Genomic DNA, 72089 nt, shown 5'->3' with positions numbered 1-72089 from the left:
CCAAATGATGTTGCTCCTATTACTCATTGTGATGATGATAATTGCTATACTATTGGTGCTATCCATACTATTAATGATGAGAGTGATTATGCTTATGATATGAAAAGGCCCAAGATTGGGGATGCTATGTTTGATGAGAATGACATGTTTGAGAATATATTTGCTGCAATTAATGTTTGTCCCAGGCTTGGGGATGCTATGTCTAATGAAGATGATATTTTTAGCCTCCTGAGTTTTGATGAGCAAATTTATTATGATGATAGCATGCCTCCTACTTATGATGATTATATGGATGGAAGTGGTTTGGAAGAGTGTCAACTTTAGGAAGTAATGATCCCACTATTTTGGAGGATGTTGAATCTTATTGTGATAATTATGAAAGTGGATTTGGAGAGGTCATGACTTTATTTAGTAATGATTCCACTATCTTGGAAGAGGTTTCAATTGATTATGGTGAGAACAAAGTTGCTACCTATGATGATTATTGTGATGATACTTATGCTTCAAAAAGTAGTGATGATTATATTTATAAAACTTTTCATGATTATGATTACCCTTTTTCTGAACATTACTCTTTTAATGTGGAAACAATTTATAGTATTCGAGTCTCGTATGATACTCCCACTATTCCGATTGAGAAGAATTTTGCTTATGTAGAGAGTAGTAACTTTTCTATGCTTGTAGATCATGAAAAGAATGCTTTAGGTTCTGGTTATATGGTTGAATTCATTCATGATGCTACTGAAAATTATTATAAGGGAGGAACATATGCTTGTAGGAGTTGCAATAATATCAAGTTTCCTCTCTATGTGCTTAAAGTTTTAAAGTTATGCTTGTTTTACCTTCCTATGCAAGTTGATTCTTGTTCCCATAAGTTGTTTGATCACAAAATCCCTATGCATAGGAAGTGGGTTAGACTTAAATGTGCTATTCATATTCTTCATGATGCTCACTTTATGTTTCAATTCTTATCTTTTATGTGAGCATCATTAAAATCATCATGCCTAGCTAGGGGCGTTAAACGTTAGCACTTGTTGGGAGACAACCCAATATTTACCCCTACTGTTTTTCTGTGTTCACATGATTAAGCTACTGTATTAATCATGTTTTATAGCTTTTGTTTCAATAAAGTGCCAAGTAGAACCTTTGGGAGGACTTGGGTGGAAGTTAATGTGATCTTGCTGTAAAAAACAGAAACTTTGCGCTCACGAGTTTAGCTGTCATTTTTTACAGAAGAGTGTTTTTAAGTTGATTCTTTTTGCAGAAGATTAATAGACAAATTCCTCAGGTCCAACAATTTATTTAAGAATTTTTGGAGTTCCAGAAGTATACGTTTGATACAGATTACTACAGACTGTTCTGTTTTTGACAGATTCTGTTTTCTATGTGTTGTTTGCTTATTTTGATGAATCTATGAGTAGTATCGGAGGGTATGAACCATAGATAAGTTGGAATACAGTAGATATTACACCAATATGAATTTAGAATGAGTGATTTATTTTCTTATACTAACGGAGCTTACGAGTTTTCTGTTAAGTTTTGTGTTGTGAAGTTTTCAAGTTTTGGGTAAAGATTCGATGGACTATAGAATAAGGAGTGGCAAGAGCCTAAGCTTGGGGATACCGAAGGCACCCCAAGGTAATATTCAAGTATAACCAAGAGCCTAAGCTTGGGGATGCCCCGGATGGCATCCCCTCTTTCATCTTCGTCCATCGGTAACTTTACTTGGAGCTATATTTTTATTCACCACATGATATGTGTTTTGCTTGGAGCGTCATGTTATTTTCTTTAGTTTTGCTTGCTGTTAGAATAAAATACCAAGATATTAAATTCTTAAATTTTAGAGAGTCTTCACATAGTTACATAATTATTCGACTACTCATTGATCTTCACTTATATCTTTCGGAGTAGTTTGTCGTTTGCTCTAGTGCTTCACTTATATTTTTTAGAGCACGGCGGTGGTTTTATTTTGAAGAAATTGTTGAACTCTCATGCTTCACTTATATTATTTTGAGAGTCTTAAACAGCATGGTAATTTTCTTTGGTTATAAAACTAGTCCTAATATGATAGGCATTCAAGATGGGTATAATAAAAACTTTCATATAAAGTGCATTGAATACTATGAGAAGTTTGATACTTGATAATTGTTTTGAGATATAAAGGTGGTAATATTAGAGTCGTGCTAGTTGAGTAATTGTGATTGAGAAATACTTGTGTTGAGGTTTGCAAGTCCCGTAGCATGCACGTATGGTAACCGTTGTGTGACAAATTTGAAGCATGAGGTATTCTTTAAGTGCCTTCCTTATGAGTGGCGGTCGGGGACGAGCGATGGTCTTTTCCCACCAATCTATCCCTCTAGGGGCATGCATAGTAGTACTTTGCTTCAAGGGCTAATAAACTTTTGCAATAAGTATATGAGTTCTTTATGACTAATGTGAGTCCATGGATTATACGCACTCTTACCTTTCCGCAATTTGCTAGCCTCTACGGTACCGTGCATTGCCCTTTGTCACCTCGAGAGTTGGTGCAAACTTCGCCGGTGCATCCAAACCCCGTGATACGATACGCTCTATCACACATAAGCCTCCTTATATCTTCCTCAAAGCAGCCACCATACCTACCTATTATGGCATTCCCATAGCCATTCCGAGATATATTGCCATGCAATTTTCCACCGTTCCGTTTATTATGACACGCTTCGTCATTGTCATATTGCTTTGCATGATCATGTAGTTGACATCGTATTTGTGGCAAATCCACCATCATAATTCTTTCATACATGTCGCTCTTGATTCATCGCATATCCCGGTACACCGCCGGAGGCATTCACATAGAGTCATATTTTTGTTCTAAGTATCGAGTTGTAATTCTTGAGTTGTAAGTAAATAAAAGTGTGATGATCTTCATTATTAGAGCATTGCCCCGGTGAGGAAAGGATGATGGAGACTATGATTCCCCCACAAGTCGGGATGAGACTCCGGACGAAAAATTTAAAAAAGAGAAAAAAAAAAGAGGCCAAAAAAGAAGAAGAGAAAAGGCCCAAATAAAAAATGAGAGAAAAATAGAGAGGGGCAATGCTACTATCCTTTTACCACACTTGTGTTTCAAAGTAGCACCATGATCTTCATGATAGAGAGTCTCTTATTTTGTCACTTCCATATACTAGTGGGAATTTTTCATTATAGAACTTGGCTTGTATATTCCAATGATAGGCTTCCTCAAAATACCATAGGTCTTTGTGAGCAAGCAAGTTGGATGCACACCCACTTAGTTTCTTTTTGATGAGCTTTCATAAATTTATAGCTCTAGTGCATCTGTTGCATGGCAATCCCTACTCCTCGCATTGACATCAATTGATGGGCATCTCCATAGCCCGTTGATTAGCCGCATCAATGTGAGACTTTCTCCCTTTTTGTCTTCTCACATAACCCCTATCATCATACTCTATTCCGCCCATAGTGCTATATCCATGGCTTGCGCTCATGTATTGCGTGAGGGTTGAAAAAGCTGAAGCGCGTTAAAAAGTATGAACCAATTGCTTGGCTTGTCATCGGGGTTGTGCATGATGGGAGCACTTTGTGTGACGAAAATGAAGCATGGCCAAACTATATGATTTTGTAGGGATAAGCTTTCTTTGGCTATGTTATTTTGATAAGATATAATTGCTTGATTAGCATGCTTAAAGTATTATTATTTTTATGTCAATATTAAACTTTTGTATGGATCTTTCGGATCTGAACATTAATGCCACAATAAAGAAGATTACAATGATAAATATGTTAGGTAGCATTCCACATCAAAAATTCTGTTTTTATCATTTACCTACTCGAGGACAAGCAGGAATTGAGCTTGGGGATGCTGATACGTCTCCAACGTATCTATAATTTTTGATTGTTCCATGCTATTATATTACCCGTTTTGGATGTTTATGGGCTTTATTATACACTTTTATATTATTTTTGGGACTAACCTATTAACCGGAGGCCCAGCCCAAAATGTTGTTTTCTTGCCTATTTCAGTGTTTCGAAGAAAAGGAATATCAAACGGAGTCCAAACGGAATGAAACCTTCGGGAGAGTTATTTTTGGAATGGAAGCAATCCAGGAGACTTGGAGTAGACGTCAGGGAAGCTTCGAGGAAGCCACGAGGCAGGGAGGCGCGCCCTACACCCCTGGGTGCGCCCCCACCCTCGTGGGCCCCTCGTGGCTCCCCTGACCGATTTCTTTGGCCTATATATATATCCATATACCCTAAAAACATCCGAAAACACAATAGATCGGGAGTTCCGCCGCCGCAAGCCTCTGTAGCCACCAAAAACCAATCGGGACCCTGTTCCGGCACCCTGCCGGAGGAGGGATCCCTCACCGGTGGCCATCTTCATCATCCCGGTGCTCTCCATGATGAGGAGGGAGTAGCTCACCCTCGGGGCTGAGGGTATGTACCAGTAGCTATGTGTTTGATCTCTCTCTCTCTCTCGTGTTCTTGATTTGGCACGATCTTGATGTATCGCGAGCTTTGCTATTATAGTTGGACCTTATGATGTTTCTCCCCCTCTACTCTCTTGTAATGGATTGAGTTTTCCTTTTGAAGTTATCTTATCGGATTGAGTCTTTAAGGATTTGAGAACACTTAATGTATGTCTTGCATGTACTTATCTGTGGTGACAATGGGATATTCACGTGATCCACTTGATGTATGTTTTGGTGATCAACTTGCGAGTTCCGTGACCTCGTGAACTTATGCATATGGGTTGGCACATGTTTTCGTCTTGACTCTCCGGTAGAAACTTTGGGCTCTTTAAAGTACTTTATGTTTGTTTGAATAGATGAATATGAGATTGTGTGATGCATATCGTATAATCATACCCACGGATACTTGAGGTGACATTGGAGTATCTAGGTGACATTAGGGTTTTGGTTGATATGTGTCTTAAGGTGTTATTCCAAACTCTTGAATAGATCGATCCGAAAGAATAACTTTGAGGTGGTTTCGTACCCTACAATAATCTCTTCGTTTGTTCTCCGCTATTAGTGACTTTGGAGTCACTCTTTGTTGCATGTTGAGGGATAGTTATATGATCCAATTATGTTATTATTGTTGAGAGAACTTGCAGTAGTGAAAGTATGAACCCTAGGCCTTATTTCAACGCATTGCAATGCCGTTTGTGCTCACTTTTATCATTAGTTACCTTGCTATTTTTATATTTTCGGATTACAAAAACCTATATCTACCATCCATATTGCACTTGTATCACCATCTCTTCGCCGAACTAGTGCACCTATACAATTTACCATTGTATTGGGTGTGTTGGGGACACAAAAGACTCTTTGTTATTTGGTTGCAGGGTTGTTTGAGAGAGACCATCTTCAACCTACGCTCCCACGGATTGATAAACCTTGGGTCATCCACTTGAGGGAAATTTGCTACTGTCCTACAAACCTCTGCACTTGGAGGCCCAACAACGTCTACAAGAAGAAGGTTGTGTAGTAGACATCAGCCGCAGCCGCCGCATCGACGATGGCTTGCACGACCACTCCTCATACTGGCCAAATGGCACCGGAGGGGGCACCAACGCCGCCGCGGCGCTCGCCCGAATCGCCCCCGCCGCCACCGTCGCCGAGTAGCCACTCCCGGGCGAGGACGGGCACCAAACACGGGACGCCACCGACCTGGGGCCACGACCCCCCGGGGCAAAATTTCGGCCATGGCCCCGGCCGCTCCCTAGCGGACGCGCCGCGAAAGCAACGAAGTCGCTCACCAACGGACCCAGCGGCGCCGTCTTCCTCGTCTCTGACTCGCCCTCCTCATCCTCATCGCCCGAATCAACCTCCGCCAGGGCCCAGAACTTGCCCTCGCACGGTTCTTGAGGCCGGGATGGCGACGGCAGCACCGGCGCTCCCACCGCCGACCGCCCCAAGCCGCTCCCGCCGCCCTTGACCCGGGTCCAATCGCCTGCCGCCGCCGGGGAGGAGGGCCTGTCCGCGTCGCTACGGCAGTCGCCCGAGCGTTCGCCTAATGGTCCGCTCACTTCGAATTCGCCAAGTTATAGCTCGTTCAAACAACTCCACTAGAATGGTCGACTACGTCCATATGATATAACTTGCCGTTCATTCGTTTACGATACTAGGACATTGCCTGTGCGTTGCAACGGGGCATAAATATTTTAATGATGAACAACAATCTTGTGAAACAAATATTACCTTCAAATTTCTCATACACATCAAGCAGCATCAAATTTCTCATGCACATCAAGCAGCATCGAAGCATACACCTCCGTGGAAGCTCCGATCGGACAAACCCAAGTTGATGACATATACATGCAATATCAAAGCTAGAACAAATAGTAATCAATTATGAGACCAAGCACATTGTAGCAAAATCTAATACTGTTTACTCACAGCCATATTGCTTAACTTATGCATCACCAGGAGGGCAATTGATTAGTTCCTGAAGGCACTTAACGTGGTTTCATTGGCACGCAAAATAGTGAGAACATTCTTTCCACCAGCTTCAAAAACCACGTTGCATAATGCCATTCATTCTTCCATCTAGCAAGTGTGTGGAAACACTAAGCTCAATATATACTACATTATATGGTATTTGATAAATCCAGTTACAAACATGGAACATAATTTTTGACTTTTTATAGTTGTCCCAAAAAATTCACACAATTTATATGTTGCAACACATAGAAAGAGAAAGCATACGTTCAGAACCAATATTTATCACACCAAAATGGATGTAAATAGAAACATCACTTTTTCTTGGAACGGATGTAAAATTCATATTACAACAGTCATCTAATTTCCTAAATGGACCTACACAGACCAGGAAACAATTTTTGCTTCCCTAGGGAATCTTCCTGAATTGTTTCTTATATTTCCATTCCTCCTAATCTCTGGTTCTGTACAAAGCTCTTCAACTGCACAAAACAGAAAAAACAAAGAACACAATTGCATGATCAACATAAGTCGTGTGTTCTAATGGAAAGCGCCGTAATGCAGCAATATAATTCTATGCTGACTACAGCAGAAGTTGCAATATAGGTCGACAAAAAAGCAAGTTTCAAGCACCTGGAAACAGATTATAGTACAAAATTTTAGCATCCTTGAACCACTACATACTAACACAAATTAATTTATCAGTGTTCATGCACATAGAACAAACTGTGTTGCCCACTATAGGGTAGGAAATTAAAGATGAATACTTATTAGAGTGTAACTGACATGTTGAAAGATCCTGCGAAGTTTGAAATTAATCGCATAGATACTGCTGATCCTAAAAATTGAATTGCAACGAAAAGGTGGAATACAAGTAGAGGAAAATAACAGAGATTTCAATGGGCGGGCATGGCCGAGGACATGACAGCTTCAACGCCACACCACCTTCAGTACAGAGATTTTGTTTGAACTGTGGCGGACTCTGTACATGGTCCAGATTATCTCATAATGAACACTATTAGGTTTACCTCTCCAATTTCTACTTGCTGCAGCTTTTGTGCTTATGAAGAGGAGCCTCAAGTGTTGCTCATGGCCCCAAGAGTTTTCATCGCAACCCATCTCGAAGAACAGGGCAAAGAGATCAAACAACTCATCCAGTCGACATAAACTATATCTCAAACCTTGAATGCAGCTCCACTTTCCGAAAATCACTGACCAGTTCACAAGGACATCTCCAGGCCTGAAAAGGCTGAAAAATACAAGCATATAATAAGTTTCTATGCTCAGCAGTAAAAATACAAGCATATAATAAGCAATCACCAGATAACTTACTTCTCGCCAAGCAGATTTGAAGCATGAAATTTCTGCCCTCATGGACGCACCATGGAGAAGGTAAATTCATGAAACACTCGTACCTAAATGAAAGCAGGAATTTGAGCAACAAAACGGGCATGTAGAAAAATATCTCAGCGACTGCGAACAATTGATCAAAAGGCATGACTTACAGTGGATAGACTGAGGTCTCGGCCGTGCATAGATTCTACCCAGTAAAATGGCAGCAACACGCCAAGAACAACGACAGTTAAGGATCACATCTGTCCATACTCCCTGAAATCCTGGAAGAACAAACCGTGAAAAGTTGAAATTAGGAGTAAATAACATATCAAAAGAGTTCACAAATAGAAAGGAGAAAATCCGATATCTGTACAAAGACAAAATTATGTTTCCGTATCATAAACTCTGTACATCCAAATCGCTAGGAAGATCCTCTGCTGGGCTACTACTGCAAGGACATCCAGCATTCTGCTCGTACTTTTAAACACATGAACGAATCAACATGTATGCACTGAATGAAAATATCCTCATGAAACAAACCAAAGGGGGATGAAAAGCAGATCTGAGACTTGAGGAGAGAATAAATATCATACTGATGTACAATCCAAATAACCTAAACCTGAAAATAGAGAATAGAACCATGTATGCATACTTGTACCCTTTCTGAATCATTAAATACACCATAACTATTTTAAATTTATTCGTTTAGCAATTAGGACACCGTACATAGAAGTAATTAATTACCTATAAACATCAAAAGCTAACTAAACAGTAGGCTATTTACATGGACCAAATCAAATTTGTGACTGGTTTTAAGGTTGGAATTGAACACTTGCAGACATAGACGACTCAAATCAACCTTGACTAATCAATAAACAATCGATTCCAACATACGGAGAAGAATCTAAGTTTCTTGTGAGGCTTCATCTAGGAACAATATCATTCCCAATCAATGAAGAAACACGTCACACCACTTACATGGGGCCGAAGAGGTTCTGGCGGAGGTGCCGAAGACATGCGAAGGCGGCCCCGGAGGTGCTCGGATCTGGCTGATGCAAGGGTCCATAGCGCGATAGGGAAGGCAGGGGCTCAGGGGCGTCGCCGTACAGCCGATGGTGGGGGCGGCGAGCAGCGATTGCTAGAGATGTGCTGGCCGACGAGGTGGAGATGGTGGCTGCTTGGGCCTCCAGCGGTGGCTGGTCTGACCGGCGCGGCTGCGCGGTTGTGCCCCTGGTCGGGGTAGGGAGGGCAGCGGAGGAGGTCGTCGGGCGGCGTACAGGGGCTGCAGCGGCCGGTGGAGGACCACGGGTGGACCAGCGCGGCGGCGAGGTGGTGCCGAGGACGGCGAGCGATGGCCGAGGAGCTGAGGGGCGGGGTGGGGAACTGGGGATGAAGCCGACGCTAACCCTACACCTAGCCATTGTGTGCGTGTGTGTCGATGAGAGAGATGTGGCCCATGTGGGCTTTGCGGGGCTTGGCCCATGCACGCCTGCGCGGGATGAGCGACGACGGACGAAGATTGCGAAAGCGACGTAAGAGGAGAGACGAACCTTACATTCCTTTTAGGTAGTAGAGATAGAGATAACTTGCCGTTCGTTCGTTTGTTACTCCACCTAGAAAGGGAAACCGTTAAGAAATAGTCTGCATTGGCGGTGGACTGACTCCGGGCAATACTCGCCGAGCTAGTGCTACCTTGCTCTCTTCAAGGGATCAATCCCAGACCCTTTGTGAAGCTAAGGACGTGGTGCTTCTGGTCTCGAGCACATAATATCCGGGCCACATACGCGAGCGTAAGTAATGAAGCAAATCAAGAAATACGTCTGGGCGTATGGGCCTGGAAGTAGACGGAGGAGACGGCAAACTAGTCGAGCCGTGGCCCAGGACGTCGGGCCTCTTCCTGATCCGTGGATCAGGATAATTGTTGTCGTCTCCTACCTCACGCTGCTGCGTTTTTTTAGTAGAGAGAGGGCCGAGCTTTGGGAGAGGCGATTCGACAACTTAGCGAAGATCTGCCGGTGGAAATGGAGTTCCTGATGCAGCCAATTAAAAGGTAAGCAAATAGTTAATCTCCTGTAGCATTTGGTGTTCGTTCTGGATTCCAAGGCGTGGATCTGAAACTTTGCCCGCTTGCCTCCCAGATTAACGGCGTTGGAGGAGGTTAATGGTAGTGACGTCCCGATGGACCACCTCCATTAGATTAGTGCGGGAATGGATCAGCCCCTCGCGGAGAGCTTCGATGGGCGGCTTCGTGTGGCGGATCGACCGGTGGCATCTGAGAAGGGGGGGATTCGCCAGAAACTTCCGCATAGTCCATAGGCAAGAAGGATCCTAGAGCTCCAGGATGGACCCGCTGGTATGATCGGAGAGAAAATAGCAAATCGATAATTTTATTGTGGAGTTATGCAGATACTATTTCCATAGACATGTGAATGCTTGTGATTAGAAGAGTAGATGGCAGGTGGGATATAAGTAGTGTCTGAACACCTTCGTATGTAATGTTCTGGTATTGGATTGTTGGTTCAGTAATTTACATAGTTACAGGCGCTGGATAAAGATAAATCTTGTTTCTGTGTAAATGTGTCATATGTAAAGAAAACATGAAATATTCGAATAAAAATTAGGAGACAGTCATTGGGTGAAGGGGACAAAGATATATCTTGTTTCTGTGTAAATGTGTCATGTTAATGACATTTAGGAGACAGTAAATGGAGAGGGGGAAGGATACATTTTGCTACTGCATAAATAGACCTCGGGGCATGATATAATTTTCAGGAATGTGTCATGTCACTGAAGAGCTGTTGTGTACCAACAATGCTGTTAGCACAGTGTGATCTCTAAGGGAGGAACATTAGCTAGCAGGACCAAAACTCTGGAAGCAAGAAAGATAATGAGGGAAATCAGACTCCTCTGGTGACTGGAACGAGAACGCTGGGTCAGCAAGTGGTAAGCATGAGAGTTTCAAGAGATAGAATTCATTTAGTTGTTTGGTAGCTTATATGAAATGGAAACCTGAAAACCTTGATCTACAATGTAGGTGGAATGCCGCAAGCTAAGCCGTGGATCAGAAGAGGAAAATCTATTTGGTCCGTGGCTCGTGAAATCTGCTTTTCCGTCGAATGGCTGGAGGCACGAATTGGATGCAGAGCTATGGCTCTTCTCCCCCAAGGCCCCAACGCGGGCGGCATTTGGAAGCGGAGGAGTGAGAAAGAGGGATAGGAAGCAGAGGCGCCGACAGCCATGAAGTTCCTAATGCAACTAATCAATCAGGAGGTATGTCGATTCGTAAGTATATTGTGATCTTTTTCTGTTTTGCACGCGCGGAAGGGGGAACTCGCCGCAGGTGTCATGGCTGTGTATAGGTAAGGTCAACCCTCAAGCTCCATGGTGGGCTAAGAGGTTAGTTCACAACATACTAACATAGAGATGTAAAAATTCGTAGGTGGTAATTGGGATAGAGTACATTTGTAGAAATTTGGTCCCTGTTCATATAATTTGGATAGAGTATGGTAGTCGCAAGGAAGTAATTTGGATAGAGTATGTTGTAAATTTTGATTAGCAGCTTAATAGGGCAGTTTTGGAACTTTGCATTTAAGAAATGTTGCATCCTTGGGAGAAGAATTGGTACTTCCTCTGTAAATTAATATAAGATCTAAAAGATTTTATATTTACAGTTGGAGTACAAATGTACCACAAATGCAGTTCTGCAGATTTGGCAGATGCTTTAAGTTTAAAAGAACAGAACTAGGTACTAGTCAAACATTTTTTTTTTGGTTTAGCAGCTAAATAGGCTGGTGAGTAGAAGTGTGGTCTCACAAGATACTGGTTCCTTGAGGGGAATATTTGCAGAGGCATTTTAAAAAATTGGATGCTTAGGACTACATTTTTTGTAAACATGATTTGCATAACCTGCAGTTTTTTTTTGTCTGTTTGAAGCGAACTCGTCGTTCAGTCTATCACCTTATCATTTTTTGTTATGAAATGAATCATTAGTAGCATGCCTTTTCTCTTCTTCCCATATTGTTTTCTGTCACATTAAGCATGATTTTTTATGTTTATTTGAAGCAGAGGGCCTGATGCAAAACTGTATCATATTTTTACTGATTTTTGCTGCGACGAGCCCCTTTATTTGCTTTGCTTACAAAGCTAATATTTAAATCTTTTGATATTTTTAGCATATGTTTTGGTTGAATTGAACGGCCCAGAAGTTACATCATCACATGTTGTTCTAGCCTATTTGAAGCTTTAGATTTATTTCATATATGGATCTTGGACTACAAACCGAATCTGGATTTGGTGACTTCATAACCATTGCAGCCCTGTTTCTGGTTTATCTCTTTACGTTGGGTATGGATGTGTTCATGCGTTTGTGGATGAAGCGAAGCTTCTGTAGGCTAGTAGGCGATGGTCTTTATAGGGCCACCCATTGTTTTTCTGCAATTTGTTGTGTTCTTGCTCTTCCACCTATTTACTGATTTGTTTACTGATGTTACAGAAATCTAAACCTGAAATTATATTCATTCATGGAGTCAGGAAACAAGAACTGGATCCATGTGTGAAATGACATGTTCAATAAACCTTCGGAGCTTGGCACTAATATGTTCGGCGGCCGCCATCAAACTCTTTTGCAATCTCAGAGCCCGCCTCTAACATGCAGATGGTCCATCAGCGTAATTTGATGAACTTGAATATGCTAGGCACTACTAGAAGTTTGGAAACCCTAAACTCAAATTCTAGAATTCTTGTACCTTTCCTGTGGTGCAGCCAAAGGCTGTTTATCTCAATTCCTGAGATTTTGTTTCCCAATACAACAGGAGATGTCTTGACATCACAATCCTGTGTTTTTACTTATTTTCATCTGTTTCAAAATGATGTGATCCAAAGAGGCCTATGCAACGTCTGCATATACCCACTTTGACAAAAAAAATATTGCACGAAAAGCAAATAACCTTTGGTCGATGAATATTACTCGTATAATTCTTTTGTCGCCTATGTATTGAACGTTTGCACGCTCATGCCATCAATGTTGCTTATCGCCTTAAAAGTGAAACGTTACTTGCTCAAAAACTAAAATATGTTAGGTGGTTTTCTAAGGCTGCATTTTCATATTTTACATAGCTTCTGTTTTTTTCTTATGTCGGATCACAGCCTTCGGTAACAGGCAAACATTTGCCAGACCTTGATAGTCTGTACAACAGCCATGGATTTTATTTATTTCCGTAGCATCCTTTTTCCTTTTTTAGAACATGGGTTTGCGTGATTTGATGTTTGTTTGAGATACTTTCATATTTACACTTTGGTGCGACAGTGCTGGAAGCAGCCTGTAATTAACTTTCGAAGGGGGTGCGCAGAGGATGAGCTGATTTTGTGCGAGGATTGATTTAGCTGGTAGGGGAGGAGACGAGGCGTGCAAGGGAAGATTTTTTTTAGACTAGGTCGTGCAGCGGTTAGTCCAGAATCTGCCCTTTCACGGCCCATATCGTCGATCCACATCCGAGACGCTGGTAACGTGGCTCACGGCGGCATGTTGCCTCATGGTCAGATGTGGGCCATGGGCCCTGTTGGAAAACATAAATACGTGGTCAATACCTGGGCCTATACGCTTGGGATTGGCGATCTCGGGGAGGACCGACGGGAAAGATATCGAGAGTGGCTGTGCTCGGGCACAGAATAGCACTTTCGCTATGACTAGTTCTTTCTGAAGCATGAACATTCACTATCAACTCGAAACTTTAGCTTGGCAACTTGTATAATAATTCAAGCATTGGATGTTCCTAATGATGATGATACTTTCAACGTATTGTAGAACTCAATGTTATTAAGATCAAGTTTCTACTCGGAAACTTCCAATTCTTGCATTCAGTAATTCGGATGTGCACACTTTCTATTGGTGAAACTATCAACTAAATATATTAAATGTTTCCAGCCGGAGCGTCGGCCGAACCGATACGCTGGACACACGTCAAGCCGCAAGATAGATCGTAATCATGCGGCCAGAAAACAGCGCACTCCCTCCCTTATCTGCAGCACATCTCTTTCTTCCTTCTCCAGCACTCAGCTCCCCCGCCCCCATCCCCGCAGCTCCGTTCCCCCGTCCCGCACTACCGGCGTCGCCGCAGCTCTGGTCCCCTGTCCCGCACCACTGCCTTCGTTGCTGCGACCCTCCTCTGCCCCCCAACCCCCAATCTCCCTCCTTTTTCCTTTCTCTATGATGGCCAACGCTCTGACCTGAATCCCGTGATCCCCGACGACCATCTCTCACCGGAGATGGACACGACGACAAGGGGGGCAGCGCTGCGTAGCTACGATGCCTGAACAAGCATCTATTTTTGCTGTAACCGACCAGCCAAAACGCTGGAACCGACCAGCTCAGAAGTTGCAAACTGGCGCGACTAGATGCTACGAGCAGCGAGGTGGAGCTCAGCGAGGAGCTTCAACCGGAGGCGACAGGTGTTTCAACCAGCATGGATTTTGAGCTGGAACCAACCGCCAAAAGCTGCATCCAGTGTGGATTTTTGCTGGAACCAACAGCGAGGCATGTTCCGACTGGCAACAGGCATAATGCCGAAAGCTTCAACCGGCATGGAGAATGGCTTCAACAGGCATGAAAAAAGCTTCAACCATGAAAAATCACAAACAGAAAAAAGCCTCAACCGTGCAAAAGAAATTCGACTTACGCGGCAAAAGCTTCAACCGTTGTGTAAAAAAGCTTCAACCGGCAAAGAACAAAGCTTCAACCATGGGAAAAAGGCTTCAATGGGGTGGAAAAAAAGTTTCAACCATGGAAAAAATCTTACGAGCGGCACAGAAAAAAGCTTCAACCGGTGTGTGGAAAAGCTTCAACCGTTGAACGAAGAAGCTTCAACCATGGAAAAGCCTCAATGGGCATGGAAGAAAAGCTTCAAACTAAAAAAGGTTTCAATCGGGAAGGAAAAAGCATCAACCGGCAAGGAAAAAAGCTTCCATCAGGCGTCGGCATGATGACGATGTGCGAGCGGGGGGCTGCGGCCGACGGCATGGCGGTGTAGCGACGGGCGTGCTACGACGGCGGCGGTTAATTACTGCAAGGACGAAGAGGTCTGCCGTCCTATGACGACGGCGTTGCTACAGACCATGGCGGGGTGGTGCGATGAGGTCTTTCGCTGGAACCAGCGAGCACGGGTGTTGTGAGGACGAAGATTGGCTGCGGGGATGGCGACCAGTGGCGAGGATTGCCGGCGACCAGCGTCGAGGACGCGAGAGCATGCGTGGTTGGGGTGTAGGTGAGGCGACCTGCGCGGGGGAAGGGAAGGACCTGCGCGAGGGAGTCAATCGAGGGGAGAAGAAACACGACATGGGGATAAGAATCCGACGGCTAGCACGCGATCGGCTGAAAGTTTCGGCCGGCGCCTATCAGCGCCCTTTAGTGTAACATCTAGCATTATACGTTTTCTACGAAAACGTATGTATTTATATTTTCTATTATATCAACAGTAAAACAAAGTCAGAGTTAGCAGGGTGCTAACTGCCTAAGAAAGAAAGCTAAGCTGTTAAATGATGTTGTCTATCCAAGAACTAAACTACAGTAGTATGCTGCCCTCTAGTGGCTAGAGGATGATTTTATTCACGAGTAACCGAAAACACATTGTCGTTGCCGATTAGCTGATCGAGCGAAGAACGCTGAGCTCAAGAACACACACAACACACGCGAGAGAGGAAAGCCTTTTTGCCGCAGCTAACAACGCTATGTTTTCTGTTTCATTCCTTTTCCCTTATTCCTGGTACAACCGAAAGCCTAGCTAACAAACCCCGGCCAGCCCGTCGTGATCCGGATTGATCGCGCCATCCCATGACCTCCTTCACACATACGTGCCATGCTGACCGGGTTTACAGAAAACCAACAAAGGGAAAAAACGGGATAGTGCGGAGGGCACGTCCCAGCTACGTGCATGCTGCATGTGACCATCACATCAGTGCATGCATACACAAGTTTAAAACAGAAAAATGACCCTAGTGGTCTGACGGAGAGCTTATTCTATCATTTCTCCCCCTAAGCTTGACGTCCACTGATGATCTCTACGACGCCCAACCTTCGACGCATCTCAGTGAACTGAACCCTTCCAAGGGATTTCGTCAGAACATCAGCCAGCTGCTCTTGTGTCCGCACATAATCAACCTCCACTTGCCCAGTTTCCATGCTATCACGGATGAAGTGGAACTTCACATCAATGCGTTTACTTCGATCATGATGAACTGGATTTTTGGCTAGTGCAATGGCTGACTTGCTGTCCACCAACAGTCTGAACTTGGTTGCTTCCTGGCCTTGCATCTCGCCTAGGAGACGGCTCAACCAGATCCCTTGTTGGGTTGCCGCCGCTGCTGCTACATACTCCGCTTCACAAGAGCTGATTGCCATAATTTTCTGCTTCTGCGAAGTCCAGCTAACTGGATTGTCTCCAAGGAAGAAGACCTGACCTGACGTGCTCTTGCGGTCTCTTATGTCGCCGGCGTGGTCACTGTCACTATACCCGAGCAGAGCTGCAGTCCCACCACTCGTGTAACGACAGCCATAATGCCTCGTCCCTTGAATGTAGCGAAGGATTTGCTTGACTGCCGCCCAATGGTTTGAGCTCGGATTCTCCATAAACCGACTCACAATCCCCACGGAATGAGCAATGTCAGGACGAGTGTGTACAAGGTACCGAAGACTTCCAATTATGCTGCGATACAGAGTAGCATCAGCGGCCTTTGCACCATCATTCTTCTTGAGTTTGAGTCTGCGTTCCATGGGAGTATGACAACTGTTGCAGTCGCTCATCCCTGCCTGCTCAAGGATCTTTCCGGCATACGCTTGCTGACAAAGTGTAATCTCCACCTTCCCTTGTACTACTTCAATGCCCAGATAATAGCTGAGGGGGCCAAGATCACTCATCTTGAAAAGATGCTGCATCTGCGCCTTAAATTCAGATATTGCAGCCATGTCCGTTCCCGTGATGATCAAATTGAAGGAAATATGCCCTAGAGGCAATAATAAAGTATTATTTATTTCCTTGTATCATGATAAATGTTTATTATTCGTGCTAAAATTGTATTAACCGGAAACATAATACATGTGTGAATACATAGACAAACAGAGTGTCACTAGTATGCCTCTACTTGACTAGCTCGTTAATCAAAGATGGTTATGTTTCCTAGCCATAGACATAAGTTGTCATTTGATTAACGAGATCACCTCATTAGGAGAATGACGTGATTGACTTGACCCATTCCGTTAGCTTAGCACCCGATCGTTTAGTATGTTGCTATTGCTTTCTTCATGACTTATACATGTTCCTATGACTATGAGATTATGCAACTCCCGTTTACCGGAGGAACACTTTGTGTGCTACCAAACGTCACAACGTAAATGGGTGATTATAAAGGTGCTCTACAGGTGTCTCCAAAGGTACTTGTTGGGTTGGCGTATTTCGATATTAGGATTTGTCACTCCAATTGTCGGAGAGGTATCTCTAGGCCCACTCGGTAATGCACATCACTATAAGCCTTGCAAGCATTGTGACTAATGAGTTAGTTGCGGGATGATGTGTTACGGAACGAGTAAAGAGACTTGCCAGTAACGAGATTGAACTAGGTATCGAGATACCGACGATCAAATCTCGGGCAAGTAACATACCGGTGACAAAGGGAATAACGTATGTTGTTATGCGGTCTGACCGATAAAGATCTTCGTAGAATATGTGGGAGCCAATATGGGCATCCAGGTCCCGCTATTGGTTATTGACCGGAGACGTGTCTCGGTCATTTCTACATAGTTCTCGAACCCGTAGGGTCCGCACGCTTAACGTTACGATGACAATTTTATTGAGTTTTGATGTACCGAAGGAGTTCGGAGTCCCGGATGAGATCGGGGATATGACGAGGAGTCTCGAAATGGTCGAGACGTAAAAATCAATATATTGGACGACTATATTCAGACTTCGGAAAGGTTCCGAGTGATTCGGGTATTTTTCGGAGTACCGGAGAGTTACGGGATTTCGTATTGGGCCTTAATGGGCCATACGGGAAAGGAGAGAAAGGCCTCAAAAGGTGGCCGCACCCCTCCCCATGGTCTGGTCCGAATTGGACTAGGGAAGGGGGGCGCACCCTTCCTTCTTTCTCCTTCCCCCTTCCCTTCTCCTACTCCCACAAGGAAAGGAGGAGTCCTACTCCCGGTGGGAGTAGGACTCCCCCCTATGGCGCGCCTCTCCCCTTGGCCGGCTGCCTCCCCCTTGCTCCTTTATATACGGGGGTAGGGGGGCACCCCAGAGACACAACAATTGATCCTTGAGATCTCTTAGCCGTGTGCGGTGCCCCCCTCCACCAGATTACACCTCGATAATACCGTCGCGGAGCTTAGGCGAAGCCCTGCGTCGGTGGAACATCATCATCGTCACCACGCCGTCGTGCTGACGAAACTCTCCCTCAACACTCGGCTGGATCGGAGTTCGAGGGACGTCATCGAGCTGAACGTGTGTAGAACTTCGGAGGTGCCGTGCGTTCGGTACTTGATCGGTCAGATCGTGAAGACGTACGACTACATCAACCGCGTTGTGATAACGCTTCCGCTTTCGGTCTACGAGGGTACGTGGACAACACTCTCCCCTCTCGTTGCTATGCATCACCATGATCTTGCGTGTGCGTAGGAATTTTTTTGAAATTACTACGTTCCCCAACAGTGGCATCCGAGCCTGGTTTTATGTGTTGATGCTATGCACGAGTAGAACACAAGTGAGTTGTGGGCGATATAAGTCATACTGCTTACCAGCATGTCATACTTTGGTTCAGCGGTATTGTGAGATGAAGCGGCCCGGACCGACATTACGCGTACGCTTACGCGAGACTGGTTTCACCATTGCGAGCACTCGTTGCTTAAAGGTGACTGGCGGGTGTCTGTCTCTCTCACTTTAGTTGAACCGAGTGTGGCTACGCCCGGTCCTTGCGAAGGTTAAATCAGCACCAACTTGACAAACTATCGTTGTGGTTTTGATGCGTAGGTAAGAACGGTTCTTGCTAAGCCCGTAGCAGCCACGTAAAACTTGCAACAATAAAGTAGAGGACGTCTAACTTGTTTTTGCAGGGCATGTTGTGATGTGATATGGTCAAGACATGATGTGATATAATTTGTTGTATGAGATGATCATGTTTTGTAACCGAGTTATCGGCAACTAGCAGGAGCCATATGGTTGTCGTTTTATTGTATGCAATGCAATCGCCGTGTAATGCTTTACTTTATCACTAAGCGGTAGCGATAGTCGTAGAAGCATAAGATTGACGAGACGACAACGATGCTACGATGGAGATCAAGGTGTCGCGCCGGTGACGATGGTGATCATGATGGTGCTTCGGAGATGGAGATCACAAGCACGGTGCTTCGGAGATGGAGATCACAAGCACAAGATTATGATGGCCATATCATATCACTTATATTGATTGCATGTGATGTTAATCCTTTATGCATCTTATCTTGCTTTGTTTGACGGTAGCATTATAAGATGATCCTTCACTAAATTATCAAAGTATAAGTGTTCTCCCTGAGTATGCACCGTTGCGAAAGTTCTTCGTGCTGAGACACCACGTGATGATCGGGTGTGATAGGCTCTACGTTCAAATACAACGGGTGCAAAACAGTTGCACACGCGGAATACTCAGGTTAAACTTGATGAGCCTAGCATATAACAGATATGGCCTCGGAACACGGAGACCGAAAGGTCGAGCGTGAATCATATAGTAGATATGATCAACATAGTGATGTTCACCATTGAAACTACTCCATCTCACGTGATGATCGGACATGGTTTAGTTGATATGGATCACGTGATCACTTAGAGGATTAGAGGGACGTCTATCTAAGTGGGAGTTCTTAAGTAATATGATTAATTGAACTTGAATTTATCATGAACTTAGTACCTGATAGTATATTGCTTGTCTATGTTAATTGTAGATAGATGGCCCGTGCTGTTGTTCCATTGAATTTTAATGCATTTCTTGAGAAAGCAAAGTTGAAAGATGATGGTAGCAATTACACGAACTGGGTCCGTAACTTGAGGATTATCCTCATTGCTGCACAGAAGAATTACGTCCTGGAAGCACCGCTGGGTGCCAGGCCTGCTGCAGGAGCAACACCAGATGTTATGAACATCTGGCAGAGCAAAGCTGATGACTACTCGATAGTTCAGTGTGCCATGCTTTACGGCTTAGAACCGGGTCTTCAACGACGTTTTGAACGTCATGGAGCATATGAGATGTTCCAAGAGTTGAAGTTAATATTTCAAGCAAATGCCCGAATTGAGAGATATGAAGTCTCCAATAAGTTCTTCAGCTGCAAGATGGAAGAGAATAGTTCTGTCAGTGAGCATATACTCAAAATGTCTGGGTATAACAATCACTTGATTCAACTGGGAGTTAATCTTCCGGATGATAGCGTTATTGACAGAATTCTTCAATCACTGCCACCAAGCTACAAGAGCTTCATGATGAACTATAATATGCAAGGGATGAGTAAGACAATTCCCGAGCTCTTCGCAATGCTAAAGGCTGCGGAGGTAGAAATCAAAAAGGAGCATCAAGTGTTGATGGTCAATAAGACCACCAGTTTCAAGAAAAAGGGTAAAGGGAAGAAGAAAGGGAACTTCAAGAAGAACAGCAAACAAGTTGCTGCTCAGGAGAAGAAACCCAAGTCTGGACCTAAGCCTAAAACTGAGTGCTTCTACTGCAAGCAAACTGGTCACTGGAAGCGGAACTGCCCAAAGTATTTGGCGGATAAGAAGGATGGCAAGGTCAACAAAGGTATATGTGATATACATGTTATTGATGTGTACCTTACTAATGCTCACAGTAGCACCTGGGTATTTGATACTGGTTCTGTTGCTAATATTTGCAACTCGAAACAGGGGCTACAGATTAAGCGAAGATTGGCTAAGGACGAGGTGACGATGCGCGTGGGAAATGGTTCCAAAGTCGATGTGATCGCGGTCGGCACGCTACCTCTACATCTACCTTCGGGATTAGTTTTAGACCTAAATAATTGTTATTTGGTGCCAGCGTTGAGCATGAACATTATATCTGGATCTTGTTTAATGCGAGACGGTTATTCATTTAAATCAGAGAATAATGGTTGTTCTATTTATATGAGTAATATCTTTTATGGTCATGCACCCTTGAAGAGTGGTCTATTTTTGTTGAATCTCGATAGTAGTGATACACATATTCATAATATTGAAACCAAAAGATGCAAAGTTAATAATGATAGTGCAACTTATTTGTGGCACTGCCGTTTGGGTCATATCGGTGTAAAGCGCATGAAGAAACTCCATACTGATGGAATTTTGGAATCACTTGATTTTAATCACTTGGTACTTGCGAACCGTGCCTCATGGGCAAGATGACTAAAACACCGTTCTCTGGAACTATGGAGAGAGCAACAGATTTGTTGGAAATCATACATACAGATGTATGTGGTCCGATGAATGTTGAGGCTCAGATGATTTAAGCAGATATGGGTATATCTACTTAATGAAACATAAGTCTGAAACAATTGAAAAGTTCAAAGAATTTCAGAGTGAAGTTGAAAATCATCGTAACAAGAAAATAAAGTTTCTACGATCAGATCGTGGAGGAGAATATTTGAGTTACGAGTTTGGTCTACATTTGAAACAATGCGGAATAGTTTCGCAACTCACGCAACCCGGAACACCACAGCGTAATGGTGTGTCCGAACGTCGTAATCGCACTTTACTAGATATGGCGCGATCTATGATGTCTCTTACTGATTTACCGCTATCGTTTTGGGGTTATGCTTTAGAGACGGCTGCATTCACGTTAAATAGGGCACCATCAAAATCCGTTGAGACGACGCCTTATGAACTATGGTTTGGCAAGAAACCAAAGTTGTCGTTTCTTAAAGTTTGGGGCTGCGATGCTTATGTGAAGATACTTCAACCTGATAAGCTCGAACCCAAATCGGAGAAATGTGTCTTCATAGGATACCCAAAGGAGACTGTTGGGTATACCTTCTATCACAGATCCGAAGGAAAAAACTTTTGTTGCTAAATTCGGAAATTTTCTAGAGAAGGAGTTTCTCTCGAAAGAAGTGAGTGGGAGGAAAGTAGAACTTGATGAGGTAACTATACCTGCTCCCTTATTGGAAAGTAGTTCATCACAGAAACCAGTTTCTGAGACACCTACACCAATTAGTGAGGAAGTTAATGATGATGATCATGAAACTTCAGATCAAGTTATTACTGAACCTCGTAGATCAACCAGAGTAAGATCCGCACCAGAGTGGTACGGTAATCCTGTTCTGGAGGTTATGTTACTAGACCATGACAAACCTACGAACTATGAAGAAGCAATGGTGAGCCCAGATTCCGCAAAATGGCTTGAGGCCATGAAATCTGAGATGGGATCCATGTATGAGAACAAAGTATGGACTTTGGTTGACTTGCCCAATGATCGGCAAGCCATTGAAAATAAATGGATCTTCAAGAAGAAGACTGACGCTGATGGTAATGTTACTGTCTATAAAGCTCGACTTGTTGCGAAAGGTTTTCGACAAGTTCAAGGGATTGACTACGATGAGACCTTCTCACCCGTAGCGATGCTTAAGTCTGTCCGAATCATGTTAGCAATTGCCGCATTTTATGATTATGAAATTTGGCAAATGGATGTCAAAACTGCATTCCTGAATGGATTTCTGGAAGAAGAATTGTATATGATGCAACCAGAAGGTTTTGTCGATCCAAAGGGAGCTAACAAAGTGTGCAAGCTCCAGCGATCCATTTATGGACTGGTGCAAGCCTCTCGGAGTTGGAATAAACGCTTTGATAGTGTGATCAAAGCATTTGGTTTTATACAGACTTTTGGAGAAGCCTGTATTTACAAGAAAGTGGGTGGGAGCTCTGTAGCATTTCTGATATTATATGTGGATGACATATTACTGATTGGAAATGATATAGAATTTCTGGATAGCATAAAGGGATACTTGAATAAGAGTTTTTCAATGAAAGACCTCGGTGAAGCTGCGTATATATTGGGCATCAAGATCTATAGAGATAGATCAAGACGCTTAATTGGACTTTCACAAAGCACATACCTTGACAAAGTTTTGAAGAAGTTCAAAATGGATCAAGCAAAGAAAGGATTCTTGCCTGTGTTGCAAGGTGTGAAGTTGAGTAAAACTCAATGCCCGACCACTGCAGAAGATAGAGAGAAGATGAAAAATGTCCCCTATGCTTCAGCCATAGGCTCTATCATGTATGCAATGCTGTGTACCAGACCTGATGTATGCCTTGCTATAAGTCTAGCAGGAAGGTACCAAAGTAATCCAGGAGTGGATCACTGGACAGCGGTCAAGAACATCCTGAAATACCTGAAAAGGATTAAGGATATGTTTCTCGTATATGGAGGTGACAAAGAGCTCATCGTAAATGGTTACGTTGATGCAAGCTTTGACACTGATCCGGACGATTCTAAATCGCAAACCGGATACGTATTTACATTGAACGGTGGAGCTGTCAGTTGGTGCAGTTCTAAACAAAGCGTCGTGGCGGGATCTACATGTGAAGCGGAGTACATAGCTGCTTCGGAAGCAGCAAATGAAGGAGTCTGGATGAAGGAGTTCATATCCGATCTAGGTGTCATACCTAGTGCATCGGGTCCTATGAAAATCTTTTGTGACAATACTGGTGCAATTGCCTTAGCAAAGGAATCCAGATTTCACAAGAGAACCAAGCACATCAAAAGACGCTTCAATTCCATCCGGGATTTAGTCCAGGTGGGAGACATAGAAATTTGCAAGATACATACGGATCTGAATGTTGCAGACCCGTCGACTAAGCCTCTTCCACGAGCAAAACGTGATCAACACCAAGGCTCCATGGGTGTAAGAATCATTACTGTGTAATCTAGATTATTGACTCTAGTGCAAGTGGGAGACTGAAGGAAATATGCCCTAGAGGCAATAATAAAGTATTATTTATTTCCTTGTATCATGATAAATGTTTATTATTCATGCTAGAATTGTATTAATCGGAAACATAATACATGTGTGAATACATAGACAAACAGAGTGTCACTAGTATGCCTCTACTTGACTAGCTCGTTAATCAAAGATGGTTATGTTTCCTAGCCATAGACATAAGTTGTCATTTGATTAACGAGATCACCTCATTAGGAGAATGACGTGATTGACTTAACCCATTCCGTTAGCTTAGCACCCGATCGTTTAGTATGTTGCTATTGCTTTCTTCATGACTTATACATGTTGCTATGACTATGAGATTATGCAACTCCCGTTTACCGGAGGAACACTTTGTGTGCTACCAAACGTCACAACGTAAATGGGTGATTATAAAGGTGCTCTACAGGTGTCTCCAAAGGTACTTGTTGGGTTGGCGTATTTCGAGATTAGGATTTGTCACTCCAATTGTCGGAGAGGTATCTCTAGGCCCACTCGGTAATGCACATCACTATAAGCCTTGCAAGCATTGTGACTAATGAGTTAGTTGCGGGATGATGTGTTACGGAACGAGTAAAGAGACTTGCCGGTAACGAGATTGAACTAGGTATCGAGATACCGACGATCAAATCTCGGGCAAGTAACATACCGGTGACAAAGGGAACAACGTATGTTGTTATGCGGTCTGACCGATAAAGATCTTCGTAGAATATGTGGGAGCCAATATGGGCATCCAGGTCCCGCTATTGGTTATTGACTGGAGACGTGTCTCGGTCATGTCTACATAGTTCTCGAACCCGTAGGGTCCGCACGCTTAATGTTACGATGACAATTTTATTGAGTTTTGATGTACCGAAGGAGTTCGGAGTCCCGGATGAGATCGGGGATATGACGAGGAGTCTCGAAATGGCCGAGACATAAAAATCGATATATTGGACGACTATATTCGAACTTCGGAAAGGTTCCGAGTGATTCGGGTATTTTTCGGAGTACCGGAGAGTTACGGGAATTCGTACTGGGCCTTAATGGGTCATACGGGAAAGGAGAGAAAGGACTCAAAAGGTGGCCGCACCCCTCCCCATGGTCTGGTCCGAATTGGACTAGGGAAGGGGGGCGCACCCTTCTTTCTTTCTCCTTCCCCCTTCCCTTCTCCTACTCCCACAAGGAAAGGAGTAGTCCTACTCCCGGTGGGAGTAGGACTCCCCCCTATGGCGCACCTCTCCCCTTGGCCGGCTGCCTCCCCCTTGCTCCTTTATATACGGGGGCAGGGGGCACCCCAGAGACATAACAATTGATCCTTGAGATCTCTTAGCCGTGTGCGGTGCCCCCCTCCACCAGATTACACCTCGATAATACCGTCGCGGAGCTTAGGCGAAGCCCTGCGTCGGTGGAACATCATCATCGTCACCACGCCGTCGTGCTGACGAAACTCTCCCTCAACACTCGGCTGGATCGGAGTTCGAGGGACGTCATCGAGCTGAACGTGTGTAGAACTTCGGAGGTGCCGTGCGTTCGGTACTTGATCGGTCGGATCGTGAAGACGTACGACTACATCAACCGCGTTGTGATAACGCTTCCGCTTTCGGTCTACGAGGGTACGTGGACAACACTCTCCCCTCTCGTTGCTATGCATCACCATGATCTTGCGTGTGCGTAGGATTTTTTTTTTGAAATTACTACGTTCCCCAACACAAATCATCTACATACACACCTACCAACAGATAGGATTGGGCGTCACCTCGCCGGTAGACGGCATGCTCCAGCGGGCTCCGGACAAACTTGAGGTTGGACAGCGTCTCATCTAGCTTCGAGTACCAAGCACGTGGAGCCAGCTTCAGGCCGTACAAGGCCTTTCGCAGCTGCAGTACCTTCTGCTCTTGGCCATCGACCACACATCCCGGCGGCTGGGCCACATACACCTCTTCACTGAGATCGCCATTGAGAAAAGCTGACTTCACATCCATGTGATGGACTTCCCATCCGTGGTGAGCAGCAAGAGCAAGCAGGAGGTGCACTGTTTCCATCCGTGCCACTGGAGCAAATACCTCGTCAAGATCAACCCCTTGGCGCTGTGTGAACCCTCTCGCGACCAGCCGAGCTTTGTGCTTGATTACATTGCCAGCCGGGTCGCGTTTCTACTTGTACACCCACTTCAAACCGATCGGTTGATGACCCCGCGGCAGTGAGCTAAGCTCCTGATAATCCCCAAGTGCAGGGAATCATCGTAGCAATTTCCAAAGATGGAAGTGATAATTATGGAGTGTCGAACCCACAAGGAGCTAAAGGTAAGATCAATATTCTCTCAAGTCTTATCTGCCACTGATACGACTCTACGTACACCGAACGTTTGCTTCCAACTAGAAACAAGGAATAAAACTACGTTGTGGGTATGAAGAGGATAACTTTGCATGATATCGGAGAGCTAAAGCATAAAAGTAGGTGCTATTATCATAAAGTTAGAATATATTACTAAATATTATAAATAGCGAGTGTGGAATAATGATGGGTCGGTGTGCGGAATTATCCTAGGCAATTGTTAACAAGACCGGTAATCACTATTGCAATTTCATATGATGGAGAGGCATAAGCTAACATACTTTCTCTTCTTGGATCATATGCACTTATGATTGGAACTCTAGCAAGCATCCGCAACTACTAAAGATCATTAAGGTAAAACCCAACCATAGCATTAAAGCATCAAGTCCTCTTTATTCCCATACGCAACAACCCCCTTACTCGGGTTTGTGTTTCAATCACTCGCCAAAACACTATAAGCGAATTATGAACGTATTGCAACACCCTACAGCGGGAATCCCTCACGCTTGCGCGACACGGAGAGCACCATAGGACAGCACCAATAATAAAACATACAACTCATACAAATCTAGATCATCAATCAACCCAAAGACAAAGGATATCTACTCAAAACATCATAGGATGCAACACATCATTGGATCATAATATGTGGCATAAAGCGCCGTGTTCAAGTAGGGACTACAGCGGGGTGCGGGAGAGTGGACCGCGTAAAAGAGATGAGGATGGTGATGATGATGGTGATGTTGATGAAGACGATCACCGCGGCGATGATTCCCCTCCCGATGGCACTCCGGCGCCACCGAGAGAGAGGAGGAGAGGTTCTCCCCCTTGTGCTTCCTCCTCCATGGCCTCCCCCCTAGATGTGGAGAGGTTCTCCCTCTGGTCCTTGGCCTTCATGGCGATAATGGCCCCTCCGAGATCCTCCTGCATGGCCTCCGGTGATGATGGCCCCCTCTGGCAGGGTGCCAGAGAGGGCCTAGATTGATTTCTCGTGGCTACAGAGGCTTGCGGCGGCGGAACTTTCGATCTAGGTTATTTTCTGGGGGGTTTCTGCATTTATAGGAATTTTTGGCGTTGGTTTCACGTCAGGGGGGTCTCCGAGTCATCCACGAGGCAGGGGCCCATGCCCAGGGGGGTGGGCGCGCCCCCACCCTCGTGGACAGCTCGAGACTCATCTGGCCCAACTCTTTTGATCCAGGGACTTCTTTTGGTCCATAAAAAATCAACAAAAAATGGCACGTCAATTGGACTCCATTTGGTATTCCTTTTCTGTAAAACTCAAAACAAGGAAAAAATAGAAACTGGCACTAGGCTCTAGGTTAATAGGTTAGTCCCAAAAATCATATAAAATAGCAAATAAATGCATATAAAACATCTAAGATGGATAATATAATAGCATGAATACTTCATAAATCATAGATACGTTGGAGACGTATCAGCATCCCCAAGCTTAATTCCCGCTCGTCCTCGAGTAGGTAAATGATAAAAGAAATCATTTATGAAGTGTGAATGCTAGCAGGTGCACAAGTTTGATCAATGATAATTTCGATCACCTTTTCTAGCATCATTATATGTCATAACAGTAGCTCATCTCATAAAACTTTTCATGATCAAGTAACAAGCTATTCACATGTTAAAGTATAGATCATAAACTTTCTTGAAAACTAACAAACTGTGCTCTTAGTCATCAAACAATTGCAATTCATCTTATTTTCGGGAAGGGTCTATGTAAGATCTTTGATTCAGCAAACTCCACATACTCAACTATCATTTAATCTTTCACAATTGCTAACACTCGTGTGATATTTATGGGTTCAAAGTTTTAATCGGACACAGAGAAAGATAGGGGCTTATAGTTTCGCCTCCCAACCTTTTACCTCAAGGGTAATGTCAACAATATTAATTTATGAAAACCTACATCCAAGTGGATATATATATCCGGATCGCTCCAACACAAAGTGCTTGCCAAAGGAAAAAGTGCAAAAAGGAAAGGTGATGATCACCATGACTCTTGTATAAGGGTAGAAGATAAAAGTAAAAGATAGGCCCTTCGCAGAGGGAAGCAGAGGTTGTCATGCGCTTTTATGGTTAGATGCACAAAATCTTAGTGCAAAAGAACGTCACTTTATATTGCCTCTTGTGATAAAAACCTTTATTATGCAGTCCGTCGCTTTTATTTCTTCCCTATCACAAGTTCGTATAAAGCTTATTTTCTTCGCACTAATAGATCATACATATTTAAGGAGCAATTTTTATTGCATGCGCCGATGACAACTTACTTGAAGGATCTTACTCAATCCTTAGGTAGGTATGGTGGACTCTCATGGCAAAACTGGTTTAAGGGATGTTTGGAAGCACAAGTAGTGTTTCTATTTGGTGCAAAGAATTTGGCTAGCATGAGAGGGAAAGGCAAGCCCAACATGTTGGATGATCCAAGACAATATAACGTTTCGGATATAGGAAAACATAACCCATTAAGTTGTCTTCCTTGTCCAACATCAATCTTTTAGCATGTCATATTTTAATGAGTGCTCACAATTACAAAAGATGTCCAATATAGTATATTTATATGTGAAATCTCTCTTCCTTCAATATTCTTTCATGAATTGTTCAAGTGACCAATTCTGCGTTTGCTAACTTTCAATAAGTTTACTACCTATACTTATTCTGTATGAAGTCATTACTCCCCACGGTATAAGCATATGAAACATATATAAATTCGGATTTATGATATTCAATTCATTCAACCATTTACTCACAGGATATATGTGAAGCACGTGAGTAAATGACAAACTACTCCGAAAAGATATAAGTGAAGAACACTGAGTAGTCAAATAATTAACTAGCCATGGGAGGATTCTTTTTCATTCAAGATTTCAGATCCAATGATTTTATTCAAACATCAAGTAAAATTGAAAATATGCTCCAAGCAAAACACATATCATGTGATGAATAAAAATATAGCTCCGAGTAAGGTATACCGATAGTTTTGAAGACGAAAGAGGGGATGCCTTCCGGGGCATCCCCAAGCTTAGGCGCTTGAGTCTTCCTTGAATATTACCTTGGGGTGCCTTGGGCATCCCCAAGCTTAGGGTATTTCCACTCCTTATTCTCCTCATATCGATATCTCACCCAAAGCTTGAAAACTTCAATCACACAAAACTTAACGGGACATCGTGACATAGGTTAGTATGATAAAGAGTAAACCATTCACTTGGTACTGTTAAAGACAAGGTTCATAATTGTTCTCACACAATGCCTACTGTACCATATCATTTCTACAATTTATATTAAGAAATATAAGCCATATAAACTAGAAAACAAGCAAACTATGCAATGAAAACAGAATCTGTCAGAAACAGAACAGTCTGTAATGATCTGAACAGCAACCATACTTCTGCTACTCCAAAAATTATGAAATAAATTGGTGGACATGAGGAATTTATCTATTAATCTTCTGAAAAAAGAATCAACTCAAAAGCACTCTTCTGTAAAAAAAATGGCAGCTAATCTCGTGAGCGCAAAGTTTCCGTTTTTTACAGCAAGATCACATTAACTTTCACCCAAGTCTTCCCAAAGGTCTTACTTGGCACTTTATGGAAACAAAAGTTATAAACATGATTACTACAGTAGCTTAATCATGTAAACACACAAAAACAGTAAGGGTAAATATTGGGTTGTCTCCCAACAAGCGCTTTTCTTTAATGCCTTTTAGCTAGGCATGATGATTTCAATGATGCTCACATAAAAGAAAAGAATTAAAACATAAAGAGAGCATCATGAAGAATATGACTAGAACATTTGAATATAGCCTACTTCCTATGCCTAGGGATTTTGTGAACACATAATTTATAGGAACAAGAATCAACTAGCATAGGAAGGCAAAACAAGTATAACTGAAAAACTTTAAGCACATAGAGAGGAAACTTGATATCATTGCAACTCCTACAAGCATGTATTCCTCCCTCATAATAATTTTCAGTAGCATCATGAATGAGTTCAACAATATAACCATCACATAAAGAATTCTTTTCATGATCTACAAGCATAGAAATATTACTGCTCTCCACATAAGCAAAATTCTTCTCATTCAGAATAGTGGGAGCAAACTCAACAAAATAACTGTCATGTGAGGCATAATCCAATTGAAAACTAAAATCATGATGACAAGTTTCATGGTTAACATTATTATTTATAGCATACATGTCATCACAATAATCATCATAGATATCAACTTTGTTCTCATAATCAATTGGAACCTCTTCCAAAATAGTGGAATCATTACTAACTAAAGTTGACGCTCTTCCAAATCCACTTTCATAAATATCATACTAAGATTCAACACCCTCCAAAATAGTGGGATCACTAATTCCTAAAGTTGACACTCTTCTAAACCCACTTTAGATTATAGTATTACTCATACTCCAAAAGATATAAGTGAAGTTCATGAAGCATTCTACAATTAATATAGACTAACCAATATCCAAGCTCAAAATATATAAGTGAAGCACACTAAGCATTCTATAAAACCATACTCAAAAGATTTAAGTGAAGCACAAAGAGCATTCTATAAGATAATTGAAGGGGTATCTCATACTAGCATGGTTCCTAAAGAAAAAAGAAAAACACAAAGGACACAAATCATGTGAACAAAACAAAAACCAAGGTATACCGATAATTGTTGAAGAAGAAAGATGGGATGCCAACCGGGGCATCCCCAAGCTTAGATGCTTGAGTATCCTTGGAATATTTACTTGGGGTGCCTTGGGCATCCCCAAGCTTGAACTCTTGCCTCTCTTTATTCTTCTCATATTGATAGCTCCTCGATCTTCGAACACTTCATCCACACAAAACTTTAAAAAAAACTTTGTGAGATCCGTTAGTATAATAAAGCAAATCACTACCTTTAGGTACTGTTGCGAACTTATTACAAATTCATATTAGAACTATATCTACTGTATTCCAACTTCACCATGGTTCATACCCCCCGATACTAGCCATAGATTCATCAAAATAAGCAAACAACACGCGAAAAACAGAATCTGTCAAAATCAGGACAGTCTGTAGTAATCTGGAAGTTTAGTAAACTTCTGTAACTCCAAAAATTATGAAATAAGTTTGACAATTTGAAAAATTTGTACAGAAGTAATGTGCAAAACGTTTCAGACCCATTTGACCTTTCAGTAAAAAATGTAAAATCACGCGCTACAGCCAAAGTTTCTGTTTTTGTTCTGCACATAGCAAACAAGCAATCTAATCATCCTAAAACCCAAGCTTGGCACATTATTTTTATAGTACAATGGATATAAACAAGGGGATAATTATTTACAAAGAAACTTCCATGAAAAATTCTACATTGTTTCCGTGAGCATGAACACAAGTGCTCAAGGTCGACCCTCACTTCTTCAATGCATAACTTTCCAATCACTTCTCTTATTGAAAAACTCTTTAGGCATGAGAGGCAAGTAAATTTTTTGTATTTTCATTCTTAATTTTTTTTGTATGTTTCACCCACAACTAAACAGAAACAAAAAGGAAAAACAAAATCTACTTAGTGAAGAAAGCAAACAAGCACACACGAGAATATCAACCCCATGCTATTGCTCCCCGGCACCGGCGCCAGAAAAGAGCTTGATAATCCCCAAGTGCAGGGAATCATCGTAGCAATTTTCAAAGGTGGAAGTGATAAGTATGGAGTGTCGAACCCACAAGGAGCTAAAGGTAAGATCAATATTCTCTCAAGGCCTATCTGCCACTGATACGACTCTACGCACACCGAATGTTTGCTTCCAACTAGAAACGAGGAATAAAACTACGTTGTGGGTATGAAGAGGATAACTTTGCATGATATCGGAGAGCTAAAACATAAAAGTAGGTGTTGTTATCATAAAGTTAGAATATATTACTAAATATTATAAATAGTGAGTGTGGAATAATGATGGGTCGGTGTGCGGAATTATCCTAGGCAATTGTTAACAAGACCGGTAATCACTATTGCAATTTCATATGAGGGAGAGGCATAAGCTAACATACTTTCTCTTCTTGGATCATATGCACTTATGATTGGAACTCTAGCAAGCATCCGCAACTACTAAAGATCATTAAGGTAAAATCCAACCATAGCATTAAAGCATCAAGTCCTCTTTATTCCCATACGCAACAACCCCCTTACTCGGATTTGTGTTTCAGTCACTCACCAACCCACTATAAGCGAATTATGAACGTATTGCAACACCCTACAGCGGGAATCCCTCACGCTTGCGCGACACGGAGAGCACCATAGGACAGCACCAATAATAAAACATACAACTCATACCAATCTAGATCATCAATCAACCCAAAGACAAAGGATATCTACTCAAAACATCATAGGATGGCAACACATCATTGGATCATAATATGTGGCATAAAGCACCATGTTCAAGTAGGGACTACGGCGGGGTGCGGGAGAGCGTACCGCGTAAAAGAGATGAGGATGGTGATGATGATGGTGATGTTGATGAAGACGATCACCGTGGGGATGATTTCCCTCCCGATGGCACTCCGGCGCCACCGAGAGAGAGGAGGAAAGGTTCTCCCCCTTGTGCTTCCTCCTCCATGGCCTCCCCCCTAGATGGGGAGAGGTTCTCCCTCTGGTCCTTGGCCTTCATGGCGATGATGGCCCCTCCGGGATCCTCCTCCATGGCCTCCGGTGATGATGGCCCCCTCCGGCAGGGTGCCAGAGAGGGCCTAGATTGATTTCTCGTGGCTACAGAGGCTTGCGGCGGCGGAACTTTCGATCTAGGTTATTTTCTGGGGGTTTCTGTATTTATAGGAATTTTTGGCGTTGGTTTCACGTCAGGGGGGTCTCCGAGTCGTCCACGAGGCAGGGGCCCACGCCCAGGGGGGGTGGGCGCGGCCCCCATCCTCGTGGACAGTCCGGGACTCTTCTGGCCCAACTCTTTTGCTCCAGGGGCTTCTTTTGGTCCATAAAAAAAATTGGCACGTTAATTGGACTCCGTTTGGTATTTCTTTTCTGTAAAACTAAAAAACAAGGAAAAAACATAAACTGGCACTAGGTTCTAGGTTAATAGGTTAGTCCCAAAAATCATATAAAATAGCATATAAATGCATATAAAACATATAAGATGGATAATATAATAGCATGAATACTTCATAAATTATAGATACATTGGAGACGTATCAGCTCCCAGCTGGCATTGTCAACAATAGACTGCATCTCGTCGTCCATGGCTCTCTTCCACGCCGCATCGTCAAGCGCGTCATCGATGTCGGAAGGCTCCTCGGCACTGAGAAGGCACTGCTCCATTGCCTCACGCACATCCTCCCCGTCAGTCTCGTCGAGGATGCAGGAGAGATGGCGGTAGCGTATTGGCCCAGAGTCGACGTCGCGCCTGTCGCCGTGCGTCGGTGGCGTGGCCCAGCGTATGCCGGGCACCATATCGGGCGTGCGCGGCTCCGCCTGTGGCGCCCCGTGCACGCTCACCGCCGGCGTCGACGTTCCCACCGCCGGCGTCGACGCAGGCGGAGAGAACATGCCATGGGTTGGTGTAGAGGCCTCTGTCCTGCCGTGCCGCGCCCTTGACACCGTACTAGCACCGTTGTCCAGCTCCTGAATTCCACGGTCTGTGGTGTAGACCACAGTGAAGGTTGTGGGCGTGGTTGGAGTACTATCTGCAGAGTGAGCATGCCAGTTCCAAGGCCTATTTTCTTCGAAAATTACATCTCGTGTTACCTGCACCTTCTTAGTCAGTGGGTCATACACACGGTAGGCTTTGGATCCCTCCTCATAGCCCACAAACACCATGGGTGTCGAGCGATCAGATAGCTTTGTGGTCCCAGGTCCAAGCTTCTTCACGTGGGCCATGCACCCGAATGTACGCAGGTGCTGCACGCTCGGTTTTCGTCCATGCCATGCCTCATATGGAGTGACATGCACCCTCCAGACTCCTTGTGGGCGCACAGTTTAGGATGTAGACAGCGGTCTTGACAGCTTCTCCCTAGAAATACGCCGGCATATCCATGCTCTTGAGCAAGCATCGAGCCATCTCAACAACTGTTTGATTTCGGCGCTCAACAACGCCATTTTGCCGAGGTGTGTATGGAGCTGTGGTGAAGTGCTTGACACCGAGACTCTCACAGTATTGCTTGAACTCCACAGAGTTGAACTCGTTGCCCCGGTCGGACCGGAATGCGCGAAGCTTGCATCTGCCCTCCACCTCGGCCATGGCCTGCACCTTCTTGAATCGCTCGTGTGCCTCATCCTTGGACTGCAGCAGCTCCAGCCACATGTAGCGGCTGAAATCGTCCACAACTAGCAGGAAGTACTTGTTGCCTCGAGGTGTTGCCGGTGAGATCGGCCCACATAAGTCAGTGTGCACTAGCTCCAGCGTGTGCTCCGCACGGTATGCCGTGGATTGTGGGAACGGGGCTCTGTGCTGCTTTCCAAGCGCACATCCGTCGCGATACTCTTCAACACGGTCAATGACTGGCATCCCTCGAACTAGCTGCATGCTGGCCATGGCTCGGAGAGCTCGGAAGTGGAGATGTCCCATGCGCGCATGCCACTTCCATGTCACATCATCGCCTTGCGTCAGAAGGCACGCCGGCGTATCTATGGTGAGAATTCCAGTGTACAGCCGGCTCGCCGAGCGCTTGACACGAGCGAGTACACGACGCGCTGGGTCGAGGACTGTCATGACGCCGCTCTCGATCCCAATCACACAGCCACCCTCGTCCAGTTGGCCCACTGATATTATGTTGCTCCGAAGAGAGGGAATGTAGAAGACATTCGTCAGTGCCCTCTGGTCGCCGTTCTGATAGCGGAAGACGACAGATCCTCTGCTGCGGATGGCCACCATGGAACCATCCCCAAACTTAACAGTGCCATGCACGCTGTCATCAAGGGTGGAGAACGTGTGCCTCTCTCCGGTCATGTGGCTGCTAGCACCAGTGTCAAAAAACCACACACCATCAGGACAGGGCACTGGGATTACCTTCTCTTCATTCAAAAAAAAAACAGCCTGGGGTGTGACGACCTCAGTGGTGACCACGTCCGTGACCATAGCCATGAATAGGCCTTGATCGTGTTCGTCACCGTCCTGCACAAGGTTGGCTTGATGTTGGTTTCCCTTTTTCTCCTCATCCTTGATCCTTGTTCGGCAGTCTTTCTTCCAATGTCCCGGCTTATTACAGTAATGGCACTTGCCCTTTTTCTTTCCTTCAATTCCGCTTGATCCGCTCGTGCCGCCGTTTCCGGGCGCAGATTTGCCTCCGCCTGGTGACTTGGGCTTGCCCTGCTGCTTGTGCTTGTTGCCGCCTTCGCCGCCGCCGCCGAGCTGTCGCTCGTGGGCGAGCCACTCCTCGTGGGTGAGAAGCAGCCGGCCGCCGGACTGCGCCGCATCGTAGAGGTCGTAGTGATCCTCACACGTGAAGAAGCGCCCGGCGAGCTCCTCGATGGTCAGCGTTTTCAGATCGATGAGGGATTCAATCGCCATCGCCATCTGCCGATACTTCCGCGGCACGACGCGAAGAAACTTCTGGACGGCTTTGTGCTCTGTGACCGGATCACCGTACAGCTTGAGGTCGGCGACGAGACCGGTGAGCCGCAGCGCGAAGTCCTCGACGGACTCGCCGTCCTTCAAAGGGAGGTCCTCAAACTCGCGGCGGCGCACTTGCGCCTTGGCCTCGCGAGCGCGCTCACCCCCATGCGGAGTGTCTTGATGGTCTCCCAAGCGGTCTTCGCCGTGTCCTTGGCCGCCAGTACCCGGAGCATCTCCGGCGGCACCCCGGTGAGGATGATCTGCAGAGTGCGCCGATCGTCACACTCGTCGGCGGCGTCCTCGGTCACCGCGGACCAGACGCGGGCGACCTGCAGCTTGACCTGCATCACGAGCGCCCACTTCATATAGTTTGTGCGCGTGAGCATCATGGACGCCCCCGACTCCTCTCGCACGACGCGCTCCACCACACGGTACTCGCCGCTGCCGCTGTCGGTGAGGCGCGCAAGCGGCGCCTTGGATGAAGGCGTCTTCGGCGGCGACTTAGTCCCGCTCTTGTTCTTCCTGTCCGACTCGTTGCCCGACATGTGTGCCGCCACGGATCAAACACTGCCGGCCACCGGAGCAGGATCAAACACCAGACTCCGATGCCAATTGTCGTTGCCGATTAGCTGATCGAGCGAAGAATGCTGAGCTCAAGAACACGCACAACACACGCGAGAGAGGAAAGCTTTTTTGCCGCAGCTAACAATGCCACGTTTTCTGTTTCATTTCTTTTTCCTTATTGCTGGTACAACCGAAAGCCTAGCTAACAAACCCCGGCCAGCCCGTCGTGATCCGGATTGATCGCGCCATCCCACGACCTCCTTCACACAGATGTGCCACGCTGACCGGGTTTACAGAAAACCAACAAAGGAAAAAAACGGGATAGTGCGGAGGGCACGTCCCAGCTACGTGCATGCTGCATGTGACCATCACATCAGTGCAGGCATACACAAGTTTAAAACAGAAAAATGACCCTAGTGGTCTGAGGGAGAGCTTATTCTATCACACATCACCTTCCTACTTTTTCAACCGATAGAGCAGGGCACACGCGCATGCCTGACACTACAAACTTCTGTACTTAGAGAGAGAAGCCGGGCAATAAACAAGGAAGCAAGCAACGTACTACATGGACTCCATCATGCAAACAATAGAAAAAGAACAGCACCACTTGGATATAACGCCACAATTCTCCCTCGTTTTGTCAGGCAATGGTGTGGTCGCAACTGCTCGGAACCTGCTCCAATTGACCACGTTTTCGCCATCGCCGCGCGGAGAGTACAAATAGCGCAACCCTCCCGCAATCTACACAGCACCAGCCGTATTCTTCCTAGCAGCTCTGGCAGCCTTTACCTTCGGATTAGCGTCAACACACTGAGCAATCCATACATCACACACACAGCACCAGAGGTTTAACTTAATTAGTCGGCCGAGAAGAGCAGATGAGTGAGCAAGGTAGCTATGGGGAGGTCTCCTTGCTGCGAGAAGACAGCGATCAAGAGGGGCCCGTGGACGGCGGAGGAGGACATGACCCTGGTCGCTCACATCAAGCAGCACGGGCACAGCACCTGGCGGGCGCTGCCGAAGCAGGCCGGCCTGCTGCGCTGCGGCAAGAGCTGCCGCCTCCGGTGGATCAACTACCTGCGCCCCGACATCAAGCGCGGTAACTTCACCAGCGAGGAGGAAGACGCCATCATCCAGCTCGACGCCATGCTCGGCAACAGATGGTCCACCATTGCCGCCAGGCTGCCTGGGAGGACGGACAACGAGATCAAGAACGTCTGGCACACACACCTCAAGAAGCGACTCGACTCGTCCTCGTCCAAGACGTCCGGCCAGGCATCACCTAAGCGCAAAGCCGAGAAGCCTGCTGTGGCTGCGAGCACGCTCGAGGATCCGACCTCCGACCCGGTGTCGCCGGAGCAGTCCCTGTCGACGTCATCTGCCACCGACTACTCGATGGCCTCGTCGTTGAACACGGGCAGCCTCGGAAGAGTTCCAGATCGACGACAGCTTCTGGTCGGAGACACTTGCGATGTCGGTGGACAGCTCCGGTTCCGGGATGGCAACCAGCGACACCTTCGGCGCAGATCGCGCATCGCCGTTGTCGAGCAACGATGAGATGGACTTCTGGGTCACGCTGTACATGCAGGCTGGTGACATGCAGAATTTGTCACAAATTTAATGAGAAAATTGGGTTATTTTACATAACATATTTTTGAAGAAAAGGGGTTCCCCCTCCCAATTTTTATTGGAAACCAGGCAGGCAAACAAGACAACAACTGTTCCCAGCGCTCAAGCCTAGCCAAAGTAGCTGGGCCAGATTAAAAAGGCAACAAAAAGTAAACAAGCCTATGAGCAGGGAAGTCACCAAACAAGCAAAACAACATCAGACCTGCATTTCACGAGCATCTACAGCCGGTCTCATACGGCCAGGCGGACCGCCTGATCACTATCGGGTCACTTTTTTGTCTAGACGGCCCTCTCAAACACGTTAGCTGATCGGTATTCCTCATATCCAGCCCAAATACGAAGCGGATACGGGACGCCTGGACCCGGCTCACGCTGGTCCATCCAATCCCACATAAATCCCTTCCTATCCGCTCGCCGGACCAAACCTTAGCAACTTCACTCCCCTTCCCTCCACTCTTCTCCGTCACCTAAGCTCATCTCCGGCATGGCGGGCAGCGAATCTGAGTCCTTCACCTCCAGATCCGTCGACCCCAAACTCATCCCACGCGGCCCCGAGGAGGAGATGGCCGTCCGGCTTGCGCTCCGCCGACCTCGGAGGACGCCCGTGCACGGCTGCGCTCGGACTCCATCCATCGGGAATCCATTGCGTCCGCCCAAATGGCGCATGAATCCGGCACTAGGCCAGCCGTAGTTGCCTCGCCGGAGGCCTGCGATCCGTCTGGCGTCCGAACGCGCTGGCGGATGCGCAACCCCTCCGTTGGCGCGTCGAGCATCGGGACGCACCATGGGCCTCGTCTGACGAGGCCATGGCATGGCGTGCCCACCATGCAAGGCATCGAGCGAGGGAGGCGACGGCAGCCCTCGCGGCGGCGAACGTCGGTGGGCGGGGTCGCATTCTCCGGCGCCCCATATGGCGCATTAGTCCGAGCGACGCAACCGCATCGTGGTCGATGTCGGCGGCTCGTCCCCGGACGGATCCATCATCGATCCGACGTCCACCGGCACCCAACGGGTTCCGGGCTCCGACGAGGAAGAGTAGGGCATAGGAGACGGCGGCGCAATAAGTCCCGTGAGTCGGCACGTGTCCCATGCCCTACTCTATCGGACCAACGCAGCCGGTCACCGGACATGGCCACGGCGACCGGACGAGATCCGGTTAAAGATCGCTACGTTGCATGTAATAATATGGATTTGAGGTTTTCTAATTTAAGGTATCTGGATGATGATTTTGAGGCGTGACCGATCACTGTCGTCCAGATGCTTCCACAGGCATTTGAGGGCTCAGATTTGCCAAGTCCGACTATAGATACTCTAATAGCACATGGCAACGACTCTTGTCAAAGATTATGTTACATAACTGATGTAACTAATAACTGTGTTGATATTTCTCGGTAACATGTGCGGCGAAACAGGCGTGTGCGGTGTTGGTGCCGGTCATCAAGCCGTGTCAACATTTGGTTACTCGCGATGAATTTGCTTGCGCGTTGTGGTCTTCTTTTTAGGAAATATAAACGAGTATCAGTATTTTAAATAAATTGTCTATTTGTTTCGTCAAATTTCAGGCATTCAATATGTCACATTTTTAGCGAAGGTCACGCTAAAATTATCAATTTTGCATCTTTCTTTTGAGAATATACGAACTAATTTGGCTATATCTTATATGTATGGATCAAAGTTGAATATATAAATCTGTATCACGGGCGTCAAACAATTTCATCGGAGGTTTGAGGGAGTTCTTTGAGTTCGCCATGCAAGATATGGTGGGAATGGGTGGCAAAAAATGGTGTATATGTGTTGGTTCTCAAAACTTGATTATGTACACACCAGAGTCTGCACATTGCATCGGCACTTGTTGTCATCTGGCTTCATGTCTAATTATACAAAATAGACAAGTCATGGTCTAGTGGATGACGGGTCGTCAGATGAATAAGTGGGGCATGGATTGCCGGAAGAATAAGGGATGGAGCACCAAGACAATGGATATCATGAAGACGACGAACAAATTGATCGTGATGAAGAGGTCAGTCATGATGAAGAGTCTGGCAAACATGAAGAGGCCAAAGCGAAAACGACAATCACGGGATTGCTTGTTGGACGGAATGGTCCAGGACCCTCATGTGCAAGATTTGATTGTCAAAGTGACTACTAATGAGACAGGGGCCTGTAGTGAGGCTATCAACCTGGCGACAATTGAGAAACACTCAAAAACTCTTGAGAAACACTCAAAAACTCCATTGCATGCGGGTGCAAGCCAAAACACAACCGCCTCAGTGTCACGTTGGATCTTATGGACATTAAGGCAAAAATCATCATATTATGTGAGCTTGAGATGTACTTCCCGCCCTGATTCTTTGACATCATGGTACATCTACTAATCTACATTGTCGGGACATCACCGATCTAGGGCCGATGTTCCCGCAGAACATTTTTCGATACGAAATGTTAAATGGGATTCTCAGATGATACGTCCATAAGAGGTTCCATCTGTACGACAGCATTATCTAAGGCATTCTCATCGGAAAGGTAATCTCATTTTGCAATGACTACATGAAAGTCGTCGTACCTATAGTTTTGCAATGACTACATGAAAGTCGTCGTAATTTTGTTGAAGGAGCCGAAGCTCTATATTAATCTAACATAGCCATTACAAGAAAATACCTTAAAAGAAAATTACTATCCAATACTTTGAGAGTTCTCTATCCTCTTCATTCCACTCAAGAGGATAACACATACCGTCTGATATTGTCCGCTCTCGAGTTTTGTACTATCGTTAGAACAAGAAAGTAGTATCTATGTAGGCAGTTGGTAAACCACTGATCTCGGTGAGGAAGTTTCGATGATCTGGAACCCAAAGGATTCATAGGCCGGAGAAGAAGATATTCACTTGCAAATAGCAGGGATAGCGACAGCTAGCGCCAGTCTAGTGCTATTTGTTCTGGGTAGCGATAGAAAATAGCGTGTTGTTATGATGTGGCTGCAATAGCGGTAAATCCTGTATGTGAGCATCGAGCTTGCAATATCGCCCGCTATCCGCTACGCCGAACCTCTATTTAAAACATGTATATCATGACGAGATGTCTACCTAAGTCAATGGAATAAGCATCTCTGTTATCACCAAAGCACCACCACTCGACGGAACAAGCACGTCAACACTCAGCTGGGACCGGCGACGTCACAACTACGAACCATCCCATGAACCCTATGAAGATGCAAGTGAGATTTGATCTAGATTAGATTGATCCTCAACATAACACATCAGAGAGGTGAGTTGGTGAGCATGTTGTTGCAAACTCCCACGGTTAGGTTATACCTCCTAGCCGCCATAATTTATCTTTTGAATTATTTCGTAGATCAAGCACCAAACGTACAGTGCCTCTGTATGTATCCATGCATATGAAACCACTGACCCTACAGAACTTCCCTATCTAAAACAAGAGTAACGTCAAAGAACTAGAGGAGGATGCACTACTATGGAAAAGCCTAGTAGTAGCGTGGGGTAAAGGCCAGGCCATAGCATGGGGGTCACACTACTGCTAGCGCCTTGCAACTAACTGGTTGTAGTAGCGCGGGCCTGCCCCGTGCTACTACTACTTTTGTTAGCAGTAGCGTGGGGTAGGACCCGCGCTCCTGCTAACTAGCTGTAGCGCCGGGTATTACCCCGTGCCACTACTATATCTACATATTTTTTAGCATATTTATACTGTATTTATACACCCTTATACAAATTTTTATACAATAGTAATGATATAACAACTCATCATCATCATCATCATAATGATATAGCAACTAATCATCATCGTAGTGCCATAACAACCCATCATCATCGTAGTGATATAACAACCCATCATCATCGTAGTGATATAACAATGTCTCACCATAAAGATCATCATAAGTTAACCACTACTAGATAATTGTTATCATCCTAGGTAAATAACTTCCTAGCACATGACAAGTTTTAGGATCTACTCCTCTCTCTTAGGTAAAATAGAATAAAACCAAAACCTCTGCCATCTCCATTATGGAGCATAGAGATCCACCAGTCTTCAATTTGTGGCCTGCACTCAGTCACTATTTTTCTCCATTCTTTGATTTTGGGGTCATCTGCTTGACGTTCAGTTGAGTATGCACATTTGAAACTGCCCGTCGCTAGTCGTACGCCAACAGTTGTCATCTCACCTTCGACATACATCAGCAGAGTCACAACATCATTCGGGAGCTTCTACTGAAGAACATAATAGTAACACAGTTAGCAATATAGTTTACTTAAGAAGAACATATGAAGAAGATGGATTAGTGACATAATAGTAAAAAATCTTGCCATGATATTTGCACAAATGTTACCATCGCTCAACTTATGGACTAATGTCACGTATCCACTATAATTTTGGCCAGATCCAAAAATGATCTTAAAAGTCAGAACATCATTAACAAAGGAGATAATAGAATTCTTCTCCTCCCAAGTTAGCTCTGAGCTATAACTGTAGTAGGTCTTGTCTACTATCTTTCGTGTATCTCTTGAAGAAAGGAAATAAGCTCTCAATTATAAATAAGCAAGTTTAGTAGGGATGAATAACAACTATTTTTAAATAAGCAATATAGATTATTTAACAAATTTGTTTAACAAACTCACACGGGGATAGAATTGGAATCATGTCCAGATCCACCCAAATGTCTTTATCATGTTCATGATCATCTTGAGGAATGCCAACATCGAATGTTATTTTCATACCCTCCTCAAATCCATAGGCCTTGCATAATCCTTTCCAATTTGAACAACCAAAATTTGTGTGACCTGCTTCATTTAAGATCTTAACCTCAAAAATGAAAACATGTTTCGTCTTAAGGCGAGCTTTCTTTGTATCCATCTTTTCCCTCTCTTCGAAAGAGAGATTCTCTAAGATATAAGGTCTTGCATAGCAGGGGATACACTAGTCGAATTATAAGAAACAGAAATTACACGTTAAAGAAAAAACCTTAACCCCTGCTTAATTAAGAAGAAATACTTGCCGCTGAAGTAAAATATTCGAAACCCTCCTTAAGTGTGAGGGAGAAGCATCTACTATTTTCCAACAGAGGCATGTCGTACATATACCCCCGTCATCGGTACAGTCATTGCACTTGGGAATCCTATCATCGTCATCCATTTGTTGTGTTCCTGATTGAAAAATTAAAAATCGATGGCAAATACCAGGAACTCAACACACAGATTACTATTCAACACGGGTTGACTTTTGGTTTGTCGAGTCTCCCTTGAAAAACTCTCATCTCTGGTGGTGTATATGGTGGGCACTCGCTCTCTGATATTTCAACCATTGGTGATGGTCGCTCCTCCCTTCTTTCACAAGTGCATTACCGAAAGGTCTAGCACACCGTAAAGAAGGAGAAGCGACCCCCAGGACAACAACCGGGATTATTCCTCAGTGATATTTTGACCGTATATGGTGGTGTACATGGTGGGCACTCCCTCACTGCTATTTCGACCATATATGTTGGTGTATATGGTGGACACTCCCTCACTGATATTTCGACCATCAGTGATGGTCACATCCCTCCTTCCCTCATGCATTACCAAGGTCTATTACGAGGAGAAGAGGAGGAAGCGACCCCCACGACAACAGTCGAGATCCTTCCTTCAAAAATATCAATCTATCACACAAGGAGCTCCAACAGACTGAAAGTCAACCCTAAGTATCGATCAGCATTATATATAACAGAATGCACACAAAACAAAATGAAATACTATAAATACTCCTAGGGCAGGGCACTCGATATTTCCTACTTTCTAGCACAAGTCATGCCGAAATCCGTGGAAAAAATCAGCATGACCTTTGCTAAAATAGGACATACCAGAAATTAATCAACATTCTGGCAAAATATAGGCACTCGTAAGTTCCCTGCATTTTCATCCATGTTCAAAACAAAAGAACTACTATGTGTGTATCGTGATACGTCTCCAACGTATCTATAATTTTTTATTGTTCCATGCTGTTATATTATCATTCTTGGAAGTTTTACAGTCATTTTACAATCATTTTATATCATTTTTTGGGACTAACCTATTGACATAGTGCCAAGTGTCAGTTGTTGTTTTCTGCTTGTTTTTTACATCGCAGGAAATCAATACCAAACGGAGTCCAAACGCAGCGAAACTTGTTGTGGATTTTTTCTGGACCAGAAGACACCATATGGGCCAAGAAAGTACCTGAGGGGTACTCTGAGGGGAGTCCAAGCGCGCCCAGGTGGGCTGTGCCCACCTTGGTGGCCTCCCACAACGCCTCTTTGCTCTATGAATACCCAATATTCCAGAAACCACCAGATCCAATCTAGACACCATCATAGAGGGGTTCATCATCCTCATTGGTGCCTCTTCGTTGACGCGTGAGTAGTTCATTGTAGACCAACGGGTCCGTAGTTAGTAGCTAGATGGCTTCCTCTCTCTCTTTTGATTCTACATAAATGGCCTCTTGGGGATATATTTGATGTAACTCTTTTTGCGGTGTGTTTGTTGGGATCCGATGAACTTTGAGTTTATGATCAGATCTATGTTTTTATCCATGAAAGTTATTTGAGTCTTCTTTGATCTCTTATATGCATGATTACTTATAGCCTTGTATTTATTCTTCGAATCTTTGGTTTAGTTAGGCCAACTAGATCGATTTTTCTTGCCATGGGAAGAGGTTCTTTGTGATGGGTTCGATCCTACGGTGCTTGATCCCAGTGACAGAAGGGGAACCGACATGTATGTATCATTGCTATTAAGGATAACAAGATGGGGTCTATTTCTACATAATAGATCTTGTCTACATCATGTCATCTTTCCTATCACATTAATCCGTTTCTCCCGGAACTTAATACACTAGATGCATGCTGGATAGCGGTCGATGTGTGGAGTAATAGTAGTAGATGCAGGCAAGAGTCGGTCTACTAATCGTGGACGTGATGCCTATATAATGATCATTGCCTGGATATCGTCATGATTATTTGAAGTTCTATCAATTTCCCAACAGTAATTTATTTATCCGCCGTATGCTATATTTCTCGAGAGAAGCCACTAGTGAAATCTACGGCCCCCGAGTCTCTTCTTTATTATATTTGCCTTCGCTATCTATTTTCATTTTCTTTTATTTTCATATCTATATTTCCAAAAAACCCAAAAGTACCTTGCTGCACTTTATTTTATTTTGCATTTATTCGAGATCTATTTATCCAATATATCATATTTTTATCCCGTCTACTTGCCAATTTCTGGCGCCGTTACCCGAAAGGGATTGACAACCCCTTTAATACGTCGGGTTGCGAGTATTTGTTATTTGTGTGCAGGTGCCTTTCACGTAGTTTTGCGTGGTTCTCCTACTGGTTCGATAACCTTGGTCTCATCACTGAGGGAAATGCCTACCGTAGTTGTGCTGCATCATCCCTTTCTATTGGGGGAAATACCGACGTAGTTCAAGCCGCGTCAAAAGGAATTTCTGGCACTGTTGCCGGGGAGACATCATCAACATCTACTAGGTTTCTAATCACAAATCTCATCTCCTTGCAATTTACATTATTTGCCATTTTCCTCTCGTTTTCATCCCCCCACTTCACAAAAATTTAACGTTTTATTCGCCCTCTTTTTCCATTCGCCGTTTTCTCGTTAGATCTCATGTTTGCTTGTGTTGCCATGTGCCTTCTATTTGCTTGCATCTTCGCTTGCTAAAAATCTATTGATATGGATCCTCATCCACTTGCTAATCTTTTCAAGAGATCCAATTATGATGAACCCATTGCTAGTGTATTGAGTTCACTAGATTATCTTTATGAAGTTTTGCTTGAGATTTATGAATCTGGAAATTGTGATGAAGTGTTAAAAGAAGAAAATTATAAAGTGATTCATGATAGCTCCCAAGATTAAAAGCATGATTGCAATGTTGTTACTATAAATTCTATTAATGTCAATTGTGCTAATAATATGCAAAACCCCAAGCTTGGGGATGCCAATATTGCTATGACCACTACTTATTGCAATGATCATGACTGGGGTGATAATGATTTTTATGATCTTGAAAATTTATTTATGCCTCTGATGAATATGATATTGATAATAATTTTTGCAATAGTATTCAAAGTGGGTTTGGAAGAGTGTCAACTTTAGGTAAAAAAATCCCACCTATTTGGAGAGTGTTCAATCTGATGAATTTTTTTTATAAAGGTGGATTTGGAGAGGTCATGACTTTATTTGATGATAATCCCACTATTTTGGAAGAGTGTCAACTTTGCATGTATGAGGATCAAAAATAGAATATTTTATGTGATGGTTACATTGTTGAATTTGATTATGATCCTACAAGGAGTTATTATGAGAGAGGAAAATATGGTTGTAGAATTTTTTATGTTACTAAATTACCTCTCGTTATGTTGAGATTGCCAATGTTTTATTACTCTCATTTGCATATGCTAGATATTTCTTGTCTTGATAATTTGTTTCCTTATAAAATTCATATGAATAGGAAGTATGTTAGACTTAAATGTGTTTGTCACATGCTTTATGATGCTCTCTTTGTGTTTCAATTATCATCTTTCATGTGAGCATGAATAAAATTTATGCCTAGCTAGGGGCATAAAACGATAGCGCTTGTTGGGAGGCAACCCAATGAATAAAATTTATTTTTTACTTTTTCTTTCTATTCTTGAGTGTTTGCAAAATTATGGTACAGTTATGATTGTGTTTTTTGTGTTTTAGTTAGTGTTTGTTCCAAGCAAAGCCTTTGGGATCATGTTGGGTGATAGTTGATTTGATCTTGTTGAAAAACAGAAACTTTTGCGTCCAGAAAAATAATTTTAAAAAATCACAGAAGCGACGAAAAATTCTGAATTTTTACAGAAGATTGATATACAAATTTCTCACGTTGTCCCAATTTTTCAGAATTTTGGTGTTGCAGAAGTATTCGAAATATGCAGATTGCTACAGACTGTTCTGTTTTTGACAGATTCTGTTTTCTTTGCGTTGTGTGCTTGTTTTGATGATTCTATGGTTTTGTTTGAAGAGTTTTTGCCATAGAAAAGTTGTAATACAGTAGATATAATGCAAAAATAAAATATGAATGGGTTTGCAACAGTACTTATAGTAGTGATTTGCTTTCTTATACTAACGGATCTCACGAAGGTTTTGTTGAGTTTTGTGTGATTGAAGTTTTCAAGTTTTGGGTGAGATCGCGATGGATGAAGAAATAAGGATTAGGAAAAGGCTAAGCTTGGGGATGCCCATGGAACCCCAAGATAATAATCAAGAAGTATCAAGCAACTAAGCTTGGGGATGCCCCCGAGTGGCATCCCCTCTTTCTTCTAATAACCATCGGTATTTTACTTGGAACTATATTTTTATTCGTCACATATTATGAGTTTTGCTTGGAGCGTCTTGTATGATATGAGTCTTTGCATGTTTTGCTTTTTATTTTAAGTCATGAATCCTTGCTGGACACACCTATTTGAGAGAGCCAAAATATGCTATGACTTGTTAGAATTGATCTCTATGCTTCACTTAAATCTTTATGAGCTATGCAATTGCTCTAGTGCTTCACTTATATCTTTTTGAGCATGGTGTGCTTTAGTATTTTTGAAGAAATGCTCTCATGCTTCACTTAGATTTATTTGAGAGTTAGTAAATTTTTTAAGAAATTCTCTCTTGCTTCACTTAGATTAATTTGAGAGAAAGAAATACGATGCTCATGGTCTTCACTTATATCTGTTTGAGCTTATTAAAAGCAACATATGAAACTAGTTCCAAAGTGATAGATATCCAAGGAGGATATAATAAAACTTTCATGAAGATCATTGGACAAAATGAACTTGATTCTTTGTAATAGTTTTGAGATATGATGATAGTGATATGTGAGTAATTATGCTTTAGTAAGAATATTGGTGTTAAGGTTTGTGATTCCCCATGGAAGCACGAAAGTCAATAGTTATGCAATGAAATTGCATCCTACTTGTGGTGCATTATTCGGTGTTAGTTATTCTTAATGCTCGCTTTTGAGATTTTTCGTTTCTTGGTTGGATGCTTCTCAATCTTTTGCTAGCCTTCATTTGCACTAAGTATGATCACTACTTATGCATCCAAAATCCTTTAAACCAGTTTTTGCCACATGAGTCCACTATACCTACCTATATGCGGCATTCTTTTGCCGTTCTAAGCAAATCTGTATGTGCCATCTCTAATTTTCAAAATAAATTTCTCTTTTGTGTGCTCGTACTGCTCATGAAACGGTAGGGGGTGGCTGATATATTTCCATGCTAGATGTGTTATTCTCAAGATGAGTGTTGGTATGGAAGGCACCCGTGGATACGGTTAGCCATGGAAAGTGAAAGTATGGTTGAAAAGGAATAAACTTTATTTTCTGTTTGGGAACCGCCTATGATATACTCCCTCTGTTCCAAATTACTCATCGTGGTTTTAGTTCAAATTTGAACTAAAACAACGACGAGTTATTTGGAACGGAGGGAGTATCTAGCATGGAAAGTATTGGGAACTACTTGATTGTTTTCGTTGACAGGAAAAGCATGCCACCCAAAATATTTTTATCTCTATCTTTTTCGATTTGAGCTCTGGCACCTCTAAAAAATCCCTACCTCCCTCTGCGAAGGGCCTTTCTTTTACTTTATGCAATTTTTATTTTTACTTGAGTCTCCATCTTCTCTTATATGAATGGACCAATGATTGAGCATAATGGGCTAGGGATAACTTGCTTTAGTGTTGATATTTTGAAAGACATGGCTGCTTGTTGATATGCTTGAGTATTGAAATCCTCATGTCAAAACTAGACTATTGCTTTGAACCATATAAAAGTCCAAATGTCCATGCTACAAAGAAAATAATATGTGATGAACATGTTAGGCAGCATTCCACATCAAAAATTCTGTTTTTATCATTTACCTACTTGAGGACGAGCAGGAGTTAAGCTTGGGGATGCTGATACGTCTCCAATGTATCTATAATTTTTGATTGTGCCATGCTGTTATATTATCATTCTTGGATGTTTTACAATCATTTTGTATCATTTTCGGGACTAACCTATTGACATAGTGCCAAGTGCCAGTTGTTGTTTTCTGCTTGTTATTTACATCGCAGGAAACCAATACCAAACGGAGTCCAAACGCAGCGAAACTTTTTATGGATTTTTTCTGGACCAGAAGACACCAAATGAGCCAAGAAAGTACCTGAGCGGTGCTCCGAGGGTAGCACAAGCCACCAGGGCGCGCCTGGGGGCCAGGCGCGCCTAGGTGGGTTGTGCCCAGGTGGGCCAGGCGCACCGCCTCTTTGCTCTATAAATACCCCAATATTCCAAAAACCCTAGGAGAGTCAACGAAAATCAATTCCTGCCGCCGCAAGTTCCAGAACCACCAGATCCAATCTTGACACCATCATGGAGGGATTCATCATCCTCATTGGTGCCTCTCCGATGATGCATGAGTAGTTCATTGTAGACCTACGGATCCGTAGTTAGTAGCTAGATGGCTTCCTCTCTCTCTTTTGATTGTCAATATAATGGTCTCTTTGAGATCTATTTGATGTAACTCTTTTTGCGGTGTGTTTGTTGGGATCCGATGAACTTTGAGTTTATGATCAGATCTATGTTTATATCTGTTAGAAGGGAGAGAGGGGTTTGGTGGAATAGTTGTTGTATTGCTTGAGCCTCGTGGGCATATATATAGGAGTACATGATCTACTTGGAGTACAAGGCAAGGCAGAATATTTCCTAGTCTAACCTATGTTTCCTAATACAATCACGTTATTTAACATCCCCATGCAGTCACAATGGTAGCGACACAGACGGTGAGACTGGAGAAGAATCCGAAGGCAAGCCGACGGACACCCCCCCCCACTGTCGTAACGCTCGACGCATCGCGGAGTCGTGGCTGGAGTGGCAACCGACGAGGTTTCTCAAGCAAGGCGGTAGCCCTTCGTGCCGTTTGTCGAGGTAGCCGAGAGCTTGTGTGGTGTAGCCATGGTCGAGGTAGCCGTGCGAAGAATGCCATGGTCGATGTCGAGTCGGGGTGGCCGGTGTCGAGGAAGTCGTCGTGCAGCCGTGAGCGCAAGAGGGCGCCGAGTTAGCATGGGCGCAGTGGTGTCGAAGTAGGGGTGCGTCGGGAAGAAAAGTTGTTGACGACGCATCGTGGCGGGTTTGCCAAGCCCGGGGACACTGTTGGAAATATGCCCTAGAGGCAATAATAAATGGTTATTATTATATTTCTTTGTTCATGATAATTGTCTATTGTTCATGCTATAATTGTGTTATCCGGAAATCGTAATGCATGTGTGAATACATAGACCACAACGTGTCCCTAGTAAGCCTCTAGTTGACTAGCTCGTTGATCAACAGATAGTCATGGTTTCCTGACTATGGACATTGGATGTCATTGATAACGAGATCAAATCATTAGGAGAATGATGTGATGGACAAGACCCAATCCTAAGCATAGCACAAAAGATCGTGTAGTTCATTTGCTAGAGCTTTTCCAGTGTCAAGTATCTTTTCCTTAGACCATGAGATCGTGCAACTCCCGGATGCCGTAGCAGTGCTTTGGGTGTGCCAAACGTCACAACGTAACTGGGTGACTATAAAGGTGCACTACGGGTATCTCCGAAAGTGTCTGTTGGGTTGGCACGGATCGAGACTGGGATTTGTCACTCCGTATGACGGAGAGGTATCTCTGGGCCCACTCGGTAATGCATCATCATAATGAGCTCAATGTGACTAAGGAGTTAGCCACGGGATCATGCATTGCGGTACGAGTAAAGAGACTTGCCGGTAACGAGATTGAACAAGGTATTGGGATACCGACGATCGAATCTCGGGCAAGTAACATACCGATTGACAAAGGGAATTGTATACGGGATTGATTGAATCTCGACATCGTGGTTCATCCGATGAGATCATCGTGGAACATGTGGGAGCCAACATGGGTATCCAGATCCCGTTGTTGGTTATTGACCGGAGAGGCGTCTCGGTCATGTCTGCATGTCTCCCGAACCCGTAGGGTCTACACACTTAAGGTTCGGTGACGCTAGGGTTGTAGAGATATGAGTATGCGGAAACCCGAAAGTTGTTCGGAGTCCCGGATGAGATCTCGGACGTCACGAGGAGTCCCGGAATGGTCTGGAGGTGAAGAATTATATATAGGAAGTCCAGTTTCGGCCACCGGGAAAGTTTCGGGGGTTATCGGTATTGTACCAGGACCACCGGAAGGGTCCCGGGGGTCCACCGGGTGGGGCCACCTATCCCGGAGGGCCCCATGGGCTGAAGTGGGAAGGCAACCAGCCCTTAGTGGGCTGGGGCGCCCCCCCTTGGGCCTCCCCCCTGCGCCTAGGGTAGGAAACCCTAGGGGTGGGGGGCGCCCCACTTGGCTTGGGGGGGAAGCCACCCCCCTTCCCCCTTGGCCGCCGCCCCCCCTTGGAGATCTGATCTACCAGGGCCGGCGCCCCCCAGGGGTCCCTATATATAGTGGGGGGAGGGAGGGCAGCAACAACACAACCCCTGGTGCCTCCCTCTCCCCCTGCAACACCTCTCCCTCTCGCAGAAGCTTGGCGAAGCCCTGCCGAGATCCCCGCTACATCCACCACCACGCCATCATGCTGCTGGATCTCCATCAACCTCTCCTTCCCCCTTGCTGGATCAAGAAGGAGGAGACGTCGCTGCTCCGTACGTGTGTTGAACGCGGAGGTGCCGTCCGTTCGGCGCTCGGTCATCGGTGATTTGGATCACGACGAGTACGACTCCATCAACCCCGTTCACTAGAACGCTTCCGCTCGCGATCTACAAGGGTATGTAGATGCACTCCTTCCCTCTCGTTGCTAGTACACTCCATAGATGGATCTTGGTGATGCGTAGAAAATTTTAAAATTCTGCTACGATCCCCAACAGTGGCATCATGAGCGAGGCCTATGCGTAGTTCTATGCACGAGTAGAACACAAAGCAGTTGTGGGCGTAGATGTTGTCAATTTTTCTTGCCACTACTAGTCTTATCTTGTTTCGGCGGTATTGTGGGATGAAGCGGCCCGGACCGACCTTACACGTACGCTTACGTGAGACAGGTTCCACCGACTGACATGCACTAGTTGCATAAGGTGGCTAGCGGGTGTCTGTCTCTCCCACTTTAGTCGGAACGGATTCGATGAAAAGGGTCCTTATGAAGGGTAAATAGAAATTGGCATATCACGTTGTGGTTTTACGTAGGTAAGAAACGTTCTTGCTAGAAACCTATAGAAGCCACGTAAAAACTTGCAACAACAATTAGAGGACGTCTAACTTGTTTTTGCAGCATGTGCCTTGTGATGTGATATGGCCAGAAGATGTGATGAATGATATATGTGATGTATGAGATTGATCATATTCTTGTAATAGGAATCATGACTTGCATGTCGATGAGTATGACAACCGGCAGGAGCCATAGGAGTTGTCTTTATTATTTTGTATGACCTGCGTGTCATTGAATAACGCCATGTAAATTACTTTACTTTATTGCTAAACACGTTAGCCATAGAAGTAGAAGTAATCGTTGGCGTGACAACTTCATGAAGACACGATGATGGAGATCATGATGATGGAGATCATGGTGTCATGCCGGTGACGAAGATGATCATGGCGCCCCGAAGATGGAGATCAAAGGAGCAAAATGATATTGGCCATATCATGTCACTATTTGATTGCATGTGATGTTTATCATGTTTTGCATCTTATTTGCTTAAAACGATGGTAGTAAGTAAGATGATCCCTTATAATAATTTCAAGAAAGTGTTCCCCCTAACTGTGCACCGTTGCGAAGGTTCGTTGTTTCGAAGCACCACGTGATGATCGGGTGTGATAGATTCTAACGTTCGCATACAACGGGTGTTGACGAGCCTAGCATGTACAGACATGGCCTCGGAACACACGCAATACACTTAGGTTGACTTGACGAGCCTAGCATGTACAGACATGGCCTCGGAACACGGAAGACCGAAAGGTCGAGCATGAGTCGTATAGAAGATACGATCAACATGGAGATGTTCACCGATCTTGACTAGTCCGTCTCACGTGATGATCGGACACGGCCTAGTTAACTCGGATCATGTTTCACTTAGATGACTAGAGGGATGTCTATCTGAGTGGGAGTTCATTGAATAATTTGATTAGATGAACTTAATTATCATGAACTTAGTCTAAAATCTATACAATATGTCTTGTAGATCAAATGGCCCACGTTCTCCTCAACTTCAACGCATTCCTAGAGAAAACCAAGCTGAAAGATGATGGCAACAGCTATACGGACTGGGTCCGGAACCTGAGGATCATCCTCATAGCTGCCAAGAAAGATTATGTCCTAGAAGCACCGCTAGGTGAAGCACCCATCCCAGAGAACCAAGACGTTATGAACGCTTGGCAGTCACGTGCTGATGATTACTCCCTCGTTCAGTGCGGCATGCTTTACAGCTTAGAACCGGGGCTCCAAAAGCGTTTTGAGAAACATGGAGCATATGAGATGTTCGAAGAGCTGAAAATGGTTTTCCAAGCTCATGCCCGGGTCGAGAGATATGAAGTCTCTGACAAGTTCTTCAGCTATAAAATGGAGGAAAATAGTTCTGCTAGTGAGCACATACTCAGAATGTCTGGGTTACACAACCACTTGTCTCAGCTGGGAGTTAATCTCCCGGATGACGCGGTCATTGACAGAATCCTTCAGTCGCTTCCACCGAGCTACAAGAGCTTTGTGATGAACTTCAATATGCAAGGGATGGAAAAGACCATTCCTGAGGTATATTCAATGCTGAAATCAGCGGAGGTGGAGATCAGAAAGGAACATCAAGTGTTGATGGTGAATAAAACCACTAAGTTCAAGAAGGGCAAGGGTAAGAAGAACTTCAAGAAGGACGGCAAGGGAGTTGCCGCGCCCGGTAAGTCAGTTGCCGGGAAGAAGTCAAAGAATGGACCCAAGCCTGAGACTGAGTGCTTTTATTGCAAGGGAAGTGGTCACTGGAAGCGGAACTGCCCCAAATACTTAGCGGACAAGAAGGCCGGCAACACCAAAGGTATATGTGATATACATGTAATTGATGTGTACCTTACCAGTACTCGTAGTAGCTCCTGGGTATTTGATACCGGTGCGGTTGCTCATATTTGTAACTCAAAACAGGAGCTGCGGAATAAGCGGAGACTGGCGAAGGACGAGGTGACGATACGCGTCGGGAATGGTTCCAAGGTCGATGTGATCGCCGTCGGCACGCTGCCTCTGCATTTACCTACGGGATTAGTTTTAAACCTCAATAATTGTTATTTAGTGCCAGCTTTGAGCATGAACATTGTATCTGGATCTCGTTTAATTCGAGATGGCTACTCATTTAAATCCGAGAATAATGGTTGTTCTATTTATATGAGAGATATGTTTTATGGTCATGCCCCGCTGGTCAATGGTTTATTCTTGATGAATCTCGACCGTGATGTTACACATATTCATAGTGTGAATACCAAAAGATGTAAAGTTGATAACGATAGTCCCACATACTTGTGGCACTGCCGCCTTGGTCACATTGGTGTCAAGCGCATGAAGAAGCTCCATGCAGATGGACTTTTGGAGTCTCTTGATTATGAATCATTTGACACGTGCGAACCATGCCTCATGGGTAAGGTCTCCGTTCTCCGGATCAATGGAGCGAGCAACCAATTTATTGGAAATCATACATACCGATGTGTGCGGTCCAATGAGTGTTGAGGCTCGCGGAGGATATCATTATGTTCTCACTCTCACTGATGACTTAAGTAGATATGGGTATGTCTACCTAATGAAACACAACTCTGAAACCTTTGAAAAGTTCAAGGAATTTCAGAGTGAGGTTGAGAATCAACATGACAGGAAAATAAAGTTCTTACGATCAGATCGTGGTGGAGAATATTTAAGTCACGAATTTGGTACGCACTTAAAGAAATGTGGAATCGTTTCACAACTCACGCCGCCTGGAACACCTCAGCGAAATGGTGTGTCCGAACGTCGTAATCGCACTCTATTGGATATGGTGCGATCTATGATGTCTCTTACCGATCTACCGCTCATTTTGGGGCTATGCTTTAGAGACTGCCGCATTCACTTTAAATAGGACTCCGTCGAAATCCGTTGAGACGACACCGTATGAATTATGGTTTGGGAAGAAACCTAAGCTGTCGTTTCTAAAAGTTTGGGGATGCGATGCTTATGTCAAGAAACTTCAACCTGAAAAGCTCGAACCCAAGTCGGAGAAATGCGTCTTCATAGGATACCCTAAGGAAACTATTGGGTATACCTTCTACCTCAGATCCGAAGGCAAGATCTTCGTTGCCAATAGCGGGTCCTTTCTGGAGAAAGAGTTTCTCTCGAAGGAAGTAAGTGGGAGGAAAGTGGAACTTGATGAGGTGATAGTCACCCCTTCCGAACCGGAAAGTAGCACAGCGCGGGAAGATATTCCTGTGGTGCCTACACCGACTAGGGATGAAGTTAATGATGATGATCATGAAGCTTCGGATCAAGTTACTGCTGAACTTCGAAGGTCCACAAGGACATGTTCCGCACCAGAGTGGTACGGCAACCCTGTCCTGGAAATCATGTTGTTAGACAACGGTGAACCTTCGAACTATGAAGAAGCGATGGCGGGCCCGGATTCCGACAAATGGCTAGAAGCCATGAAATCCGAGATAGGATCCATGTATGAAAACGAAGTATGGACTTTGACTGACTTGCCCGATGATCGGCGAGCCATAGAAAATAAATGGATCTTTAAGAAGAAGACAGACGCGGATGGTAATGTGACCATCTATAAGGCTCGACTTGTCGCTAAGGGTTATGGACAAGTTCAAGGGGTTGACTACGATGAGACTTTCTCACCCGTAGCGAAGCTGAAGTCCGTCCGAATCATGTTAGCAATTTCCGCATTCTATGATTATGATATATGGCAAATGGACGTCAAAACGGCATTCCTTAATGGCTTCCTTAAGGAAGAATTGTATATGATGCAGCCGGAAGTTTTTGTCGATCCTAAGAATGCTAACAAAGTATGCAAGCTCCAGCGCTCAATCTATGGGCTGGTGCAAGCATCTCGGAGTTGGAACATTCGTTTTGATGAGATGATCAAAGCGTTTGGGTTTACACAGACTTATGGAGAAGCCTGTGTTTACAAGAAAGTGAGTGGGAGCTCTGTAGCATTTCTCATATTATATGTGGATGACATACTATTGATGGGAAATGATATAGAATTCTTGGAAAGTATAAAGGCCTATTTGAATAAGTGTTTTTCAATGAAGGACCTTGGAGAAGCTGCTTATATATTAGGCATCAAGATCTATAGAGATAGATCAAGACGCCTCATTGGTCTTTCACAGAGTACGTACCTTGACAAGATATTGAAGAAGTTCAATATGGATCAGTCCAAGAAGGGGTTCTTGCCTGTATTGCAAGGTGTGCAATTGAGCACGGCTCAATGCCCGACCACGGCAAAAGATACAAAAAAGATGAGTGTCATCCCCTATGCCTCGGCCATAGGGCCTATTATGTATGCCATGCTGTGTACCAGACCTGATGTAAACCTTGCCGTAAGTTTGGTAGGAAGGTACCAAAGTAATCCCGGCATGGAACACTAGACAGCGGTCAAGAATATCCTGAAGTACCTGAAAAGGACTAAGGATATGTTTCTCGTTTATGGAGGTGACGAAGAGCTCGTCGTAAAGGGTTACGTCGACGCTAGCTTCGACACAGATCTGGATGACTCCAAGTCACAAACCGGATATGTGTATATTTTGAATGGAGGGGAAGTAAGCTGGTGCAGTTGCAAGCAAAGTGTCGTGGCGGGATCTACATGTGAAGCGGAGTACATGGCGGCCTCAGAGGCACCACAAGAAGCAGTCTGGATAAAGGAGTTCATTACCGACCTAGGGGTGATTCCCAATGCATCGGGCCCGATGACTCTCTTCTGTGACAACACTGGAGCTATTGCCCTTGCCAAGGAGCCCAGGTTTCACAGGAAGACCAGGCATATCAAGCGTCGCTTCAACTCCATTCATGAAAGTGTTCAAAATGGAGACATAGATATTTGTAAAGTACATACGGACCTGAATGTAGCAGAAAACATGATCAACACCAGAACGCTATGGGTGTTCGATTCATCACAATGTAACTAGATTATTGACTCTAGTGCAAGTGGGAGACTGTTGGAAATATGCCCTAGAGGCAATAATAAATGGTTACTATTATATTTCTTTGTTCATGATAATTGTCTATTGTTCATGCTATAATTGTGTTATCCGGAAATCGTAATGCATGTGTGAATACATAGACCACAACGTGTCCCTAGTAAGCCTCTAGCTGACTAGCTCGTTGATCAACAGATAGTCATGGTTTCCTGACTATGGACATTGGATGTCATTGATAACGGGATCACATCATTAGGAGAATGATGTGATGGACAAGACCCAATCCTAAGCATAGCACAAAAGATCGTGTAGTTCGTTTGCTAGAGCTTTTCCAATGTCAAGTATCTTTTCCTTAGACCATGAGATCGTGCAACTCCCGGATGCCGTAGGAGTGCTTTGGGTGTGCCAAACGTCACAACGTAACTGGGTGACTATAAAGGTGCACTACGGGTATCTCCGAAAGTGTCTGTTGGGTTGGCACGGATCGAGACTGGGATTTGTCACTCCGTATGACGGAGAGGTATCTCTGGGCCCACTCGGTAATGCATCATCATAATGAGCTCAATGTGACTAAGGAGTTAGCCACGGGATCATGCATTGCGGTACGAGTAAAGAGACTTGCCGGTAACGAGATTGAACAAGGTATTGGGATACCGACGATCGAATCTCGGGCAAGTAACATACCGATTGACAAAGGGAATTGTATACGGGATTGATTGAATCCTCGACATCGTGGTTCATCCGATGAGATCATCGTGGAACATGTGGGAGCCAACATGGGTATCCAGATCCCGTTGTTGGTTATTGACCGGAAAGGCGTCTCGGTCATGTCTGCATGTCTCCCGAACCCGTAGGGTCTACACACTTAAGGTTCGGTGACGCTAGGGTTGTAGAGATATGAGTATGCGGAAACCCGAAAGTTGTTCGGAGTCCCGGATGAGATCCCGGACATGACGAGGAGTTCCGGAATGGTCCGGAGGTGAAGAATTATATATAGGAAGTCCAGTTTCGGCCACCGGGAAAGTTTCGGGGGTTATCGGTATTGTACCGGGGCCATCGGAAGGGTCCCGGGGGTCCACCGGGTGGGGCCACCTATCCCGGAGGGCCCCATGGGCTGAAGTAGGAAGGGAACCAGCCCTTAGTGGGCTGGGGCGCCCCCCTTGGGCCTCCCCCTGCGCCTAGGGTAGGAAACCCTAGGGGTGGGGGGCGCCCCACTTGGCTTGGGGGGAAGCCACCCCCCTTCCCCCTTGGCCGCCGCCCCCCTTGGAGATCTGATCTCCCAGGGCCGGCGCCCCCCCAGGGGTCCCTATATATAGTGGGGGGGAGGGCAGCAACAACACAGCCCCTGGCGCCTCCCTCTCCCCCTGCAACACCTCTCCCTCTCGCAGAAGCTTGGCGAAGCCCTGCCGAGATCCCCGCTACATCCACCACCACGCCGTCGTGCTGCTGGATCTCCATCAACCTCTCCTTCCCCCTTGATGGATCAAGAAGGAGGAGACGTCGCTGCTCCGTACGTGTGTTGAACGCGGAGGTGCCGTCCGTTCGGCGCTCGGTCATCGGTGATTTGGATCACGACGAGTACGACTCCATCAACCCCGTTCGGTAGAACGCTTCCGCTCGCGATCTATAAGGGTATGTAGATGCACTCCTTCCCTCTCGTTGCTAGTACACTCCATATATGGATCTTGGTGATGCGTAGAAAATTTTAAAATTCTGCTACGATCCCCAACAGACACATCGTGGACGAAGGCACGCACCGGTTTTGCCAGCACCGGGCATGCGTAGACGGACGAAGATGAAGTTGATGAAGCGCCGACCAGGCTTGCCAGGCCCGGGGACATGTCGTGGATGAAGGCACGCATCGGTGTTGCCAGCACAGGGTATGCGTGGACGAGGGACCTGCACGAGCAGTACGCCATGTCAGAGAAGTCGGAGGGGCCAGCAGAGAAGAACTCGACGACGATTGCGGTGTCCATCGTCGCGGGGCCGATGTCACCAACGGTGGTCGGAGTAGACGAAGTGGTCGGGGTAGATGACGACGATGCTGGCGACGGGCTGGTGCTTGGACGAAGAGGAAGGGGGTGGACGGGCGGCGGTGGCTATGAAGGTAGCGGCGGCGGCGGCCAAAGAAGAGCGGCGGGGGCGACCTAATGGCGGCGGCGGCGGCTAGGTTAGGAGTGCGGTGGCGGTGCTCGAAGTAGGCGAAGAACCCTGACAGCGCGACGAAGACCGGCGCGGACGGTGGCGTTCCTGCGCCAAGGAAAACGGCGCGGCGCATACCACGAGAGGTCGACGCGCGGTGACGGTGGAGCAGACCGCGGGCCGCGGCGCTACGGCCCGAAGGGGCGACGCAGCGGCGGCAGGCGGGTCGGGGCGACGGCGGGAAGACCTCCGGGCAGCGGCGGGGACCACGGGCCGCGACGCTGCAGCCCGAAGGGGCGACACAACAGCGGTTCGCAAGTCGGTGCAACCGCGGGGACGGCCTCGGGGCGGCGGCGGGGACCGCGTATCGTGACACTACGGCCCGAAGGGGCGACGCAGCGGCGACGCACGAGTCGATGCAGCCGCGAGAGAACCACGGGGCGGCGGCGCTGCGGCCCGACGGGGCGACGCAGCGGCAGCCCGATACTCGATTGGTGGAGAGGCGCGCTGAACTCGGGGACGATCTTCACGGGACATGCGGAGGCGCGCGTAACCGACGGGCCAGGTCGGTCGCGCGGCGTAGATGAGGTGGATCGCGGCGGAGAGCGGGTGATCAAGCCGATCGCGCACGAGGTCGAGGACGCCGCTCGGTGGAGGCGTGGTCGCGGCGGAGTCCGAGATGAAGCCGGCGACGATAGACGGCGTGGGACGTCGTGCGGATGAGCTTGTCAGCACTGGCACCCGGGCTGCCAAAGCAACGCCGGCGCCCAGGCAGCGAGGCCTGAGCGACCAATGGAGCAGCGGCGCCCGAGTTGAGGCAGCCGACGAGCCTGATGTAGCCGAGGACGAGGCCGGCAAGGTAGATCGCCGGGCCGCCGTGCAGACGCGGCGGAGGGTGGGTGATGTGGATCGATGGGCGGGCCGGCACGCGAGCGACGGCTATGATTGGCCGTCGCATGGCGCGAGGCCGCCGGGTCGGGGCGATGCAGGTGTCCCGGTCGGAGCAGGGCGGTGACGGCCGGCGCAGGGCGCCGGGCGGACCGACGCGCTGACGGCGGCTGGCCCTGACGGACCGCCTCGGCGCGTGTGGCCGTCGGGTCGGAGGAGAGGCCGGTTGGTCGCGCAGGGGTCGGAGTAGAGGCACTCGGGGTCGACAGTGGCGGTGGGCGACGCAAACCGATCAAGAATAGATCGGAAAACCAAAAAGAAACCGCGCGATCAAGATGATCGGCGGGAAAGAGAAAACCCCGGAGCAAGGCTCAGGGAAAATACTCTCTAGGGCAGCCGGTCAACACGACCGGCGGACAAACCCTAGATACGGGCGGCGTGGCCCCCAGCGGCGGTCATGGAGGCCGACCGCCCCGGGGGCGGCGCGCGGGTGCGGAAGCGGCGGCGGCTAGGGCTTAGGATCTGCTTGCGATAGATACCATGTTAGAAGGGAGAGAGGGGTTTGGTGGAATACTTGTTGTATTGCTTGAGCCTCGTGGGCATATATATAGGAGTACATGATCTACTTGGAGTACAAGGCAAGGCAGAATATTTCCTAGTCTAACCTATGTTTCCTAATACAATCACGTTACTCAATATTATCCATGAAAGTTATTCGAGTCTTCTTTGATCTCTTATATGCATGATTACTGCTACCTCTTGAGCATGTGTTGGTTTTCCCTTGAAGAGGAAAGGGTGATGCAGCAAAGTAGCGTAAGTATTTCCCTCAGTTTTTGAGTACCAAGGTATCAATCCAGTAGGAGACTACACGCAAATCCCTAGTACCTGCACACACAATCCAGAATCTTGCAACCAACACGTTAAAGGGGTTGTCAATCCCTTCACGGCCACTTGCAAAAGTGAGATATGATAAAGATAATAAGATAAATATTTTTGGTATTTTTGTTGTATAGATTGAAAAGTAAAGATTGCAGACAGAAATAGCTAGTTGATGGGAGATTAATATGATGGAAAATAGACCCGGGGGCCATAGGTTTCACTAGTGGCTTCTCTGAAGATAGCATGTATTACGGTGGGTGAACAAATTACTGTCGAGCAATTGATAGAAAAGTGCATAGTTATGAGAATATCTAGGCATGATCATGAACATAGGCATCACGTCCGTGACAAGTAGACCGAAACGATTCTGCATCTACTACTATTACTCCACACATCGACCACTATCCAGCATGCATCTAGAGACTATCCAGCATGCATCTAGAGTATTAAGTTCATAAGAACGGAGTAACGCATTAGGCAAGATGACATGATGTAGATGGATAAACTCAAGCAATATGATATAAACCCCATCTTTTTATCCTCGATGGCAACAGTACAATACATGTCGGTTCCCTTTCTGTCACTGGGATCGAGCACCACAAGGTTGAACCGAAAGCTAAGCACTTCTCCCATTGCAAGAAAGGTCAATCTAGTAGGCAAACTAAACCAATAATTCGAAGAGACTTGCAAAGATATTAAATCATGCATATAAGAATTCAGAGAAGAACCAAATATTGTTCATAGATAATCTTGATCATAAACCCACAATTCATCGGATCTCGATAAACACACCGCAAAAAGAATTACATCGAATAGATCTCCAAGAAGATCGACGAGAACTTTGTATTGAGATCCAAAGAGAGAGAAGAACCCATCTAGCTAATAACTATGGACCCGAAGGTCTGTGGTAAACTACTCACACATCATCGGAGAGGCTATGGTGTTGATGTAGAAGCCCTCCGTGACCGAATTCCCCTCCGGCATATCGCTGGAAAAGGCCCCAATATGGGATCTCACAGAAACTAAGTGGGTGTGCATCCAACTTGCTTGCTCACGAAGACCTAGGGCATTTGAGGAAGCCCATTGTTGGAATATACAAGCCAAGTTCTATAATGAAAAATTCCCACTAGTATACCAAAGTGACAAAATAAGAGACTCTGTATCATAAAGATCATGGTGCTACTTTCAAGCACAAGTGTGGAAAAAGGATAGTAGCATTGGCCCTTCTTTTTTTTGGGCCTTCCTTTTTTATTTGGCCCTTTTTTTGGCCTTTCCCTTTTTTTGGCCTTTTTTTCATGGGACAATTCTCTATTAATGATGATCATCACACTTTTATTTATTTACAACTCAATGATTACAACTCGATACTAGAACAAAATATGACTATATATGAATGCCTCCGGCGGTGTACCGGGATGGGCAATGAAACAAGAGTGACATGTATGAAAAATTATGCATGGTGGCCTTGCCACAAATACGATGTCAACTAAATGATCATGCAAGGCTATATGACAATGATGAAACGTGTCATAATAAACGGAACGGTGGAAAGTTGCATGGCAATATATCTCAGAATGGCTATGGAAATGCCATAATAGGTAGGTATGGTGGCTATTTTGAGGAAGATATAAGGAGGTTTATGTGTGATAGAGCGTATCATATCATGGGGTTTGGATGCACCGGCGAAGTTTGCACCAACTCTCAAGGTGAGAAAGGGCAATGCACGGTACCGAAGAGGCTCGCAATGATGGAAAGGTGAGAGTGCGTATAATTCATGGACTCAACATTAGTCATAACGAACTCACATACTTACTGCAAAAATCTACAAGTCATCAAAACCCAAGCACTACGCGCATGCTCCTAGGGGGATAGATTGGTAGGAAAAGAGCATCGCTCGTCCCCGACCGGCTCTCATAAGGATGACAATCAAAGAAAACCTCATGTTTCAAATTTGTTACACAACGGTTACCATACGTGCATGCTACAGGACTTGCAAACATCAACACAAGTATTTCTCAAATTCACAATTACTCAACTAGCACGACTCTAATATTACCATCTTCATATCTCAAAACAATCATCAAGTACACTCTATAAGAAAGTTTTTATTATACCCATCTTGGATGCCTATCATATTAAGACTAATTTTATAGCCAAAGAAAATTACCATGCTGTTCTAAAGGACTCTCAAAATAATATAAGTGAATCATGAGAGATCAATAATTTCTATAAAATAAAACCACCACCGTGCTCTAAAAGATATAAGTGAAGCACTAGAGCAAAATTATCTAGCTCGAAAGATATAAGTGAAGCACATAGAGTATTCTAGTAAATTCCGATTCATGTGTGTCTCTCCAAAAGGTGTGTACAGAAAGGATGATTGTGGTAAACTAAAAAGCAAAGACTTAAATCATACAAGACGCTCCAAGCAAAACACATATCATGTGGTGAATAAAAATATAGCCTCAAGTAAAGTTACCGATAGATGAAGACGAAAGAGGGGATGCCTTCCGAGGCATCCCCAAGCTTAGGCTTTTGGTTGTCCTTGAATTTTACCTTGGGGTGCCTTGGGCATCCCCAAGCTTAGGCTCTTTCACTCCTTATTCCATAATCCATAAAATCTTTACCCAAAACTTGAAAACTTCACAACACAAAACTCAACAGAAAATCTCATGAGCTCCGTTAGTGTAAGAAAACAAACCACCACCTTAAGGTACTGTAATTAACCCATTATTTATTTATATTGGTGTTAAACCTAATGTATTCCAACTTCTCTATGGTTCATACCCCCCGATACTAGCCATAGATTCATCAAAATAAGCAAACAACACACGAAAAACAGAATCTGTCAAAAACAGAACAGTCTGTAGTAATCTGTATCAAACGCAAACTTATGTAACTTATAAAAATCTGCCAAAATAGGAAGGCCTAGATAATTTGATTATTGATCTACTGCAATTGAAATCAGTATTTTATCACTTTATGGTGATTTTTAACAATTATTTTCGTGAGCAGAAAGTTTCTGTCTTTTTCAGCAAGATCAAATAATTATGACCCAAGAAGATCCTATAGGTATTACTTGGCACAAACACTAATTAAAACATAAAAACACATCTAAAAAGAGGCTAGATGAATTATTTATTACTAAACAGGAACAAAAAGAAAGGAACAAAAATAAAATTGGGTTGCCTCCCAACAAGCGCTATCGTTTAACGCCCCTAGCTAGGCATAAAAAGCAAGAATAGATCTAGGTATTGTCATCTTTGGTTGGCAATTCTTCAATTGAACACTTATAATCCTTAGGAGTTTCCTTATTTTTATTAATGATCAAACTCCTAGTCAAGAAATCAAGAAATTCATTTGTAGCAAAAGGTTCCTTAATGATAGTGAAAAAGTTGGGGTGAACACTTATTGATTTCAGATCCGCATTTTCCTTACTAGAAGATTCACCATTATTTTTAGGAACATACATAAATTTGGCAATTTTGGTAGTAGGAGGATTCGAAGTGTTTCTTACGGCAGAAAAGGCAGACCCTAAGTTGGTAATAATATCCTCAAGTTTAATTCTAGTGGAATCTTGATCTATCTTTTCATTAACTATGGGTTCTTTTTTCTTGAATTTTTTTTAGAGTAACTCCTACCTTAGATCCATATTGGGTAATTTGGTTGTGGATCTTTTTATCCAAATTGTCGATCAACTCTATAGTGGCAACTTTATTTTCGATAATTTCAAGCCTTTGCATCACATGTTCCAAGGTTGAAATAGTTCCACTCACCAAAAGAGGTGGTGGGCCAAACAAATCTAACATAGCATTATAAGAATCAAAAGTATGGCTACCCAAGAAATTCCCTCCAGTAATGGTATCAAGAATATATCTGTTCCAAGGACTGATGCCTACATAAAAATTGCGAAGAAGAACGGAAGTAGATTGCTTCCTAGTGGATCTATTTTGAGCATTGCAAATTCTATGCCAAGCATCTTTTACATTTTCTCCCTCCCTTTGTTTAAAATTAAGAACTTCATAATCGGGAGTACTAACAATGATAGAAGGACTAGCCATAACAGCAAAATAAACAATTTAACACACGGACACACAAGAAGCAAGCAAAAAGAGACGAACAAAAAAGAGTGAATAAAACGGCAAAGGTGAAGTCGGGGAGAGGAAAACGAGAGGCAAATGGCAAATAATGTAATGCGAGGGAGAAGAGTTTGTGATGGGTACTTGGGTATGTCTTGACTTGTGCGTAGATCTCCCCGGCAACGGCGCCAGAAATCCTTCTTGCTACCTCTTGAGCATGCGTTGGTTTTCCCTTGAAGAGGAAAGGGTGATGCAGCAAAGTAGCGTAAGTATTTCCCTCAGTTTTTGAGAACCAAGGTATCAATCCAGTAGGAGACTACACGCAAATCCCTAGTACCTGCACAAACAATCAAGAACCTTGCAACCAACGCGATAAAGGGGTTGTCAATCCCTTCACGACCACTTGCAAAAGTGAGATCTGATAAAGATAATAAGATAAATATTTTTGGTATTATTGTTGTATAGATTGAAAAGTAAAGATTGCAAAATAAACGGAGACAGAAAGCTAGTTGACAGGAGATTAATATGATGGAAAATAGACCCGGGGGCCATAGGTTTTACTAGTGGCTTCTCTCAAGATAGCATGTATTACGGTGGGTGAACAAATTACTGCCGAGCAATTGATAGAAAAGTGCATAGTTATGAGAATATCTAGGCATGATCATGAACATAGGCATCACGTCCATGACAAGTAGACCGAAACAATTCTGCATCTACTACTATTACTCCACACATCGACCACTATCCAGCATGCATCTAGAGTATTAAGTTCATAAGAATGGAGTATTAGGCAAGATGACATGATGTAGAGGGATAAACTCAAGCAATATGATATAAACCCCATCTTTTTATCCTCGATGGCAACAATATAATACGTGTCAGTTCCCTTTCTGTCACTAGGATCGAGCACCACAAGATTGAACCCAAAGCTAAGCACTTCTCCCATTGCAAGAAATATCAATCTAGTAGGCCAAACTAAACCGATAATTCGAAGAGACTTGCAAAGATATTAAATCATGCATATAAGAATTCGGAGAAGAACCAAATATTGTTCATAGATAATCTTGATCATAAACCCACAATTCATCGGATCTCGACAAACACACCACAAAAAGAATTACATCGAATAGATCTCCAAGAAGATCGAGGAGAACTTTGTATTGAGATCCAAAGAGAGAGAAGAAGCCATCTAGCTAATAACTATGGACCCGAAGGTCTGTGGTAAACTACTCACACATCATCGGCGAGGCTATGGTGTTGATGTAGAAGCCCTCCATGATCGAATCCCTCTCCGGTAGATCGCCGGAAAAGGCCCCAAGATGGGATCTCACGGGTACAGAAGGTTGCGGCGGTGGAAAATAGGTTTCGTGGCTCTCCCGAAGGTTTCAGGGTATAAGAGTATATATGGGCGAAAGAAGTAGGTCGGTGGAGCTGCGAGGGGCCCACGAGGGTGGGGGGCGCGCCCTCTACCTCGTGGCTTCCTCGCTGCTTCCTTGATGTCCACTCCAAGTTTCCTGGATTGCGTTTGTTCCGAAAACGATCCTCGCGAATGTAACGCCCACGATGCGGCTATATCTCCCACGTGTCGAGGCACGACTTAGAGGCATAACCGCATAGTGGTTTTGTCGCAAGAAGGGTCATCTTCACACAATCCCATGTAATGAACAAGAATGGGATAAAGAGTTGGCTTACAATCGCCACTTCACACAATACATGAATATTATCATACATCATCCAAAATACAATCATATAGACCGACTAGGGTCAAAAACCAGATGAATATAAGACAACCCCAAATGCTAGATCCCCGATCGTCCCAACTGGGCTCCACTACTGATCATCAGGAAAAGACACATAGTAACGACCACGTTCCTCGTCGAACTCCCACTTGAGATCGACGCCATCTTCTGCACTGGCATCGTCGGCACCTGCAACTGTTTTGGTAGAATCTGTGAGTCACGGGGACTCAGCAATCTCACACCCGCGAGATCAAGACTATTTAAGCTTGTAGGAAAAGATGGTGCAAAGAGGTGGAGCTGCAGCGGCAAAAGCATATATGGTGGCTAACTTGCGCAAAAGAGAGCGAGAAAAGAAGCAACGGAATGGACGTCATCTAGCAATGACCCAGAAGTGATCCTGAACACCTACTTACGTCATTCATAACACAGACCGTGTTCACTTCTCGGACTCTGCCGAGAAGAGACCATCACGGCTACACACGCACTTGGTGTATTTTAATTGGGTCAAGTGACAAGTTATCTACAACCGGACATTAACAAATTCCCATCTGCCTCATAACCGCGGGCACGACTTTCAAAAGATAATACCCTGCAGGGGTGTCCCAACTTAGCCCATCATAAGCTCTCACGGTCAACGAAGGATAAACCTTCTCCCGGAAAGACCCGATCAGTCTCGGAATCCCGGTTTACAAGACATTTCGACAATGGTAAAACAAGACCAGCAAAGCCGCCCGAATGTGCCGACAAATCCCGATAGGAGCTGCACATATCTCGTTCTCAGGGCACACCGGATGAACACTACGTACGGCTAAAACCAATCCTCGAGTTTCCCCAAGGTGGCGCTGCAAGTGGCTCTAGTTTGGACCAGCACTCAGAGGAACACTGTCCCGGGGGTTTAAATAAAGATGACCCTCGGGCTCGCGAAAACCCGGGGGAAAAGGCTTAGGCGGCAAATGGTAAAACCAAAGTTGGGCCTTGCTGGAGGAGTTTTATTCATGGCGAACTGTCAAGGGGGTCCCATAAATCACCCGACCGCGTAAGGAACGCAAACTCAAGGAACATAATCCCGGTATAACAGTAACTAGGGCGGCAAGAGTGGAACAAAACACCAGGCATAGGGCCGAGCCTTCCACCCTTTACCAAAAAATATATAGATGCATTAATTAAATAAGAGATATTGTGATATCCCAACATATCCATGTTCCGACATGGAACAAGCTTCAACTTCACCTGCAACTATCAACGCTATAAGAGGGGCGGAGCAAAAGCGGTAACTTAGCCAAACAATGGTTTGCTGGGAAAGGATGGTTAGGGGCTGACATGGCTAAAATGGGAGACATGATATAGCAAGTGATAGGTAGCGGAGCATGGCAATAGAGCGAACAACTAGCAAAGCAAAGATAGAAGTGATTTCGAGGGGTGGTCATCTTGCCTGCAAGATTCTCAGAGTTGTCGAAAGCTTGATCCTCGTAAGCGTACTCGACAGGTTCCTCGTTCACGAACTCGTCTCCCGTCTCTACCCAAGACAAGAACACAAACAAACGGAACCACAATCAACAACGAGAAATGCACAAGCAACATGATGCAAAAGATGTATGATATGCGAGATATCATATGCGATGCATATGCGTGCTCCGGAAGAGAAAATGATGAACATGGCAGTAGCTTGGCAAACCAAGCATGCCACTGGAAAGATGAGGTGATTTTGGTCGAAATCGATATAAAGATCACCGGAAACGGATGCACGGTTTGCAAATGGCAAGCAAAACAAGAATGACACTAATCTGCGATAAACAGCAAGATAGCACTTAAAATGCAACAAGCAACAATGCTACAGCACCCCAACATAGCAACAAAGCACATGGCAGTAATCTACAGGAGATGCTTGACAAAAGATGAACACTGAGCTACGGCTAGTTCACATCATATCAAGCTCACACAAGCATGGCAAAAGTGCAAAAGATTACAGGTTCGCAGACTTGAAAAACTGGACATGGCAGAAATATTAATATGTAGGCCTCTTTGTGAGCTTGATGCACTCACTACAGAGCAATGCATGACAAACCAAGCATACCTACAGCAAGATGGCATGTTTATGAAGCTAACCATGGCAAGAACAATTGCATAGCATGTATGGATCAACTACAATAAGCTTGGCAAGATTGCATATCATGTTAAGAATCTGCCAGAAATATTTTATAGCAAAAGTAGAGCAAGATTGAGTCATGCTATGGCACTCCATTGCAAACAATTGTAGGAATGGATCAATTACAACTATGGCTACAAAACATCCTTACTGAACATCTCCAAAATATGCATGGATCTCTCTGTAGCATCAAGTTGACATGGCAACAAAATTACAGCACACAAGGACTTGGAGAAGTCCCTGAAATCAGAAATATTACGGGGCCTACTTTGCATGCTTGTTCTAGTCACCACAGAGATCAAAAAAATACATGGACTACACCACTGGAAATATGGCATGGCATAATTCAAAACACATGTAGAGCTCATGCTCAAAAGATGCACAGATTAAATGATACAAAAATGACAAATCTAATGAACATGGTGCAATTGAACAAAATGAAGAGCATCACGAGACGAACAATTTGACATATTATACGCGTGAATCGGAGCTACATGCACGGAGTTATAGCTATACGAACAGAGGCACTTGCTGTGAAATTTTGGGGACTTAGAGGATTTGAGGGGGTACGAGAAAAGTCAACGGGCTACCAGATCCGATCGGGGCTCGGGCTCCCGAGGTCGCTCGCCGGCGACGGGAGAGGCGAGGGAGGCCGCGGCGGCCGGAGGAAAGGCGCGGGGCGACGCCGGCGGGCACGGGCGGCGGGCCGCGGATGGCCGGAGGAGGGACGCCGGCGGCGGAGCTCCGGGGAGGCGGCGGCGAACGGCGGGGCACACGGCGGCGCACGGCGGCGGCGGCCGGTCGACGGCGGCGGGGAGGCCGCGGCGGCGCGAGGAGGAAGGCGGCGAACGGGTCGCGCGGGGAGGCGGCGGGCCGCGGGGGCCGGCGATGGGACTGCGGGCTTCGGCGGCGGCGACGTACGGGCTTGCCACATGGCAGCGCGTCACTGGCTGCGGGCGGCGCGTCCGGCCGGCGGCGGACGTGTCCGGCGCGGCGCGAGGAGAGGGTTAGGGTTTCGTCTGCAAATGTATTTCGGGATGCCCACATATAAATAGGTAGAGGGAGCTAGGAGGCTCCAAATGAGGTGCGGTTTTCGCCCACACGATCGTGATCGAACGACCTAGAGCATGGAGGAGAGTTTGGTGGGTTTTGGGCTGGTTTTTGAGGGGGTTTTGGCTGGACACTCAAATGGACATTGCGGATGCCCGGTTAACCGTTGGAGTACCAAACGACCTCCGAATGGAACGAAACTTGACCGGTAGTCTCCGGGTGGTACAATAAGGCCACTTGACAAGCCTCGGTCCATTCTGAGAAAGTTTGACACACGCACACGAAAGAAAACAAGAGGGGTGCACCGGAGGAGATAGGAGCGCCGGATTGCAAAACGGACAACGGGGAAAATGCTCGGATGCATGAGACGAACACGTATGCGAATGAAATGCACATGATGACATGATATGAAAATGCATGACATGACAAAATACAAAACAAAAGACAAAACCCGACAACGGAGGGAAAATCATAACACATAGCCGAAAATGGCAAGAGTCGGAGTTACAAATATGGCAAGTTACATGCGGGGTGTTACAGTTTCATTCCATTTGGATTCCGTTTGATATTCCTTTTCTGCGAAACACTGAAATAGGCAAAAAAAACAGCAATTTGCACTGCGCCTTCAATTAATAGGTTAGTCCCAAAATAATATAAAAAGGTATATTAAAGCCCATTAAACATCCAAAACAGATAATATAATAGCATGGAACAATCAAAAATTATAGATACGTTGGAGACGTATCAAGCATCCCCAAGCTTAATTCCTGCTCGTCCTCGAGTAGGTAAATGATAAAAATAGAATTTTTGATGTGGAATTCTACCTACATAATTTTCAATGTAATTTTCTTTATTGTGGCATGAATGTTCAGATCCGAAAGATTCAAGATAAAAGTTTAATATTGACATAAAAATAATAATACTTCGAGCATACTAACTAAGCAATTATGTCTTCTCAAAATAACATAGCCAAAGAAAGCTCATCCCTACAAAATCATATAGTTTGGCCATGCTTCATTTTCATCACATAAAAATGCTCTCATCGTGCACAACCCCGATGACAAGCCAAGCAATTTTCATACTTTAGTATTTCTCAAACTTTTTCAACTTTCACGCAATACATGAGCGTGAGCCATGGACATAGCACTATGGGTGGAATAGAATATAATGATGGGGGTTGTGTGGAGAAGACGAAAAAAAGGAGAAAGTCTCACATTGACGCGGCTAATCAACGGGCTAGGGAGAGGCCCATCAATTGATTTCAATGCAAGGAGTAGGGATTGCCATGCAACAGATGCACTAGAGCTATAAATGTATGAAAGCTCAACAAAATAAACTAAGTGGGTGTGCATCCAACTTGCTTGCTCACGAAGACCTAGGGCATTTGAGGAAGCCCATTGTTGGAATATACAAGCCAAGTTCTATAATGAAAAATTCCCACTAGTATACCAAAGTGACAAAATAAGAGACTCTGTATCATAAAGATCATGGTGCTACTTTCAAGCACAAGTGTGGAAAAAGGATAGTAGCATTGTCCCTTCTTTTTTTTGGGCCTTCCTTTTTTTATTTGGCCCTTTTTTTTCCTTTCCCTTTTTTGGCCTTTCTTTTTTTTATGAGACAATTCTCTATTAATGATGATCATCACACTTTTATTTATTTACAACTCAATGATTACAACTCGATACTAGAACAAAATATGACTCTATATGAATGCCTCCGGCGGTGTACTGGGATGGGCAATGAAATAAGAGTGACATGTATGAAAAATTATGCATGGTGGCCTTGCCACAAATACGATGTCAACTAAATGATCATGCAAGGCTATATGACAATGATGAAACGTGTCATAATAAACGGAATGGTGGAAAGTTGCATGGCAATATATCTCAGAATGACTATGGAAATGCTATAATAGGTAGGTATGGTGGCTGTTTTGAGGAAGATATAAGGAGGTTTATGTGTGATAGAGCATATCATATCATGGGGTTTGGATGCACCGGCGAAGTTTGCACCAACTCTCAAGGTGAGAAAGGGCAGTGCACGGTACCGAAGAGGCTAGCAATGATGGAAAGGTGAGAGTGCGTATAATTCATGGACTCAACATTAGTCATAACGAACTCACATACTTACTGCAAAAATCTACAAGTCATCAAAACCCAAGAACTACGCGCATGCTCCTAGGGGGGTAGATTGGTAGGAA

The 72089-nt window shown here is 44.9% G+C and overlaps 2 long non-coding RNA genes and 1 pseudogene across 4 annotated transcripts; 2 read left to right on the top strand and 1 right to left on the bottom strand.

Moving 5' to 3' along the window:
* Positions 1–6708: 6708 nt before the first annotated feature.
* LOC120966490 (uncharacterized) lies at positions 6709–9193 on the bottom strand. The gene is made up of 5 exons (XR_005760254.3): positions 8754–9193; positions 7946–8056; positions 7773–7855; positions 7469–7689; positions 6709–6922 (listed from the first exon to the last, which is right to left on the bottom strand). It is a non-coding gene; the product is annotated as an uncharacterized lncRNA (long non-coding RNA).
* A 170-nt stretch (positions 9194–9363) lies between these two features.
* On the top strand, positions 9364–12623 carry LOC109767797 (uncharacterized). Of its 3 annotated transcripts, none has more exons than XR_012187845.1 (6): positions 9364–9565; positions 9734–9825; positions 9914–10128; positions 10548–10718; positions 10810–11045; positions 12306–12623. It is a non-coding gene; the product is annotated as an uncharacterized lncRNA (long non-coding RNA). The 3 variants fall into 3 exon arrangements; XR_012187844.1 differs by having other exon boundaries at positions 12268–12623; XR_002233904.4 differs by lacking the exons at positions 10548–10718; positions 10810–11045; positions 12306–12623 and having other exon boundaries at positions 9914–10198.
* Positions 12624–36868: 24245 nt separating this feature from the next.
* On the top strand, positions 36869–37791 carry LOC109784001 (transcription factor MYB30-like; annotated as a pseudogene).
* Positions 37792–72089: the final 34298 nt, after the last annotated feature.

The sequence above is a fragment of the Aegilops tauschii genome, chromosome 6, assembly GCF_002575655.3.
Source record: "Aegilops tauschii subsp. strangulata cultivar AL8/78 chromosome 6, Aet v6.0, whole genome shotgun sequence".
NCBI classification, from domain to species: Eukaryota; Viridiplantae; Streptophyta; class Magnoliopsida; order Poales; family Poaceae; genus Aegilops; species Aegilops tauschii.
This window is presented reverse-complemented; position numbering and strand designations above follow the sequence as displayed.